General features: G+C 44.9%; 3 protein-coding genes across 4 annotated transcripts; 2 read left to right on the plus strand and 1 right to left on the minus strand.

Annotated features, from left to right (window-relative positions):
- Positions 1–1367: 1367 nt before the first annotated feature.
- On the plus strand, positions 1368–7829 carry LOC106603929 (ubiquitin-conjugating enzyme E2 G1). The gene is made up of 6 exons (XM_014198182.3): positions 1368–1583; positions 5857–5959; positions 6311–6408; positions 6670–6848; positions 7111–7233; positions 7437–7829. Exons 1-5 carry the CDS (start codon positions 1538–1540, stop codon positions 7195–7197), a joined length of 513 nt encoding a protein of 170 aa, XP_014053657.1. The 5' UTR covers positions 1368–1537; the 3' UTR covers positions 7198–7233; positions 7437–7829.
- A 3023-nt stretch (positions 7830–10852) lies between these two features.
- Positions 10853–54380, plus strand: ankfy1 (ankyrin repeat and FYVE domain containing 1). Of its 2 annotated transcripts, none has more exons than XM_014198184.3 (25): positions 10853–10944; positions 12743–12959; positions 13330–13448; positions 13642–13777; positions 14040–14163; positions 20710–20859; positions 22264–22429; positions 29943–30147; positions 30626–30694; positions 30779–30984; positions 33835–33932; positions 34193–34394; positions 34534–34632; positions 39038–39191; positions 41256–41424; positions 41641–41759; positions 43648–43804; positions 44084–44284; positions 44412–44588; positions 50492–50639; positions 51157–51247; positions 51361–51485; positions 51765–51911; positions 52217–52307; positions 54026–54380. In XM_014198184.3, exons 1-25 carry the CDS (start codon positions 10935–10937, stop codon positions 54156–54158), a joined length of 3513 nt encoding a protein of 1170 aa, XP_014053659.3. In that variant the 5' UTR covers positions 10853–10934; the 3' UTR covers positions 54159–54380. The 2 variants fall into 2 exon arrangements, with proteins under 2 accessions (XP_014053659.3, XP_014053658.3); XM_014198183.3 differs by lacking the exon at positions 10853–10944 and adding an exon at positions 11018–11295.
- A 1992-nt stretch (positions 54381–56372) lies between these two features.
- LOC106603932 (neuferricin) lies at positions 56373–58782 on the minus strand. The gene is made up of 4 exons (XM_014198186.3): positions 58372–58782; positions 58058–58198; positions 57372–57558; positions 56373–56856 (listed from the first exon to the last, which is right to left on the minus strand). Exons 1-4 carry the CDS (start codon positions 58628–58630, stop codon positions 56688–56690), a joined length of 756 nt encoding a protein of 251 aa, XP_014053661.3. The 5' UTR covers positions 58631–58782; the 3' UTR covers positions 56373–56687.
- Positions 58783–72089: the final 13307 nt, after the last annotated feature.

Here is a 72089-nt window from a genome sequence, read left to right on the forward strand (position 1 = left end):
CTGGAGTCCGAGTTAATGGTGAAGACCGCTAGCAGTGGCTAACTGACTATTAGCTAGTAGCTAGTTAGCTGGCTAGCTTCTGATGGGGGTTCCGGTTCTAAAATATTAAAATAGCAGATCCATACCACATTGGGTGAGGCAGGTTGCAGGAGAGTATATTCAGTCCGTAGATGGAAAATACGGCACAAAAAAATTGTCATTTGCTTATAGGGTTAGGTCGAATGCTGTGAGGTTGAGCATCCCACTGCTACTGTTCTAGATGACTGTTGGGAATATACTAGTAGACAAGGCAGTGGTTTTGGTTGGACAGTTGGAAGGCTTGCTTATGAGAGTGGTTTGGGGGAGTTTGAGGTTGGCCCTTCTGTGGTGATAGGGGATGTTCCTCCATGGTTACTCCCAGATCCTGTTGTCCATCTAACCTTGGTAGAGAAAAATAAAGATTGGTCCGAAGTCATTGATATAGGAAAACTGGTTGACTATTACATTGGCAGAGTTATGCTTTTTTACCGCTTTTCACAGATAGATCCAAAGGCCCCAGATGGACCCGAGAACCCAGGCACAGGCATTTACATTCCTGAATTTGACGTGCAGATATGGAGTAGGCGTTTACATTCCTGAATTTGACGCGCAGATATGGAGTAGGCGTTTACATTCCTGAATTTGATGTGCAGATATGCAGAAGACTAACAGATGAACTGTCAGTATACTCAGTTAAACTGTTGGCCATAGTAGTTGCTCTCCAGTGGGTGGAGGGCGTACAACCAGTGAGAATTATAGTTTGCGCAGATTCTCTATCTGGATTAAATAGTTTATCATCTGGTAAATATAATAGGAGTGACCTACTATTGGAGGTATTAATGTTATTATGGAGAATTGAGAGACTGGGTGTCATATTGAGATTCTGCTCAAAGGAGCAGGTGTTTACATTCCTGAATTTGACGTGCAGATATGGAGCAGGCATTTACATTCCTGAATTTGATCTGGTTGGCAGCATGTGAATGGTTTGTGTCTGGAGTTTATGGTCGATGAAACGGTGGAGCATGTGTTGCTATATTGTTGTAAGTATTGTCTCGTTACAGTATGTTGAAGAGAGGGAAAGTGTAGGATCATTGAGGTTGGACGGAAATGGAAGGGTTTTTTGGGATGGGGAGGGTCTATTACAAGTTAGTAGGGCTCTTTATTACTTTTTTTATAAGTACTAAATTATGTAGGAGGATTTATAAATTATTGTTATTATTTTCAAGCAGAGTGTAAGGGAGCTAAAGTAGGTGGCGGTAATGTAACATTTATTGGATGCCAACCGCCGTTAAACCTAATCAAAGAAGATGAAGAAGAAGAATTGTAAACCGTGATTGATCACACACTCCAGCACAGTAGGTGGTGGCATGCACCTTTAACGTTTGTTTGCGGACTGCTGTTATATCGAAGAAGAAGAACTGCACCGGCGCTGTCGTTATTTATTGAAAATAGATAGCTAGCTAATTCTCTCACCAAGCAATATTAACATTTGTCATTTTGTAATCCAAGTTGTAAAAACATGACGGAGCCTCAGGCAGCACTGTTACTCAGGAGACAGCTGGCAGGTAATTTATAAACTGGTGGCTAACGTCAACTAATTTAACGTTACCTAGTTATAAGCGTTATTTTTCGCTTGTCGGGTTGCTATGCTAGCTAACGTTAGCTAATCCATCTCATTTGGCCCATTTACGGTACACGTAATCTTTGTTTCGGCTTTTACTTTATCTATCTAGCTACTATCGTGTATATGGTGTGAAATGTCACATCTTGGCTTACTATATTTTGATAGTTGAATATAGCGAGTCATAAAATGTGGTCTAAGTCCAATGTTGTGCCAACGCTACTAGCCAACAAGCTAAATCATCTAACGTTAGCTAACCAGTGGCAGCGAACTAACGTTACAATTGGCAGTAATTTGGCTAGCATTGCTACAATATTTTCTATCTTTCCACCAAGTTGGGGGTAACGTACACGTTATTTTAAAAAAAGTGTTATTGTGGACGCGAAATGCTTCAACTTTAGCTAGCTAACTAGATAACAAGCTAAACGTAACGTGTAATATACTACCCCTTTGTTTTGAACGTGATGTCGGTTGCTAGCTAACGTTAGCACACACACCTCAACTGCCAGTTGGTCATTGGACAACTGTCAGTTTGATTTTAAATTAAGGGCCGTGCAGGAGTTTAACTGAACCACTCGTTTTCTTTTTTCCTCCGTGCAGAACAAATTGTCTCTTGCCTGTAGGGCAGCATAATGTCTAGTCAACTAGGCATGGCATAATCCCTGCACACCAACGATTTCCTTGATTGGCGGCAGTGCGTAGCTCGCTGGCTACCTCAAATAACCGAGGTGCCAGGTGTACATTCAAATGTACCTAACTAGCCTACTATGACTGTCTGTCAAACTTCAATTACCCATTCAGAGTGATAGATACCATGTTATCGTTCGATTACATTTTTTTACATGTTGAAGGGGGATATGGAAATCAATTGTGTACAATAGCTCATGAGTTCACCATGCTATCTTATTTCCTTTTTCATACACATGTAAAAGTTAGACAGACATGCATAAACAAACATACTGCTGCTCATAGCCAAGTAAAATTAAACTCCACGACGTACTTGACTTCAACGAAGTTGAGCGGAGAAGAGTGGACTGTATCTCCGACTACATCGAGTCGCCGAAGGTCGAAACTTAAACCCTTACCGTGTACATATGTTGGAACTCCGTAGCGGTGTGCCTTAATTTGTTTGCTGTAATCCATACTTTTCATTAAACGTTAATACAATACAACCACCGTCTGTTTCCTCGTATCGACCGAGAGTGACTCGATGTAGTCTGAGGTACACTATATTATTGAGTTTTACTTGGCTATGCTGCACCTTGCCAAGGTTTCTCAGCTGAGGGAGAACAGCTCAGTCTAAAGCCCTATGTGGCTATGTTCCAGAGTCCTTCGCTGGCCCTAAACATGATCGCCAGGGTTGCTGTTCAATGGGGATGTACTATTTCAGAACTTACACTACCAGTCAAAACTTTGAACACAACTACTCATTCAAGGGTTTTAGTTTTGACTATTTTCTACATTGTAAAATAATAGTGAAGACATAAAAACAATGAATTAAAACATTGAACCATGTTTTTCCAACAGTCTTGAAGTAGTTCCCACATATGCTGAGCACTTGTTGGCTGCTTTTCCTTCACTCTGTGGTCCAACTCATCCCAAACCATCTCAGTTGGGTTGAGATCGGGTCATTGCGGAGGTCAAGTCATCTGATATAGCTCTCCTTCTTGGGCAAATAGCCCTTATACTCCATCACTTTTCTTCTTGGGCAAATAGCCCTTACACAGCCTGCAGGTGTGTTGGGTCATTGTCCTGTTGAAAAAACAAATGATAGTCCCTCTAAGCACAAACCAGGTGGGATGGCGAATGACTGCAGAATGCTGTAGTAGCCGTGCTGGTGAAGTGTGCCTTGAATTCTAAATAAATCACAGACAGTGTCACCAGCAAAGCACCATCACACCTCCTCCATGTCTCATGGTGGGAACCACACATGTGGAGATCATCCGTTCACCTACTCTGCGACTCACAAAGACATGGCGGTTGGAACCAAAAATCTCAAATTTGCACTCATCAAACCAAAGGACAGATTTCCACCGGTCTAATATCCATTGCTTGTGTTTCTTCGCTCGTTTTGTTGTCCTTTTAGTCGTTTTTTTTTGCAGCAATTTGACCTTTAAGGCCTGAATCACACAGTCTCCTCTGAACAGTTGATGTGTCTTACTTGAACTCTGAAGCATTTATTTGGGCTGCAATCTGAGGTGTATTTAACTCTAATGAACTTATCCTGCAGCAGAGGTAACTCTGGACAGGTGTGTGTGGACAGGTGTATGTTCCTTTCCTGTGGCGGTCCTCATGAGAGTCAGTTTCATCATGCGCTTGATGGTTTTTGCGACTTCACTTGAAGAAACTTTAAAAGTTCTTAATGTTTCGCATTGACTGACCTTCATGTCTTAAAGTAATGATGGACTGTTGTTTCTCTTTGCTTATTTGAGCTGTTCTTGCCATAATATGGACTTGGTCTGTTACCAAATAGGCCTCCTGTATACCACCCCTACCTTGTCACAACACAATTGATTGGCTCAAACGCATTAAGAAGGGAATAAATTACACAAATGAACAAGGGGCACCTGTTAATTGAAATGCTTTCCAGGTGACTACCTCATGAAGTTGGTTGAGAGAATGCCAAGAGTGTGCAAAGCTGTCATCAAGGCAAAGGGTGGCTATTTTGAAGAATCTCAAATACAAAATGTATTTTATATAACACTTTTTTGGGTTACTACATGATTCCATATCTGTTATTTCATAGTTTTGATGTCTTCACTATTATTCTACAATGTAGAAAATAGTAAAAATAAAGATAAACCCTTGAATGAGTAGGTGTTTGCAAACTTTTGACTAGTACTGTATATACACCCTGGATTGCTGATGCTATGTATTGGCCGTTGATTGGCTTTGAAGCCACCAGTCGGCCATATTGGTACGCCTTAGTAGGAGAGCAGTCCTCTAGAAATTGAGTTTTACAGTATTTCAATGAAATGTTTCACAGACACAATTACATATTTTCTATTGTTGTGGAGACAGTAACATTACTACTCTCAAAATAAAAGGCTTTAAAGAAAGGTTTTTATATATTTTTATTTGAATATTTAGCTCACATATTGTAGTTTTAAAGTATGCAGTATGGTGTCTGGGATAGAATAAACGTCGCAGAAACGAGTGTAGACGTTAAATGCATTACTATAGTTTCAAAAATATTTTTTTAAATTGAGTGCCAGGATGGCTGCCCTTTTGGCTTCAATACAGCGCCCCCTGTCAGTCCAGGGTTTATACACATCATTGGTACTACATCAGTTTCCCTTTGACTTCTCGCTCACACCCATTAACAGCAGTAGTCGTAGTCACTCACCCCCCAGTAACAGCAGTACTCACTGTTTACTGCTCTGTGCTTTGAGGTGGAGCTGAGCAAGCCCTGATCAAGTTCGTGTTTATGAATAATTGCTGTGTTTAGAATGCTTGACTACTTACACAATAAGAGGTGCGTTTATGGAACCATTTTAATATGCCCTCTTTAGGTTGACTTCACTTGAGATGGTTGTTTCGTGAGGAAATGAAATAGTTGTTATCCGCATACCAAGTTGATTCTTTTAGGACCAGAGCCCAGGGTGTGACAGATGGGTACAGTTGTTTGACTGTGCTGGTGTTTCAGCACAGCAGGAGACTGGCTGCAACAGCACATCTAAACTACAGTGAACTTCTGAGTTCAGTTTAAACTGCTACTTAGGAAGCTGTTTATTTGGTATAATGGGCACTTTATAGGGATATCATTTTTAATGTAAATTTTTTTTAGGGATAATGATGATTTGTGGAATAAAATATTTATGTTCACAGAGGGGCATTTTCAGTCTGAGAAGGCTGACTCCAGCATTTCCACATACTGATTAGTGAGATGGATGTCTCACTTTATTGACTGGATAGAGTTCAAAAGTCAAACATCACCGTAGAACAGCACTGTCAAACATCACCGTAGAACAGCACTGTCAAACATCACCGTAGAACAGCACTGTCAAACATCACCGTAGAACAGCACTGTCAAACATCACCGTAGAACAGCACTGTCAAACATCACCGTAGAACAGCACTGTCAAACAGCGCCGTAGAACAGCGCCGTAGAACAGCGCCGTCGAACAGCACCGTCGAACAGCACCGTAGAGACACTACTATTTTTTGTGTGTATTTCGGATGGAGAAAACTGTTAATGTTTTCTCTTGATTTCCCAGAGCTGAATAAGAACCCAGTGGAGGGATTCTCAGCAGGTTTGATAGATGATAACGACCTCTACAGATGGGAAGTCTTAATAATCGGCCCACCAGACACATGCTAGTAAGTCTGCCAGCCCAGTTCTACTCTGATTTTTCTGTGTGGATGGGTTGATGAGTCAGCTGGGGAGTATTTGGATGTGGGGATGTATTTTAGTGGTGCGCGGTTCAGCTATTGCTAACAACCCATCTGTCATCTCTGCTTCAATCTCGAAGCAAAGACGTTTAGGGACCAGGGAGAAAATGCAGTAGGCTTAACTCCCCATAACCATGGGGACTGCGGGTTATGAGTCAACCCGAGCACCACTAATGTATTTGTCATGTACAACAGTTGTCTGTCAAAATTTCTGGATCTTACCAACCCCTGCTATTTGACCATAACGACAGGCATTTCTCTCTGCCTTCCTGTTCACAGTGAAGGTGGTGTGTTCAAAGCACATCTCACGTTTCCCAAAGACTACCCTCTCAGGCCACCTAAAATGACATTTATCACAGATATATGGCACCCTAATGGTAAGTAGGGGTCAATTGTACTGGGTATGTTTTTTTTCCTCTTGGAAGTGTTAGTACCTTTTTTGGGGGGGTCTGTTTTTACTGTTTGGGAAATGTCAGCTATCCGTCTGGAGGATCAGTTGTGTTTCTCAGTAAAGTAAAGATTTTTTTGGAATGCACCAAAATCCTTGTTTACACACACACACATAAATGAATAGATGTATTCTATTGAAACCTTTTCATGTAACAAGTCTAATTTCATGTCTTTTGTCCTGTTTGCAGTTGACAAGAACGGTGACGTATGTATATCTATTTTACACGAGCCTGGTGAGGATAAGTACGGCTATGAGAAGCCTGAGGAGCGTTGGCTACCCATCCACACAGTGGAAACCATCATGATTAGTGTTATCTCTATGTTGGCAGACCCGAACGGAGACTCGCCTGCCAATGTAGACGCTGCAGTGAGTCTCATTTTCACCTGAGGGGCCAAATCACTGGTTTAAGGTCACACGGATTAGTTCTTTATACATAGACAATCAGTGGATTGTTGTTTGGGACAAAAGGAGTAAATGGTGATTTCTATTCTGTCTCTTTAGTGCACAGAATTCTGAATATATTCTGAATGTTCCAGGTTCTCAAACATCAAATGTGCCTTTTTTGTGGAGAGCAGAACTGTGTCATCTTTGAACTTCAATGTTTTTGCACCTTTGATTCTCCCTGCAGAAAGAGTGGAGGGAAGACCGACATGGGGAATTCAAAAGAAAAGTGGCCCGTTGTGTAAGAAAGAGCCAAGAGACTGCCTTTGAGTGAATTTTATCAAGCTGCTTCTAGCTTCACTTTTTCAGGGTAAGAATAGTGCACTTTGGTCTTTTACAAGCCATGTCTTGTAATTTTGAAGAGGTCCCAATGCTATTATACTGCATCTCTGAGTCACTTATCCAACTGTTCACACTTCGTTCATACCTGTTGGATTTTCTGAAAGACACTATACTGGAAGTGTATTACAGTATATCACTATGTTCTAAGTTTCAAGTTCTTATCTTCCACAGGTCTCCAATTTGAGAAACAACATGGCACTGTTCTCCTGCACTCTACCACCCGATTGCCAGGCTCGTCTTCATTGCATTTGGCAGAAACCGTCTGGCAACAATAGGCTGCAATAGAACTTAACAGCTGTTACCACATGCTGACCGAAAACCGCCACGCAAGTGCCAACTCAAAAACAACAAAACAGAAGATGAATAACACGTTTTTTGAAGTCTATGAACTTTTCAGGAAGAGATTGTAAAGACCTGTATATAGCACAGACCTAAAACTGGATAATATATAAACTGTTCCTACCCATCCAGCAAGACACATAGTACCAAATAAGTAGTGCTTCTGTAGGTAGAATTTGAGCCCTGTAAGTTATTGAAGTTTTTAGTCCTCTTCCCCATTCAACATCCACTCTAGTGTGTATTAGTATAGGTATGTTACAGGTTGCTTTGATGGACAGGAAGCCTTGAAGGCAGAATGGTAAGAATGCGATGCTGTCGTAGAATCCCACTAGTGGAGAACAGTGGGATTCAAGAATGACCGGAGTATCAGGCTAAAATGGCATTTATGGCAGAGGGTGCACTAGAATAGACGCATTATGTAGCATGCTTGTCATGATGGGTTCCTTCAACCTTAGCACTTCAGGAAAATTTGCTGTAAGTCACCATTTTAAAATATGAATAAGGTTATAGAGGCAAGTCTTTATTTTGGATTTTAACACCGTTATGAACTCCCCCTACCGTGGTGGACATGTACCCCGAATTGATCACATACCCCATTTGTCAAGTTCTGGTGTGTTTCTTTGGAGATGAACATGGCCATTACAAGTCATGCATTCACAAATTGAGCTCATAGTTAGGTTTTTAATTATAAATTTTTCAAAAGTGCCTCCTATTAAATTGCTTGGCAATTGCACCCTGTATTGAACCAGAGTTAGTTTTAGAGAAGTCAGAGAAATGAACTGCTTAAGTGTTATTTTATAACCCTTCACACCAGTACAATGTATAATCAAAAAATATTGGTAACCATTTGGTGTAGCAATAACCTTCCCCAGGTGTGTGGTGTACGGTCTTATATTTGTTTTAATATTCTGATGCGATTTTAGGGTGTAGGGAGCTATTTCTCCTAGATTCACCTTGATGAAGCAGATGAATTTACAATGCTTGATTTCCTTTGTGTGGTGTCCTAGGTAGGATTTGTTATGCATGCTTTAACATTAGGTTTCCATGCTGGTAGTGTCTAGGTTTTGATTTAAAATGTATGTTTGTGCCATGTTTTATTTTCCCTTCCTCTTCCCCTTGATCCTGGATTTCCCCTGGTGTATTATTTTATTCTGGCTCTGATGGACTATTGCAGTTTACTTGCCTAATGTACAAAGACAAAATACTGATGTATATTTTTCATGTAATGAAAATTGTCACCTTGTGTAGTGAGTTATTTTAAAATATGATTCCCCCTCCAATAATTGTTGGGGTGTTTTTCTTTTAATGAAAATTATATGTACAATGTTCTTTGTTACACATATGATCTTACTTCCTAGCATGTTTTCATGTGTATCTGTATCATGTGGTGTCTGAATCCCTAGGTCAGGGTATCCCAAACTTGGTCGTCCCCCCCCCCCCCCCCCGCCAGTTCTACACAGCTGATTCAGGACAGAGTTTGGGAAACCCTGCCTGAGGTGAAACATACACTACATGACTAAAAGTATGTGGACACCTGCTTGACAAACATCTCATTCAAAAATCATGGGCATTAATATGGAGTTGGGTCCACCCCATTTGCTGCTATAACAGCCTCCATCCACTCGTCTGGGAAGGCTTTCCACTAGACGTTCGAAAATTGCTGCGAGGACTTGCTACCATTCAGCTACAAGAGCATTAGTGAAGTCGGGCACTGATGTTGGGCGATTAGGCCTGCCTCGCATTCGGAAACTCCAATTCATCCCAAAGGTGTGTTTGATGGAGTTGAGGTCAGGGCTCTGTATAGGCCAGTCAAGTTCTTCTACGTCAATCTCCACAAACCATTTCTGTATGGACCTCGCTTTGTTGATGGGGGCATTGTTATGCTTAAATAGCAAAAGGACCTTCCCCAAACTGTTGCCACAAAGTTGGAAGCACAGAATCATTTAGAATGTTAAGATCTTCCTTCACTTGAACTAAGGGGCCTAGCCCAAACAATGAAAAACAGGTCCAAACCATTATTCCTCCTCCACCAAACTTTACAGTTGGCACTATGTATTTAGGTAGGTAGTGTTCTCCTCTTCCAAACCCAGATTTGTTTGTCGGACTGCCAGATGGTGAAGTGTGATTTATCACTCCAGAGAATGCGTTTCTACTGTTCCAGAGTCCAATGGTGGCGAGCTTTACACCACTCCAGCCGACGCTTGGCATTGCGCATGGTGATTTTAGGCTTCTGTGTGGCTGCTCAGCCATGGAAACCCAATTCATGAAGCTCCATATTAACAGTTCTTGTGCTGACATTGCCTCCAACATAGTGAGTTTTGCAACCGAGGACAGATGATTTTTACGAGCTTCAGCATTCGGCGGTCCCGTTCTGTGAGCTTGTGTGGCCTACCACTTCGCAGCTGAGCCGTGGTTGCTCCTAGACGTTTCCACTTCACAATAACAGCACTTACAGTTGACCAGGGCAGCTCTAGCAGGGCAAACATTTGACGAACTGACTATGATGGTGCCACGTTGAAAGTCACAGCTCCTCAGTGAGGCCATTCTACTGCCAATGTTTGTCTATGGAGATTGCATGGCTGTGTGCTCAATTTTATACACCTGTCAGCAACAGGTGTGGCTGAAATAGCCGAATCCAGTAAGGGGTGTCTACATATTTTTGTATATATAGTGTATCATGTAGTTGTCACACAACACATTAAGCTAGATTTAGCAAGTATCTGTGACTCATTGATATCCATTAACAATTGAATACTGTCACTTGGCACAAAGGTGTGAATAGTGTGTGTGTTAGTAGTTTCTCATATTCAGAAGAAAACCAAGTATTACTTTTACACCATGAGAGGTAAAGTGATTGCCACAGACTTATTCCCTTTCCCCACATGAACTGCTGGCCAGGCAGTGATTTCAGAAAAGCACGTTTCAGGGATCTGTGCCAAGAACATGCTCCAGTCTAGACAATGCAAGTACCACTTAACCTTATGCCCAGAAAATGTCTCACGCTTTTCAACCAATCACAAATTATTATGAAGATCATTCATAATAACATGTAGGTATAGCTAAACACAAGTACCTAATGCATGCATTCCCATAAATCTGAACAAGTTGAATTGATTTGAAACGATATGCAAGGTAGATGTACGCAGTCAATGCAAATTTGGAAACTTCTCAGTGTATTATTTCACAATGCATATCAGTCAAAGATGCCAGTTACTTTTCAAGGCAACTTTGGAAAGATGCTGATATACCTGTCGAATAGAGAATTTACTGTCACCGCCCACTTTCGGCTTTGTGATCTCGCGATAGCAAACCAAAAGCCACGGAACCATCATGGCTGAAGGTATGTGGCTGATTTGTTGAACATTTTTACGCCCTTTCTTTATTAGTCTCGAGTTAAATGCATTATTTGAATGGCTATACTGTATTTTTTTTAATTGGGTAGTTATAAAACATAAACGACTGTCTCCCCTTCGTCTTGTACAGTTATTTGCTAATTTTCCCTTGCAACTAACTAGCTAGTCGGGTTTTACTATATCTGGTCGGGTGGTATGTTGTTGGGTTGGGCGGAGAAGGCAACTAACGTTGGCTAGTTTAGCAGGCTAGCCACTTAATTCGCCGGGTGGTTGGACTCAATGAACGGGATTGGTAACTAAAGAAAGCAGAATTTGCTAACGCAGAATGCATAAGGAAGGTGATTATTACACGCGATCATTTGATATTAGCTAACGTTAGTATTTGTTGATTTTTATAACTTAGCAAATCGACCGAGGACAGGTTCATTTTTATGATGAGCATTACGTTACAATGTACCGTTAAGTTAGCTAGCCAGCCAGCTCGCTAGCTAACTTTGGCTACAGTACCATGCTAGATAGTTAAATTAAACATTGTAACCAAATGTAACATTGCTGTTGTGTTATTGAGCACGTATTTTTATTGTAACTAGCGAAAATGTTTGGGTATTTGACGAGTGTGATATAGCAATTTGGCTTCAGTCAAGATGAATTGGTTACTCGGCAACTAATTTGCTTGCTTTGACAGCACTGTCAGTGCCTCGATTATGTGTTGTTTAGATGTGACTACAGCCAGTTTAAACATTTTTACATTCAGCTGTGTGTGGTGTGTGAATGTAGAGTAGGCCTACAGTACTAGCTTGCTACTTGGTATAAATTATAATGATATACCAGTTGGTGTGTGCGCTGCCTTTTAACTGTTGCATACATTGATTTCGTTTAGTATTTCCCAATTATTTTTTTAAGTCAGTCAATCATTTCTCACTAGCTAGATTGCGTAAGCTTGTCACTCTTCCATTGTGGTCCCAAGTGCTTTGGACACTTTGAGAAAGCTATATTTTTATTGGTCCTATAAAGTTTATTTTAAAGATGTCTAAAAGTGCTGAGTTGAAGGTAAGAAGCTTATAACATGCACAACATTGGCAATCAAATCCTCCCTTTTCAAAATGAATGGAACATTGTGAATGAAGTGTGACAATAAGTTGCACTGTGGTAATATATGTGACTCTGAAACTGTTTTTCGTTAAACAGCTCAGCCTATCTTGCTGTTGCAGCAGTGATCCTTTCCTGTGGCCGTTGATCAGGTGGTACTGGCAGCCGTCCCTTCCCCATGACAATAGCCCAATGACTGTATATGAAGCTATAGCCAGTCAGCTAGTTAACCCTCTGACCCGTGGGAGGGCAAAGTTATGTGCTGCCTCAGCATTCAGTCTTCACTCAAATGTAAGCAGAAATGGGAAGGAAATGGGAGCGGGAAGTTACGTGCAGTCCTGGGTTGAGTGGGCTCTGACACATAAGCCTTCAAGAGAAACCTCCCTAGCTTATATCTAGACAGGAACCTGCCTTGAGAAATACTAGGCATCCTTGAAACAATACAGCCGTGATTTGTGTTACTATAGCGAGAGAAAATTAGACGGGTTGTTTTTACTGTTTGGCTGTACAACGTCTATTTTTGTTAATTTCATAATCTGGACTAACAACACAAAGCATTGTGAGCCAGAATGTGCTTAATGCAACCCTAATCCAGCATAAGGCCTAGCTCTTTACTAGCTTTCCTGTTCTCTTCACCTCCTCCATTTGCCTCGCTACCTCTCCCCTCACTCCGTCTCTTCCCTCTCTCTGTGACAGAGGAGGTGGCCAAGCTGCAGAAGCACCTAGCCCTGCTGAGGCAGGAGTATGTGAAGATGCAGCAGAAGCTGGCTGACACAGAGAGGCGATGTGCCGTGCTGGCTGCTCAAACCTCCGGCCAGGGCTCCACCAACACCTTCGGAACTGGGGCAGGAGACACCTTCATCAGCCGTCTGCTGGACATCGTGGCCCAGCTCTACCAGCAGGACCAGTACAGGTGAGGGGAACAGGAGGGGAGAGGTGTGATATAATGTATGCAGCAACGTGCTGTTGCCATGGTTACAGTCAGAAAGAGGACCTGCTGTTTTAAAAAATGTTGTTGCTCCTTTTTCTTGATGTGGAAAAGCCAAGGAAAGGAAAAAGTGCACTTGATGTGAAATTCATTGTTTTATTAATTGATGTCATATTCATTGTTCAATGACACCCCAATGATCAATTATTTCCAGTGGTTATACCAAGGTCTAAGATTCTATGATTCACAGCTTTCTACAGAAATCCTGGGAAAATATATGCAATACCTAGTTACTGTAGTTATGGACATGGGCTATATTCTTTCTCACTTATGTTGACTGTTGCCATGTTTGTAGTGATCTGAAGGTGACGGTTGGAGAGATGACGCTCAACGCTCACAAGTTTGTCCTGGCTGCTCGCAGTGATGCCTGGAGCCTGGCCAACCTGGCCTCCACCTCAGAACTGGACCTGTCTGGTGAGTTGAGCATGTACCTCAAGAAGAAAGACGAGTCCACTGTTTTCACTGTTTTTGGAAAATGTGCTACAAACTGTCTTCCAACAACTGCATTAAAAGCAGTTTATTGATAGTGTAGCTATAGTTAAGTAAAGTTATATTTCATTCCACTCTGGGTCGTTAACACTGTCTTCGACCATGCTGGGTGTTCCAGATGCCAAACCAGAGGTTGCCATGGCAATGTTGCGCTGGGCCTATACAGACAACTTGGAGCTCAGCGAGGACGATGCCTTCCTCATCGACCTGATGAAGCTGGCCAACCGCTTCCAACTGCAGCTGCTTCGAGAGAGGTAGGCAGGGGCTGCCTGACACACACTGTCCGCGTCTGAGAGAATCAGTTCTGCTCAGTTGCTGATGACCTTACCTCGTAGATGACTACTAGTTACGGTTTGTAGATTAGTTGGTGACTGCACTGTTACCGACTGTCATCTAAAACTCACAGTACCTCTTAGGCTCTTTGTGTTTTCCTATCCTCTAGGCTATGAATGCGTTGTACAATATTTCCCATTGACATCAATGACCTTAAATATTGCTTTTGTTCTCTTGGAAAAGGTGTGAGAAAGGGGTGATGTCATCGGTGAACGTGAGAAATTGTATCCGGTTTTACCAAACGGCTGAGGAGCTGGACGCCACAACCCTCATGAACTACTGTGGAGAGATCATCGCCAGCCACTGGGTGAGTCTCCGCTGTCCAACTGACCGTCCAACTGACTGTTCACTGTTATTAGCTAGCTAGCTAATAAATGTACTGAGTAAAAGCAAACGTAGCTAGCTAATACAGCCTGATAATACCAGTGATGGTGGAGACCTAAATCAGCATGTTGTTTGTGCAACAGTACCTTCCAAATCAAAGAAGAATATGCAAAGCAAGAATATGTTAGCTACATGAATGAAGTAGCTAAGAGAACATGCAATGTAGCCAAAGCTTATAGGGTCCCCTAGGAAACACTTATCAACACTTTAGTTCCTACCCTGTCACATTAACTCGTCCCTGGCATTTTAATACGTGGTCATCTCAAACACTGTATTCATAGTGGCCACTATTATGTTCCAACTATATCATTAGAATAGTCATTCTATTTCCATGATTCCAACAGTTTAGCTCTAATTCGCAAGTCAAATCACAATTGCAACATTTGGTTAAAAATAAGTCCTAGATTATTTGCCTATATCGTGCAGCCCTACGTGGCAGTGTGGAAATTCTCAATTGAGCAGTGGTGTAAAGTACTGAAGTAAAAATACTTTAAAGTCCTACTTAAGTTATTTTTTTTTGGTATCTGTACTTTACTATTATTTTTGACAACTTATACTTTTACTTCACTGCATTCCTAAAGAAAATACTGTACTTTTTACTCCATTTTCCCTGACACCTAAAAGTACTCGTTACATTTTAAATGCTTAGCAGGACAGGAAAATGGTCCAATTTACACTCTTATCAAGAGAACATCCCTGGTCATCTACTGCCTCTGATCTGGAGGACTCACTAAACACACACGCTTTGTTTGTAAATTATGTCTGAGTGTTGGAGTGTGACCCTGGATATCCGTAAAGAAAATGGTGCCGTCTGGTTTGCTTAATATAAGGAATTTGATATTATTTATACTTTTGATACTGAAGTACATTTTATCAATTACATTTACTTTTGATACTTAAGTATATTCATTTACTCAAGTAGTATTTTACTGGGTGACTTTTACTTGAGTAATTTTCTATTAACGTATTTTTACTTTTACTCAAGTATGGCAATTGGATACTTTTTCCACCACTGCAATTGAGTGCAGGAAATGCAGAAATGATAAAAGTGCTGAAATTTGTTTTGGTTGAAGGTGAATTGTTTTATACTGTTCAATCAGAATGGAGAAAGACTCATTGAAACCGCTTAGAATGTATGTGTTGCCACCCTAGGATCACTCACTACTCATAAAACACCCTGGGATCACTCACTGCTCATAAAGCACCCTGGGATCACTCACTGCTCATAAAGCACCCTGGGATCACTCACTGCTCATAAAGCACCCTGGGATCACTCACTACTCATAAAGCACCCTGGGATCACTCACTACTCATAAAGCACCCTGGGATCACTCACTACTCATCAAAACACCCTGGGATCACTCACTACTCATCAAAACACCCCTGGGATCACTCACTACCTCATAAAGCACCCTAGGATCACTCACTACTCATAAAGCACCCTGGGATCACTCGCTGCTCGCAAAGCACCCTGGGATCACTCGCTGCTCGCAAAGCACCCTGGGATCACTCGCTGCTCGCAAAGAAAATGTAGAACTTTTATTATTCAAAAACGAAAAATTCTGTCAAATACCGTCCATTTAATTTTTTTTTTTTTTAAATAAATACTGTGATATAATATTTTGGCCATTTCGCCCAGCCCTACTTTCACCTGGTCTATGTCATGGAAAGAGCAGGTGTTCATAATGTTTAGTTCACTGTGTATATATCTATATAAAAATGACATCATATTTTGGGCCACTGCTGCTAAATGACTATAGGATAAACACTACACTGACTGTCCCAACTGTTGACAGGATTATACTGTCACCTTAACTGTCCTTTACCTCGTCTAAAGATAAATATATTTTAAAACGCCTTCAATGGAATTGATTGCATTCAATAATCTAGCAGATGTACCCAACAGCTGAATCTCTGGAAGGTATCGCTACATTCCCCATGGAAACAAGTCATCTGTTCTGTATCCATTTGTCCAGTCTCTGGGGGTAATATACCGTGTCTTTTAGTCCTGAGCTCAGACTGGAATTATCTCTCGCCCTGCGTGTCAAGAAAACCCATTGTTTTATAACCTCGTAAATCCCTTCGCTCGACTTCCCTGTGATCCTCAAGGTTATGTTTATGACTAGGACTCAGGAAATGACTGGTCATCTTCAGCCACCTGACTGACTGACTGACCGCTTTTAGTGCTTCTGCTCAATCTGTTGTCATTCTACCTCTATTACTCTGGCATAGACTTTGATTTAGAGGTTTGGAGTGAGGAGGAGATGGATCTCATTTCAATAGGAATACAATTTGACACCTTGGAAGTGTTTTCATTAAAGACAGACAACTAGGGCTGGGTTATATATCAAATTAATTGGAATGTATGTATTAGTGCAATGTTCCAAATGCCTGTATCGCAAAAATCTAGTTTTTTCTATTTTTTGTAAGTGTTTTGGTCTCGTCTCCTTCGCTCCTTCTGTGCTGTGACACCAAGCCCCTCTTGTGCTGTGTGCCCTGTGCACATTCTCACACCAACACCAAGCCTCTCCTTCCATGCTGTGTGACCTGTGCACATTCCCACACCAACACCAAGCCCCTCCTTCCATGCTGTGTGCCCTGTGCACATTCTCACACCAACACCAAGCCTCTCCTTCCATGCTGTGTGCCCTGTGCACCTTCTCACACCAAGCCCCTCCTTCCATGCTGTGTGCCCTGTGCATATTCCCACACCAACAACAAGCCCCTCCTTCCATGCTGTGTGCCCTGTGCATATTCCCACACCAACACCAAGCCCCTCCTTCCATGCTGTGTGCCCTGTGCATATTCCCACACCAACACCAAGCCTCTCCTTCCATGCTGTGTGCCCTGTGCATATTCCCACACCAACACCAAGCCCCTCCTTCCATGCTGTGTGCCCTGTGCATATTCCCACACCAACACCAAGCCCCTCCTTCCATGCTGTGTGCCCTGTGCATATTCCCACACCAACACCAAGCCCCTCCTTCCATGCTGTGTGCCCTGTGCACATTCTCACACCAAGCCCCTCCTTCCATGCTGTGTGACCTGTGCACATTCCCACACCAACACCAAGCCCCTCCTTCCATGCTGTGTGCCCTGTGCACATTCTCACACCAACACCAAGCCTCTCCTTCCATGCTGTGTGCCCTGTGCACCTTCTCACACCAAGCCCCTCCTTCCATGCTGTGTTCCCTGTGCATATTCCCACACCAACACCAAGCCCCTCCTTCCATGCTGTGTGCCCTGTGCATATTCCCACACCAACACCAAGCCCCTCCTTCCATGCTGTGTTCCCTGTGCATATTCCCACACCAACACCAAGCCCCTCCTTCCATGCTGTGTGCCCTGTGCATATTCCCACACCAACACCAAGCCCCTCCTTCCATGCTGTGTGCCCTGTGCACCTTCTCACACCAAGCCCCTCCTTCCATGCTGTGTTCCCTGTGCATATTCCCACACCAACACCAAGCCCCTCCTTCTATGCTGTGTGCCCTGTGCATATTCCCACACCAACACCAATCCCCTCCTTCCATGCTGTGTGCCCTGTGCATATTCCCACACCAACACCAAGCCCCTCCTTCTATGCTGTGTGCCCTGTGCATATTCCCACACCAACACCAAGCCCCTCCCCCTGCCGTTCACAACAACAAAGACCAAATATAATCTCTTCCTCTCTGACAATAAGTAGTTTCAACTTGCTATTTGCACTTGAGGGTTGGTCCATCATAATCACTCACATGTGCACCGAAACACATTGAGATGTTATTTTACTATAATAGAGTAGTACTTTATAATGATACCCTTTTTTTTGGTCTAAATTCCCAAAATTTACAACAGAGCCGACCCTACTAAAACGGCGGTATTAGTGAACATGATTGTGAATATTTATGCTCCGTTTCTGTTGCGCGCGGCATTGAGGTACCACGTAGCGCTAGCAGCATTTTAGACAAACACCGTTGTGTTCTAGTTGTCTAGTCTGTGTTTTTATAAATGTTCAATGAGCATAACAATACATTTCTAATAAGGAACTGACAACTCGTTCTCATTCTGAGAAATAAGCAATTTATCCAGGTAGGCCACTTGATTTCAACATCTAAAAACAAAGTTGTTTTTGTGCAAACAGTTGGAGAGGAGGGTGTATTCATAACAGTTCTAGTTTGTTAGCTAGAAAATAGATAGTTGGCTGAACTTGAGATATAAAGATTAGCTGGCAACTCACTAGCACGTGGGCTTGTGCTTGAGAAATTGTTTGAGACCTACAGTGAGGGAAAAAAGTATTTGATCCCCTGCTGATTTTGTACGTTTGCCCACTGACAAAGAAATGATCAGTCTATAATTTTAATGGTAGGTTTATTTGAACAGTGAGAGACAGAATAACAACAAAGAAATACAGAAAAAAAGCATGTCAAATGTTATAAAATGATTTGCATTTTAATGAGGGAAATAAGTATTTGACCCCGCTGCAAAACATGACTTAGTACTTGGTGGCAAAACCCTTGTTGGCAATCACAGAGGTCAGACGTTTCTTGTAGTTGACCACCAGGTTTGCACACATCTCAGGAGGGATTTTGTCCCACTCCTCTTTGCAGATCTTCTCCAAGTCATTAAGGTTTCGAGGCTGACGTTTGGCAACTCAAACCTTCAGCTCCCTCCACAGATTTTCTATGGGATTTAAGGTCTGGAGACTGGCTAGGCCACTCCAGGACCTTAATGTGCTTCTTCTTGAGCCACTCCTTTGTTGCCTTGGCCGTGTGTTTTGGGTCATTGTCATGCTGGAATACCCATCCACGACCCATTTTCAATGCCCTGGCTGAGGGAAGGAGGTTCTCACCCAAGATTTGACGGTACATGGCCCCGTCCATCGTCCCTTTGATGCGGTGAAGTTGTCCTGTCCCCTTAGCAGAAAAACACCCCCAAAGCATAATGTTTCCACCTCCATGTTTGACGGTGGGGATGGTGTTCTTGGGGTCATAGGCAGCATTCCTCCTCCTCCAAACACGGTGAGTTGAGTTGATGCCAAAGAGCTCCATTTTGGTCTCATCTGACCACAACACCTTCACCCAGTTGTCCTCTGAATCATTCAGATGTTCATTGGCAAACTTCAGACGGGCATGTATATGTGCTTTCTTGAGCAGGGGGACCTTGCGGGCGTGGCAGGATTTCAGTCCTACACAGCGTAGTGTGTTACGAATTGTTTTCTTGGTGACTATGGTCCCAGCTGCCTTGAGATCATTGACAAGATCCTCCCGTGTAGTACTGGGCTGATTCCGCACCGTTCTCATGATCATTGCAAATCCACGAGGTGAGATCTTGCATGGAGCCCCAGGCCGAGGGAGATTGACAGTTCTTTTGTGTTTCTTCCATTTGCGAATAATCGCACCAACTGTTGTCACCTTCTCACCAAGCTGCTTGGCGATGGTCTTGTAGCCCATTCCAGCCTTGTGTAGGTCTACAATCTTGTCCCTGACATCCTTGGAGAGCTCTTTGGTCTTGGGCATGGTGGAGAGTTTGGAATCTGATTGATTGCTTCTGTGGACAGGTGTCTTTTATACTGGTAACAAGCTGAGATTAGGAGCACTCCTTTTAAGAGTGTGCTCCTAATCTCAGCTCGTTACCTGTATAAAAGACACCTGGGAGCCAGAAATCGTTCTGATTGAGAGGGGGTCAAATACTTATTTCCCTCAATAAAATGGAAATCAATTTATAACATTTTTGACATGCGTTTTTCTGGATATTTTTGTTGTTATTCTGTCTCTCACTGTTCAAATAAACCTACCATTAAAATTATAGACTGATAATTTCTTTGTCAGTGGGCAAACGTACAAAATCAGCAGGGGATCAAATACTTTTTTCCCTCACTGTATGTATATTTTCTATAAGGCCTGCTACAAGAACTTAGTCGTTATTAGTGAATGTTCATTATTCATGGTTCTGGTTACATTTGTATCAAAAACTGCATTTTCACCGTCTTGAAAGCCAAGATCAGTGATTATTGCAAAAAAGCAGGTTAAACTATTTCGATAAAATAATTTAATTATTAGTGGGTCTTAGAGTTGGAGGCTTATGTTTTAACCTAGGTATAATTTTACAAGCCCTGAAATAATTATATTATTCCAGACTGTTTGAAATGCAGTGTATTGACCTTTTTTTTATTGTTCAACGAAGCCTATTTAGAGATCTTTTATATAAAAATTGAGGTGTGTATATATCTCGTGAATCACCTATAAGTTTGAAAAAAATCTAGATATGGAATTTAGTCCATTTCGCCCAGCCCCAAAGGAAAATATAAAGAAATGAAGTATTGAAACAAAACCCACATCTACCTGTCTTAATGTATCACCATCTAGAAGTACTAGATGGGACAAGATCCCTCCTTAAGACCACCTTTTTTAATGGGAATGTCTGTTCTAGAAATTATATTTCTATAACCTAGATGACAGAGCATTTAAAAACATTTTTGTCTCGACAGGATGACCTGAGGAAAGAGGACTTCAGCACTATGAGTGCTCCTCTGCTCTACAAGATGATAAAGTCTAAAACGGAGTTCCCACTTCACAAAGCCATCAAGGTTGAGAGGGAAGACGTGGTCTTCCTCTACCTCATTGAGATGGACTCGCAGGTGAGTGACGCCTACACACGTTTGCCTCGGAGGCAACCTTAAGTATGTTCAGTGTAACAGGTTTCACTGAAGACCAATATCCTGTTATCTCATCTGGAGCAGGGCCTGTATTCAGAGTCTGTTGGGTGCTGATGACAGATCAGTGTTGAGAAGCCAACTAGACTGCCTTCTCTTTACATGTCTTTCTATCTACACTGAACAAAAAATATTACATGCAACAATTACAGTTCATATAAGGAAATCAGTTACTTGAAATAAATGAATTAGGCCCTAATCTATGGCTTTCACATGACTGGGAATACAGATATGTTTCTGTTGGTCACAGATACCTTAAAAAAAAAGTAGGGGCGTGGATCTGAAAACCAGTCAGTATCTGGTGTGACCACCATTTGCCTCATGCAGCGTGACACGTCCCCTTCGCATAGAGTTGATCAGGCTGTTGATTGTGGAATGTTGTCCCACTCCTCTTCAATGGCTGTGTAAAGTTGGTGGGAACTGGAACACGTCGATCCAGAGCATCCCAAACATGCTCAATGGATGACATGACATGTATGCTGGCCATGGAAGAACTGGGACATCTTCAGCTTCCAGGAATTTACATATCCTTGCGACATGGGGCAGTGCATTATCATGCTGAAACATGAAGTGATGGCAACGAATGAATGGCACGACAATGGGCCTCAGGATCTTGTCACGTTACTCTGTGCATTCAAAGTGCCATTGTCAGGTCAAGACCCTGGTGAGGACGACAAGCAATCATATGAGCTTCTCTGACACGGTTTCTGACAGTTTGGGCAGAATATCTTTTGGTTGTTCGAACCAACAGTTTCGTCATCTGGTCGCAAACGATCCCGTAGGTGAAGAAGCCGGATGTGGCGGTCCTGGGTTGGCGTAGTTACACGTGGCCTGCGGTTGTGACGCCGGTTGGACGTACTGCCAAATTCTCAAACGATGCTGAAGGCGGCTTATGGTAGAGGGATGAACATTAAATTCTCTGGCAACAGTTCTAGTGGACATTGCTTCAGTCAGTATGCCAATTGCACACACCCTCAACTTGAGAAATCTCCGGCGTTGTGTGACACAGCTGCACATTTTAGAGTGGCCTTTTATTGTCCCCAGCACAAGGTGCACTTGTGTAATGATCATGCTGTTTAATCAGCTAATTGATATGTCACACCTGTCAGGTGGATTGATTATATTGGCAAAGGAGAAATGCTCACTAACAGGGATGTAAACAAATTTGTGCTCAAAATTTGAGCGAAATAAGCTTTTTGTGCGTATGGAACATTTCTGGGATCTTTCATTTCCGTTCATGAAACATGGGACCAACACTTTACATGTTGAGTTGATATTTTTTTTCAGTGTAGAGTACAATACATGTTCTTCTATTCTCCACATCCCTAGTTGCCTGGGAAGCTGAATGAACTGGACAACAATGGGGACTTGGCTATGGACCTGGCTCTGTCTGGTAAACTGGAGAGTATCGCCACAACGCTGGTCAACAACAAGGCAGATGTGGACATGGTGGACCAGAGTGGTTGGAGCCTTCTGCACAAAGCCATCCAAAGAGGTAGGGGGCGCCGCACATTCTCTACAGTATGTCATGTACTATACTGCTTCAGGCTCAACGCTGGGCTAGAGACAATAACACAACCCTCCCTATCAACGCTGGGCTAGAGATAATAACACAACCCTCCCTATCAACGCTGGGCTAGAGACAATAACACAACCCTCCCTATCAACGCTGGGCTAGAGATAATAACACAACCCTCCCTATCAACGCTGGGCTAGAGATAATAACACAACCCTCCCTATCAACGCTGGGCTAGAGATAATAACACAACCCTCCCTATCAACGCTGGGCTGGAGATAATAACACAACCCTCCCTATCAACGCTGGGCTAGAGACAATAACACAACGCTCCCTATCAACGCTGGGCTAGAGACAATAACACAACCCTCCATATCAACGCTGGGCTAGAGATAATAACACAACCCTCCCTGTCAACGCTGGGCTAGAGATAATAACACAACCCTCCCTGTCAACGCTGGGCTGGAGATAATAACACAACCCTCCCTGTCAACGCTGGGCTAGAGATAATAACACAACCCTCCCTATCAACGCTCAACGCTGGGCTGGAGATAATAACACAACCCTCCCTATCAACGCTGGGCTAGAGATAATAACACAACCCTCCCTATCAACGCTGGGCTAGAGATAATAACACAACCCTCCCTGTCAACGCTGGGCTAGAGATAATAACACAACCCTCCCTATCAACGCTCAACGCTGGGCTAGAGATAATAACACAACCCTCCCTATCAACGCTGGGCTAGAGATAATAACACAACCCTCCCTGTCAACGCTGGGCTAGAGACGATAACACAACCCTCCCTATCAACGCTGGGCTAGAGACGATAACACAACCCTCCCTGTCAACGCTCAACGCTGGGCTAGAGACAATAACACAACGCTCCCTATCAACGCTGGGCTAGAGACAATAACACAACCCTCCCTATCAACGCTGGGCTAGAGACGATAACACAACCCTCCCTGTCAACGCTCAACGCTGGGCTAGAGACAATAACACAACGCTCCCTATCAACGCTGGGCTAGAGACAATAACACAACCCTCCCTATCAACGCTGGGCTGGAGACGATAACACAACCCTCCCTGTCAACGCTGGGCTAGAGATAATAACACAACCCTCCCTGTCAACGCTGGGCTAGAGATAATAACACAACCCTCCCTGTCAACGCTGGGCTAGAGACGATAACACAACCCTCCCTATCAACGCTCAACGCTGGGCTAGAGATAATAACACAACCCTCCCTATCAACGCTGGGCTAGAGACAATAACACAACCCTCCCTATCAACGCTGGGCTAGAGATAATAACACAACCCTCCATATCAACGCTGGGCTAGAGATAATAACACAACCCTCCCTATCAACGCTGGGCTAGAGATAATAACACAACCCTCCCTATCAACGCTGGGCTAGAGACAATAACACAACCCTCCCTATCAACGCTGGGCTAGAGACAATAACACAACCCTCCCTATCAACGCTGGGCTAGAGACAATAACACAACCCTCCCTATCAACGCTGGGCTAGAGACGATAACACAACCCTCCCTATCAACGCTCAACGCTGGGCTAGAGATAATAACACAACCCTCCCTATCAACGCTGGGCTAGAGATAATAACACAACCCTCCCTATCAACGCTGGGCTAGAGATAATAACACAACCCTCCCTATCAACGCTGGGCTAGAGATAATAACACAACCCTCCCTATCAACGCTGGGCTAGAGATAATAACACAACCCTCCCTATCAACGCTGGGCTAGAGACAATAACACAACCCTCCCTATCAACGCTGGGCTAGAGACGATAACACAACCCTCCCTGTCAACGCTCAACGCTGGGCTAGAGACAATAACACAACCCTCCCTATCAACGCTGGGCTAGAGATAATAACACAACCCTCCCTATCAACGCTGGGCTGGAGATAATAACACAACCCTCCCTGTCAACGCTGGGCTAGAGATAATAACACAACCCTCCCTATCAACGCTGGGCTAGAGATAATAACACAACCCTCCCTATCAACGCTGGGCTGGAGATAATAACACAACCCTCCCTATCAACGCTGGGCTGGAGATAATAACACAACCCTCCCTATCAACGCCGCTGGGCTAGAGATAATAACACAACCCTCCCTATCAACGCTGGGCTAGAGATAATAACACAACCCTCCCTATCAACGCTGGGCTAGAGATAATAACACAACCCTCCCTATCAACGCTGGGCTAGAGATAATAACACAACCCTCCCTATCAACGCTGGGCTAGAGACAATAACACAACCCTCCCTATCAACGCTCAACGCTGGGCTAGAGACAATAACACAACGCTCCCTATCAACGCTGGGCTAGAGACAATAACACAACCCTCCATAACAACGCTTGGCTGGAGACGATAACACAACCCTCCCTGTCAACGCTGGGCTGGAGATAATAACACAACCCTCCCTGTCAACGCTGGGCTGGAGATAATAACACAACCCTCCCTATCAACGCTCAAAGCTGGGCTAGAGATAATAACACAACCCTCCCTATCAACGCTCAACGCTGGGCTAGAGACAATAACACAACCCTCCCTATCAACGCTGGGCTAGAGACGATAACACAACCCTCCCTGTCAACGCTCAACGCTGGGCTAGAGATAATAACACAACCCTCCCTATCAACGCTGGGCTAGAGATAATAACACAACCCTCCCTATCAACGCTGGGCTAGAGATAATAACACAACCCTCCCTATCAACGCTCAACGCTGGGCTAGAGACAATAACACAACCCTCCCTATCAACGCTGGGCTAGAGACGATAACACAACCCTCCCTGTCAACGCTCAACGCTGGGCTAGAGACAATAACACAACGCTCCCTATCAACGCTGGGCTAGAGACAATAACACAACCCTCCATAACAACGCTTGGCTGGAGACGATAACACAACCCTCCCTGTCAACGCTGGGCTAGAGATAATAACACAACCCTCCCTATCAACGCTGGGCTAGAGATAATAACACAACCCTCCCTATCAACGCTGGGCTAGAGATAATAACACAACCCTCCCTATCAACGCTGGGCTAGAGATAATAACACAACCCTCCCTATCAACGCTGGGCTAGAGATAATAACACAACCCTCCCTATCAACGCTGGGCTAGAGATAATAACACAACCCTCCCTATCAACGCTGGGCTAGAGATAATAACACAACCCTCCCTATCAACGCTGGGCTAGAGATAATAACACAACCCTCCCTATCAACGCTGGGCTAGAGATAATAACACAACCCTCCCTATCAACGCTCAACGCTGGGCTAGAGACGATAACACAACCCTCCCTATCAACGCTGGGCTGGAGACAATAACACAACCCTCCCTATCAACGCTGGGCTGGAGATAATAACACAACCCTCCCTATCAACGCTGGGCTGGAGATAATAACACAACCCTCCCTATCAACGCTCAACGCTGGGCTGGAGATAATAACACAACCCTCCCTATCAACGCTGGGCTAGAGATAATAACACAACCCTCCCTATCAACGCTGGGCTAGAGACGATAACACAACCCTCCCTATCAACGCTCAACGCTGGGCTGGAGATAATAACACAACCCTCCCTATCAACGCTGGGCTGGAGATAATAACACAACCCTCCCTATCAACGCTGGGCTAGAGATAATAACACAACCCTCCCTGTCAACGCTGGGCTAGAGACAATAACACAACCCTCCCTATCAACGCTCAACGCTGGGCTAGAGACAATAACACAACCCTCCCTATCAACGCTCAACGCTGGGCTAGAGATAATAACACAACCCTCCCTATCAACGCTGGGCTAGAGACGATAACACAACCCTCCCTATCAACGCTCAACGCTGGGCTGGAGACAATAACACAACCCTCCCTATCAACGCTGGGCTAGAGATAATAAAACAACCCTCCCTATCAACGCTGGGCTGGAGATAATAACACAACCCTCCCTGTCAACGCTGGGCTGGAGATAATAACACAACCCTCCCTATCAACGCTCAAAGCTGGGCTAGAGATAATAACACAACCCTCCCTATCAACGCTGGGCTAGAGACGATAACACAACCCTCCCTGTCAACGCTCAACGCTGGGCTAGAGACAATAACACAACGCTCCCTATCAACGCTGGGCTAGAGACAATAACACAACCCTCCCTATCAACGCTCAACGCTGGGCTAGAGACAATAACACAACCCTCCCTATCAACGCTGGGCTGGAGACGATAACACAACCCTCCCTTCAACGCTCAACGCTGGGCTAGAGATAATAACACAACCCTCCCTATCAACGCTGGGCTAGAGACAATAACACAACCCTCCCTATCAACGCTCAACGCTGGGCTAGAGACGATAACACAACCCTCCCTATCAACGCTCAACGCTGGGCTAGAGATAATAACACAACCCTCCCTATCAACGCTGGGCTAGAGACGATAACACAACCCTCCCTATCAACGCTGGGCTAGAGATAATAACACAACCCTCCCTATCAACGCTGGGCTGGAGATAATAACACAACCCTCCCTATCAACGCTGGGCTAGAGACGATAACACAACCCTCCCTATCAACGCTGGGCTGGAGATAATAACACAACCCTCCCTATCAACGCTGGGCTAGAGACGATAACACAACCCTCCCTATCAACGCTGGGCTAGAGACGATAACACAACCCTCCCTGTCAACGCTGGGCTAGAGATAATAACACAACCCTCCCTATCAACGCTCAACGCTGGGCTAGAGACGATAACACAACCCTCCATATCAACGCTCAACGCTGGGCTAGAGACAATAACACAACCCTCCCTATCAACGCTCAACGCTGGGCTAGAGACGATAACACAACCCTCCCTATCAACGCTCAACGCTGGGCTAGAGACAATAACACAACCCTCCCTATCAACGCTCAACGCTGGGCTAGAGACAATAACACAACCCTCCCTATCAACGCTCAACGCTGGGCTAGAGACGATAACACAACCCTCCCTATCAACGCTGGGCTAGAGACGATAACACAACCCTCCCTATCAACGCTGGGCTGGAGACAATAACACAACCCTCCCTATCAACGCTGGGCTAGAGACAATAACACAACCCTCCCTATCAACGCTGGGCTGGAGATAATAACACAACCCTCCCTATCAACGCTGGGCTAGAGATAATGACACAACCCTCCCTATCAACGCTGGGCTAGAGATAATAACACAACCCTCCCTATCAACGCTGGGCTAGAGACGATAACACAACCCTCCCTATCAACGCTCAACGCTGGGCTGGAGATAATAACACAACCCTCCCTATCAACGCTGGGCTGGAGATAATAACACAACCCTCCATATCAACGCTGGGCTAGAGATAATAACACAACCCTCCCTATCAACGCTGGGCTAGAGATAATAACACAACCCTCCCTATCAACGCTGGGCTAGAGACGATAACACAACCCTCCCTATCAACGCTCAACGCTGGGCTGGAGATAATAACACAACCCTCCCTATCAACGCTGGGCTAGAGATAATAACACAACCCTCCCTATCAACGCTGGGCTAGAGACGATAACACAACCCTCCCTATCAACGCTGGGCTAGAGATAATAACACAACCCTCCCTATCAACGCTGGGCTGGAGATAATAACACAACCCTCCCTATCAACGCTGGGCTAGAGACGATAACACAACCCTCCCTATCAACGCTGGGCTAGAGACAATAACACAACCCTCCCTGTCAACGCTGGGCTAGAGATAATAACACAACCCTCCCTATCAACGCTCAACGCTGGGCTAGAGACAATAACACAACCCTCCCTCACGCTCAACGCTGGGCTAGAGACAATAACACAACCCTCCCTATCAACGCTCAACGCTGGGCTAGAGACAATAACACAACCCTCCCTATCAACGCTCAACGCTGGGCTAGAGACAATAACACAACCCTCCCTATCAACGCTCAACGCTGGGCTAGAGACAATAACACAACCCTCCCTATCAACGCTCAACGCTGGGCTAGAGACGATAACACAACCCTCCCTATCAACGCTGGGCTAGAGACGATAACACAACCCTCCCTATCAACGCTGGGCTGGAGACAATAACACAACCCTCCCTATCAACGCTGGGCTAGAGACAATAACACAACCCTCCCTATCAACGCTGGGCTGGAGATAATAACACAACCCTCCCTATCAACGCTGGGCTAGAGATAATGACACAACCCTCCCTATCAACGCTGGGCTAGAGATAATAACACAACCCTCCCTATCAACGCTGGGCTAGAGACGATAACACAACCCTCCCTATCAACGCTCAACGCTGGGCTGGAGATAATAACACAACCCTCCCTATCAACGCTGGGCTGGAGATAATAACACAACCCTCCCTATCAACGCTGGGCTAGAGATAATAACACAACCCTCCCTGTCAACGCTGGGCTAGAGATAATAACACAACCCTCCCTATCAACGCTGGGCTAGAGACGATAACACAACCCTCCCTATCAACGCTCAACGCTGGGCTGGAGATAATAACACAACCCTCCCTATCAACGCTGGGCTAGAGATAATAACACAACCCTCCCTATCAACGCTGGGCTAGAGACGATAACACAACCCTCCCTCACGCTCAACGCTGGGCTGGAGACAATAACACAACCCTCCCTATCAACGCTGGGCTAGAGATAATAACACAACCCTCCCTATCAACGCTGGGCTAGAGACAATAACACAACCCTCCCTGTCAACGCTGGGCTAGAGATAATAACACAACCCTCCCTATCAACGCTGGGCTAGAGATAATAACACAACCCTCCCTAGTCAACGCTGGGCTAGAGACAATAACACAACCCTCCCTGTCAACGCTGGGCTAGAGATAATAACACAACCCTCCCTATCAACGCTGGGCTAGAGATAATAACACAACCCTCCCTATCAACGCTCAACGCTGGGCTAGAGATAATAAAACAACCCTCCCTATCAACGCTGGGCTGGAGACGATAACACAACCCTCCCTATCAACGCTCAACGCTGGGCTAGAGATAATAACACAACCCTCCCTATCAACGCTGGGCTAGAGACGATAACACAACCCTCCCTATCAACGCTGGGCTAGAGATAATAACACAACCCTCCCTATCAACGCTCAACGCTGGGCTAGAGATAAAGCGTGTTGAGGGTAAGGCACACCCCAGTGTGTATTCTGATTCTCCACACGTGTGCACTACAGCACCTGCGCCACAGGCGGCTGGTGGAACCTTAATTGTGGAGGACGAGCTCATGGTAGTGGCTGGAGTGGAATAGTATTAAACACATGGTTTCCTTGTGTTTTGATACCATTCACTTCATTCCAGTCTTATGAGTCATCCTTCCCTCACCAGCCTCCTGTGACCTGTACATAACCAGTCATTGAATGGAAAAGCGTGGAGAATGAAAGACGTAGATCCATGTTTCCCCCTCCACCCTTTCTTCTCTCCCTCCGCCCCCACAGGTGATGAGTTTGCCTCCACTTTCCTGATCCGACACTCGGCCCAGGTGAACGCGGCCACGGTTGGAGCGGTGGAGACCCCCCTGCACCTGGTGTGCTCCTTCAGTCCCAGGAAGCACTCTGGGGACGTGATGAGTGGCATGGCCCACATCGCAGAGGTTCTGCTCAAGACAGGGGCCAACCCCAACATGCAGAACAGCAAGGGAAGGTGGGTAGTCATCCTGAATCAATGACCTCATCTGGTGTGATATATAACAAAAGTCTATTAAAATCACTTTATGTTTATGATTAATTGATTGTTCTTTCACTTGAAATCGGCCTCTAATCTTTATAGAGAATCTGCCATTGCTTCCACAGGGGTTAAAGTTCTCTTCCGTCATATGGATTCTTTTATTTCCAATATTGAAAAGGACTGGAATTGGTCGAACTCGCAGTTTAATACATATACAAAATAAATCCCCTTTTCCCTAAAAGCATGATGGTCAGAACTTCTGACATGAGAAGTGAACTTTGCCCCAGACAATGGATCTGAGATCGACTTACGTTTCAGTCATGGTAGTTAGTCTGCTTTAACCCCTGCTGAATGCTTTGATCTGTTTATGTATGAGTTACCTGAGGTTGTTTCTTCTTGTAATTGTCCCAATACTGTGGCGATTATATATTTCTTGATTGTTTTTGTTTCCCAGAACTCCTTTGCATGAAGCGGTGGTGTCGGGGAACGAGCCTGTGTTCACCCAGCTCCTACAGTGCAAACAGTGAGTTAAAACAGGAAACCCTTTACTAAACACTAAACCATTGACCTGATTTAAAAAAACACCCTCTTGTGCCTCTCTCCTCAGGCTGGACCTGGAGCTGAAGGACCATGAGGGTAGTACAGCGTTGTGGCTGGCCCTGCAGTACATCACCGTGTCCTCTGACCCCAATGTTAACCCATTCGAGGACGATGCTCTGGTGGTGGAGAACGGAACATCGTTTGATGAAAACAGCTTTGCAGCCCAGCTCATCCAGAGAGGCAGTAACCCAGACGCACCAGACACCGCCACAGGTACTGTTCCAAAACTGAGTTTAAAAAAAAAAAGTTTTATTTAACTAGGCAAGGCAGTTAAGAACAAATTCTTATTTACAATGATGGCCTAGGAAAAGGCAGAAGGTCTCCTGCTGGGACGGGGGCCTGGGATTTTTTATTTTTTTAATAAATACAATATAAATATAGGACAAAATACACATCACAACACTACATAAAGAGAGACTGTAAAGATTGCCACTCCCCCACCTTTGGAAGATCTGTCTTGCTGAAAAAGATTATAACCAGAAAGGTTAACATCAGTATTCAAAACACTCTTCCTTTACCACGTCACGGTGATGACCAACACATCTGGATTGGAGCAGTGAACCCACACTTTCAATTGATCCATTTTAGGTAATAAGCTTCCAGTGTTAACGTGCAGAAAACCCAGGCTTTTATGAGAACAGAAATCAGTGAAGCAGATATCAGAACACAAGTCAACATTGGGGCTAGCAACAGTAGATGGGCCAGGGTGTACATGCACATTTCCAGATGTCATCAGCAGTAATACAATCAGGGCACGGCAGAGGACAGGGAGAGCTCTGCACTGCTGATTTATGACATCTGAATGTGCATCAGATGGCAACAAGATAATATTGTAAAGCAATTTCATCAGGTAACTTTCATCAGGTAACATGAATACAAAGCCAGCGTGAGGTGGTTAGAATAGGATGGGAGGCCAACAGTCTGTGTAACCAATAGAGAGTCAGTGTGGGAACAAACAGTCGGTCCCACGGCTGGGTAAAGAAAGTTTGTAGTCAACAAAGTATACAGGAGTCATGAGGCAAGTTGCAAATTGCACAAGAAAAAACTAAAATATATATAACGACTTGGGGCTAGCCGTTGTAAGTTCAGAGTCACTCGCCCCAACAGTGTGCGTGTGCTGGAGGGATTGACATAAAGAGCCGTTGTGTTGAACACTGCGATGTTTAACAGTGAGAATGGCAGAATGGTGAACTTACTAAATGACTGAGAGTTTGACTGTGTGATATTAGGTTGCTTCTTGTGTAAATATTTTCCGTCTGGATTTTAATGATTTGTAAGCTCTGGAGAGAGGAGAGAGGGTTGAGTGTGGTGGAGGTACATGTACCAGACAGGGGGAGACAGGCCAGGGCAGACGGTGAACAGAGAGGGGTGAGTGTGGTGGAGGTACATGTACCAGACAGGGGGAGACAGGCCAGGGCAGACAGTGAACAGAGAGGGATGAGTGTGGTGGAGGTACATGTACCAGTCCTTGGGGAGACATGCCAGGGCAGACGGTGAACAGAGAGGGATGAGTGTGGTGGAGGTACATGTACCAGACAGGGGGAGACAGGCCAGGGCAGAGGATGAACAGAGAGGGGTGAGTGTGGTGGAGGTACATGTACCAGTCCTTGGGGAGACAGGCCAGGGCAGACAGTGAACAGAGAGGGATGAGTGTGGTGGAGGTACATGTACCAGACAGGCCAGGGCAGACGGTGAACAGAGAGGGGTGAGTGTGGTGGAGGTACATGTACCAGACAGGGGGAGACAGGCCAGGGCAGACAGTGAACAGAGAGGGGTGAGTGTGGTGGAGGTACATGTACCAGTCCTTGGGGAGACATGCCAGGGCAGACAGTGAACAGAGAGGGGTGAGTGTGGTGGAGGTACATGTACCAGACAGGGGGAGACAGGCCAGGGCAGAGGATGAACAGAGAGGGATGAGTGTGGTGGAGGTACATGTACCAGACAGGGGGAGACAGGCCAGGGCAGACGGTGAACAGAGAGGGGTGAGTGTGGTGGAGGTACATGTACCAGACAGGGGGAGACAGGCCAGGTAAGACGGTGAACAGAGAGGGGTGAGTGTGGTGGAGGTACATGTACCAGACAGGCCAGGGCAGACGGTGAACAGAGAGGGGTGAGTGTGGTGGAGGTACATGTACCAGTCCTTGGGGAGACAGGCCAGGGCAGACGGTGAACAGAGAGGGGTGAGTGTGGTGGAGGTACATGTACCAGACAGGGGGAGACAGGCCAGGGAAGACGGTGAACAGAGAGGGATGAGTGTGGTGGAGGTACATGTACCAGACAGGCCAGGGAAGACGGTGAACAGAGAGGGATGAGTGTGGTGGAGGTACATGTACCAGACAGGCCAGGGCAGACGGTGAACAGAGAGGGGTGAGTGTGGTGGAGGTACATGTACCAGACAGGGGGAGACAGGCCAGGGCAGACGGTGAACAGAGAGGGATGAGTGTGGTGGAGGTACATGTACCAGTCCTTGGGGAGACATGCCAGGGCAGACAGTGAACAGAGAGGGATGAGTGTGGTGGAGGTACATGTACCAGTCCTTGGGGAGACAGGCCAGGGCAGACGGTGAACAGATCTCCAGGTGGAATCCAAGCAGCAGTGCAGCAGGCAGTGGGAGTAGGTGTCACACCCACTTGGGAGAAGCTTTTATTTCTGGAGGCAGATTTCTTGTAGAAAATGCCAGTGAATGGTCTTTGATCAGCAGGAGGGGGCTTCAGAGGACGCTTCAAAGACTCCTGCCACATGGGCCCAAAGGCCTTTTACTTCACACCTTTTAGTTCTACTTGAATTTATATCTGGCTCAGTTCCAGGTTGGAATGGTGTCCTCAGCTCTCTGCTGTTTGTTGGCTCGAGCACCCTCCGTATAGCTTGGAAAAATAAAAACCTTTTGTTTGGCTGGTGTAGACAGTCATTGTAAATAAGAATGTGTTCTTAACTGACTTTCCTAGTTAAATAAATAAATAAATGTATAAACAATAGGGAGACCAGTGCACTACTATATTTACTATCTTTGTTATTCTTGCTCTCTCTTTCTGTGTCTCCTTCCTTTTCTCCATCCCTCCTCAGAAAACTGTCTACTGCAGAGGGCAGCAGGTGCAGGCAGTGAGGCTGCCGCCCTCTTCCTGGCCACACATGGGGCAAAGGTCAACCATGCCAACAAATGGGTATGTTACGTTGTCCTGCAATATCACTTGGTGCAGCACAGCTCTGCTAGTTGATCACAAATGACTACTTCAGACACTACAGTGCAATTGTGAATCATAAAGTCTACTGCTTCAAACTTTACTGCATCACAAACTACTGCTTCATACAAGCTGTAACCCCCCTCTGTCTCTCTCTCTCTGTATCGATGTCTCTCTCTCCTCTGTATATCTCTTTCTACCCCCCCTTCTCTAACTCCTCTCTCTCCTCTCCTCCCCCACAGGGTGAAACCCCTCTCCACACGGCGTGTCGCTGTGGTCTGGCGGGCCTGACGGCAGAGCTGCTCCAACAGGGAGCTAACCCTAACCTGCAGACCCAGAAGGCCCTCCCCGATGACGCCCAGGGGGTGTCTCTACAGAGCCCCCTCCACATGGCCATTGTACACAACCACCCTGACGTGGTGTCAGTCATCCTGGAGCAGAAAGGTGGGTTGGTTAGTGGACAGCATCTCCATGTTAATAAGACCAGGGGATGGATGGATGGATGAATAAACATCATTTATCCCCGGAGGGAAGTTGGATTTGTTTCCTGCATACTGACAATGTAATTTCCTGGTGTTTCCAGCCAATGCTCTTCATGCCACCAACAACCTGCAGATCATCCCAGATTTCAGCCTCCTAGACTCCATGGACCAGACGGTGTTGGGCCTAGCCCTCTGGACAGGTAGGCTTCATTAACATTAACAGCAACATTACACTCATATCAGATAGGTAGCTACTAGGTACGTCAGTGTGGAAGATCTGGCCGGTGCTCTTATACTTGACATGCTTTAAAACATGCCTTGTAATGAAGGGCACGTACACCACCTCTTCCTTTTCCTCCAGTCTGGCATGCCATGGATATCAAATTGTATTTGTCACATGCGCCGAATACAACAGGTGTGGACCTTACAGTGAAATCCTTACAAGCCCAACAATGCACTTTTAAGAACTCATTAAAAAAAGTAACAAATAATTAAAGCGCGGCAGTAAAATAACAATAGCGAGGCTATATACAGGGGGCACCGGTTAGTTGAGGTAATTGAGGTAATATGTAGTTAGCAGAGGTAGACCGATTTAATCGGCATGGCCGATTTAATTAGGGCCGATTTCAAGTATTCCTAACAATCGGTAATTGCCATTTTTGGACGCCGATTACATTGCGCTCCACGAGGAGACTGCGTGGCAGGCTGACCACCTGTTACGCAAGTGCAGCAAGGAGCCAAGGTAAGTTGCTAGCTAGCATTAAACTTATCTTATAAAAAACAATCAATCTTCACATAATCACTAGTTAACTACACATGGTTGATGATATTACTAGTTTAACTAGCTTGTCCTGCGTTGCAAATAATCAATGCGGTGCCTGTTAATTTATCATTGAATCACAGCCTACTTCGCCAAATGGGTGATGTTTTAACAAAAGCGCATTCGCGAAAAAAACACAATCGTTGCACGAATGTACCTAACCATAAACATCAATGCCTTTCTTAAAATCAATACACAGAAGTATATATTTTTAAACCTGCATATTTAGTTAAAATAAATTCATGTTAGCAGGCAATATTAACCAGGTGAAATTGTGACACTTCTCTTGCGTTCATTGCACGCAGTCAGGGTATATGCAACAGTTTGGGCTGCCTGGCTCGTTGCGAACTAATTTGCCAGAATTTTACATAATTATGACATAATATTGAAGTTTGTGCAATGTAACAGGAATATTTAGACTTAGGGATGCCACCCGTTAGATAAAATACGGAACGGTTCCGTATTTCACTGAAAGAATAAATGTTTTGTTTGATAGTTTCCAGATTTGACCATATTAATGACCAAAGGCTCATATTTCTGTGTTTATTATAATTAAGTCTGATTTGATAGAGCAGTCTGACTGAGCGGTGGTAGGCGGCAGCAGGCTCATAAGCATTCATTCAAACTTAACTGAGTTTGCCAGCAGCTCTTAGCAATGCTTGAATCACAGCGTTGTTTATGACTTCAAGCCTATCAACTCCTGAGATTAGGCTGGCAATACTATAGTGCATATTAGAACATCCAATAGTCAAAGGTACATGAGATACAAATGGTATAGAGAGAAATAGTCGACGCGTCATAATTCCTATAATAACTACAACCTAAAACTTCTTAACTGGGAATATTAAACCACCAGCTTTCATATATTCTCATGTTCTGAGCAAGGAACTTAAATGTTAGCTTTTTTACATGGCACATATTGCACTTTCACTTTATTTTTTAAACCAAATTGAGCATGTTTCATATTTGAGACTAAATAGGTTTTATTTATGTAATTATATTAAGTTAAAATAAGTGTTCATTGTTCATTCATTATTGTTGTAATTGTCATTATTATATATATATATATATATATATATATATATATATATATATATATCACACACACACACACACACACACACACACACACACACACACACACACACACACACACACACACAGTTGAAGTTGGACGTTTGCGTACACCTTAGCCAAATACATTTAAACTCAGTTTTTCACAATTCCTGACATTTAATCATAATAAAAATTGCCTGACTTAGGTCAGTTAGGATCACCACTTTATTTTAAGAATGTGAAATGTCAGAATAATAGTAGAGAGAATTATTTCAGCTTTTATTTCTTTCATCACATTCCCAGTGGGTCAGAAGTTTACATACACTCAATTAGTATTTGGTAGCGTTGCCTTTAAATTGTTTAACTTGGGTCAAACGTTTCGGGTAGACTTCCACAAGCTTCCCACAATAAGTTGGGTGAATTATGGCCCATTCCTCCTGACAGAGCTGGTGTAACTGAGTCTGGTTTGTAGGCCTCCTTGCTCGCACACGCTTTTTCAGTTCTGTCCACAAATTTTCTACAGGATTGAGGTCAGGGCTTTGTGATGGCCATTCCAATACCTTGACATTGTTGCCCTTAAGCCATTTTTCCACAACTTTGGAAGTATGCTTGGGGTCATTGTCCATTTGGAAGACCCATTTGCGACCAAGCTTTAACTTCCTGACTGATGTCTTGAGCTGTTGCTTCAATATATCCACATAATTTTCCTTCCTTATGATTGCATCTATTTTGTGAAGTTCACCAGTCCATCCTGCAGCAAAGCACCCCCACAACATGATGCTGTCACCCCCGTGCTTCACAGTTGGGATGGTGTTTTTTGGCTTGCAAGCTCCCGCTTTTTCCTCCAAACATAACGATGGTCATTATGGCCAAACAGTCCTATTTTTGTTTCATCAGACCAGAGGACATTTCTCCAAAAAGTACGATCTTTGTCCCCATGTGCAGTTGCAAACCGTAGTCTGGCTTTTTCTATGGCGGTTTTGGAGCAGTCGCTTCTTCATTGTTGAGCGGCCTTTTAGGTTATATAGGACTCGTTTTACTGTGGATATAGATACTTTTGTACCCGTTTCCTCCAGCATCTTCACAAGGTCCTTTGCTGTTGTTCTGGGATTGATTTGCTCATCTCTAGGAGACAGAATGCGTCTCCTTCCTGAGCGGTATGACGGCTGCGTGGTCCCACGGTGTTTATACTTGCGTACTATTGTTTGTACAGATGAACGTGGTACCTTCAGGCGTTTGGAAATTGCTCCCAAGGATGAACCAGACTTGTGGAAGTCTACAATTTCTTTCTGAGGTCTTGTCTAATTTCTTTTGATTTTTCCCATGATGTCAAGCAAAGAGGCACTGAGTTTGAAGGTAGGCCTTGAAATACATCCACAGGTACACCTCCAATTCACTCAAATGATGTCAATTAGCCTATCAGAAGCTCCTAAAGCCATGACATCATTTTCTGGAATTTTCCAAGCTGTTTAAAGGCACAGTCAACTTAGTGTATGTAAACTTCTGACCCACTGGAATTATGATACAGTGAAATAAACAACAACTGTCTGTAAACAATTGTTGGAAAAATTACTTGTCATGCACAAAGTAGTTGTCCTAACTGACTTGCCAAAACTATAGTTTAACAAGACATTTGTGGAGTGGTTGAAAAACAAGTTTTAATGACTCCAACCTAAGTGTATGTAAACTTCCGACTTCAACTCTATATATAACAATCGTCCGATTTTTAAACGGTATCAGATTTTTTTGGTCCTCCGTTTATCGGTATCGAAAAATCAATCTTTCGACATCTAGTAAGTAGAGTTATTAAAGTGACTATGCATAGTGTATATAATAAAAAGAGTAGCAGCAGTGTAAAGGGGGGGGGGGGGGAGTGTCAATGCAAATAGTCTGGGTGGCCATTTGATTAGCTGTTCAGGAGTCTTATGGCTTGGGGGTAGAAGCTGTTTAGAAGCCTCTTGGACCTAGACTTAGTGCTCCGGTACCGCTTGCCGTGCGGTAGCAGAGAGAACAGTCTATGACTAGGGTGGCTGGAGTCTTTGAAGTTTTTTAGGGCCTTCCTCTGACACAGCCTAGTATAGAGGTCCTGGATGGCAGGCAGCTTGGCCCCAGTGATGTACTGGGCCGTACGCGTTACCCTCTGTTGTGCCTTGCGGTCGGAGGCCAAGCAGTTGCCATATCAGGTAGTCATACAACCAGTCAGGATGCTCTCGATGGTGCAGCTGTAGAACCTTTTGAGATTCTGAGGACCCATGCCAAATCTTTTCAGTCTCCTGAGGGGGAATGGGTTTTGTTGTGCCCTCTTCACGACTGTCTTCGTGTGCTTGGACCATGTTAGCTTGTTGGTGATGTGGACACCAAGGAACTTGAAGCCCCGTTGATGAGATGCCACCTCTGTTTGGCTGACTATGTGCAGCCAAAGGTTTTCTCGTCATGATAGTCCAACTCGGAGCCATGTATTTAGTATGAATATAAATATATGGCTCTGGTCCAACCTTAAACAGTCTATAGACGTAGTCCATGCTGAATTCTAGCAGAAGCTCCCCTTCCAAGCTTTGCCTGTGCTTTGCCCTCAAACCTGCTCCTCTTGGACTCTGCTCCTCTTGGATAGATCCTGATACACAACAACAGTAGAGAAGTTCAAGCATCTGGATTTTAAAAGTGTAATTTGGTCTCACTGAATCCACAGCGTTTACAGTCTGCCTGTTTGTCTCCCATCTGTCCCTCAGGTATGCACACCATAGCAGCCCAGCTCCTGGGTTCTGGGGCATCCATCAACAACACCATGTCCAACGGTCAGACCCTGCTCCACATGGCCATCCACAGACAGGACAGCAAGAGTGCTCTGTTTCTCCTGGAACACCAGGCTGACATCAACGTCAGGTAAATAAGTCACAGATCAGGAGCCTCATAAACCAGCAGATGCATTTCTCAATTCTTTATTTTCCCTAGAGGGGGATTTAAACAACAGTGTAGTCTCTGAATTATACAATAATGCGAAGATATACAGTAGCAGGGATTTTTCTGACATTGTAATCCTTGGGGGGGGGGGCCACCTAAGCGTTAATTCAGGTTGCCAAAATCAAAACTTTTTTTCGGACATAATTTTTCGGATTGGAAAAAACGCTTTCAGTGTGAACTTTTTATTTATTTATTTATTTATTTCACCTTTATTTAACCAGTTAGGCAAGTTGAGAACAAGTTCTCATTTACAATTGCGACCTGGCCAAGATAAAGCAAAGCAGTTCGACAATATACAAAAACACAGAGTTACACATGGAGTAAAACAACATACAATCAATGATACAGTAGAAAAAACTAACTTAAATGACTAAAACGAGATATGAAGTATGTAGAAAAGATAATGGACCTATATCTATTTTTTTGAAATAATCTTTGACAACTAACAATCACCAAAATAAAAGCTGGACAGTCAGGAAATTGAAAATTCCAAAAACAATGAATTTAGCAGTATGTTTGAGCAAAAGAACACAGCGTTAGACATGGCAAAATGCCTTTAAAACTGCAACATTTACTCTCAGCTGCATTGCAAAAATGTGTAGATTATTTATTAGTGTTAACCAACCTCCAGACGAGCTTCAATGCCATACAACTCTCCTTCCGTGGCCTCCAACTGCTCTTAAATACAAGTAAAACTAAATGCATGCTCTTCAACCGATCGCTGCCTGCACCTGCCCGCCCGTCCAGCATCACTACTCTGGACGGTTCTGACTTACAATATGTGGACAACTACAAATACCTAGGTGTCTGGTTAGACTGTAAGCTCTCCTTCCAGACTCACATTAAGCATCTCCAATCAAAAATTAAATCTAGAATCGGCTTCCTATTTCGCAACAAAGCATCCTTCACTCATGCTGCCAAACATACTCTCGTAAAACTGACTATCCTACCAATCCTCGACTTCGGCGACGTCATCTACAAAATAGCCCCCAACACTCTACTCAGCAAACTGGATGTAGTCTATCACAGTGCTATCCGTTTTGTCACCAAAGCCCCATATACTACCCACCACTGCGACCTGTACACTCTCGTTGGTTGGCCCTCGCTTCATGTTCGTCGCCAAACCCACTGGCTCCAGGTTATCTATGTCTTTGCTAAGTAAAGCTCCACCTTATCTCAGCTCACTGGTCACCATAGCAGCACGCACTCCAGCAGGTATATTTCACTGGTCATCCCCAAAACCAATTCCTCCTTTGGCCACCTTTCCTTCCAGTTCTCTGCTGCCAATGACTGGGACGAATTGCAAAAATCACTGAAGCTGGAGACTCTCATATCTCCCTCACTTACTTTAAGCACCAGCTGTCAGAGCAGCTCACAGATGACTGCACCTGTACATAGGCCATCTGTAAATAGCCCATCCAACTACCTCATCCCCATACTGTTATTTTTACTCCTTTGCACCCCAGTATCTCTACTTGCACATCCATCTTCTGCACATCTATCACTCTAGTGTTCAATTGCTAAATTGTTATTATTTCGTCACTATGGCCTATTTATTGCCTTTAACTCCCTTGTTTTACCTCATTTGCACACACTGTATATAGACTTTCTTTATTTTGTTATTGACTATATGTTTGTTTATTCCATGTGTAACTCTGTTGTTTGTGTTGCACTCCTTTGCTTTATCTTGGCCAGGTCACAGATGTAAATGTGAGAACTTGTTCTCAACTAGCCTACCTGGTTAAATAAAGGTAAAATAAAAAATGAATAAAAAAATATTTATGTAGCCACACTGACGGGCCAACTGTCCACCATTGTCACGTCCACCACTTAAGCCTATTTTTTTGTCCAGAAAAAACCTTGCGGTAGCAGAAGTCATAGGGGATATGACCTGATATACCCTGTCGTGTTGCACCTTGGATAAATATCCCTGTGAGTTTAAGTAAGCAGGAGGTGTATATAACCGCCACGTCTCGCTCCCTGCAGGACCCAGGAGGGAGAGACGGCGCTGCAGCTGGCCATCAGTAATCAACTTCCCCTGGTGGTGGACGCCATCTGCACGCGGGGGGCGGACATGTCCGTGGTGGACAAGAGGGGACACCCCCCTCTGTGGCTGGCCCTGGAGAATGGTCTAGAGGACATCGCCTCCACACTGGTGAGACCTGAGGAGAGGAGGGGGAAGAAGAAGGGACGGTAGAGGAAGAGTTGTGGTAATGGGAGCCCACAGATGAATGTAAATAAGTGACCGTGGAATGCTAGGGTAGATGTATGCGAGAGCCTTCGACTCAGCTAGTCAGGAGTCAGGTCGGGTTTGACTGGGATCTGTTCCACACATGTTGAATATGTCGTCTGCTTGTCCCTGCTACTGTAGGTCCGACACGGCTGTGACGCCACCAGTTGGAGCTCTGGTCCCTCAGGCTGTCAGCAGACCCTCCTCCACAGGGCCGTGGATGAGAACAACGAGGTCACCGCCTGCTTCCTCATCCGCAGGTCCGTCTGATCACACTCAACCCTCCTTTATCAGATTAACATATTTTTTATAATGGACAGTGTCGCCAATGCGCCTCACTTTCTAACGCACTCATCCCTTACCATGGACTCACTGCAAATTAAACTCATCCGTCTCTATACCATGGACTCACTGCAAATGACACTCATCCCTTACCATGGACTCACTGCAAATTAAACTCATCCGTCTCTATACCATGGACTCACTGCAAATGACACTCATCCCTCTTTATAGCAAATTTAATAGACAGCCTTAAAAAGTGAGAGTCGCGACAGCCTCCCCTTCTGATGCTCTCTGGGCTAACATCTCACTGATCATCATCCGCACAGCTCTTTTATGACATGCTGTTTTCCCTGTGCTGAAACTACCTTTGGCAGCAGCATATTGAGTTAAATATGTACTAAGTCAGTGTTTGTTTGGCTGTTTAGCAGAGCTCGGGTCTGGTTGGTAATCAAGCTCAGACGTTGTCGTTTTGCTGCTAATTCAAACAGTTTCTTTACTTTCACTGTCATCTATAGAGTTTGGCCAACATTTTCCACTAATCTAGTTCAGGAATCCATCTAGTTCAGGAGTCCATCTTTGTTTAATCTAGTTCAGGAATCCATCTAGTTCAGGAGTCCATCTTGGTTTAATCTAGTTCAGGAATCCATCTTGGTTTAATCTAGTTCAGGAATCCATCTTGGTTTAATCTAGTTCAGGAATCCATCTAGTTCAGGAATCCATCTTGGTTTAATCTAGTTCAGGAATCCATCTTGGTTTAATCTAGTTCAGGAATCCATCTTGGTTTAATCTAGTTCAGGAATCCATCTAGTTCAGGAATCCATCTTGGTTTAATCTAGTTCAGGAATCCATCTTGGTTTAATCTAGTTCAGGAATCCATCTAGTTCAGGAATCCATCTTGATTTAATCTAGTTCAGGAATCCATCTTGGTTTAATCTAGTTCAGGAATCCATCTTGGTTTAATCTAGTTCAGGAAGCCATCTTGTTTCGGGAAAGAGTCTGCAAGAGGAAGGTTGTCCCATGTAGCTCAGTTGGTAGAGCATGGCGCTTGCAACGCCAGGGTTGTGGGTTCGATTCCCGCTGTACAAAAAGTAAAAAATAAAAACGGGGAAAGTACGTAAATGTAAGCACTCTGGATAAGAGCGTCTGCTAAATGACTACAATGTAAATGGAAGTAGTTTCATGGTTAGTCAGTGTGATCCCTGCCTGATGACTGTAAACCAGGGTGTCAGACTCATTCCGTGGAGGGCCGAGTGTTCTCAGGTTGGTTTTTTCTTCCTTTCAATTAAGACCTGGACAACCAGGTGAAGGGAGTTCCTTACTAATTAGTGACCTTAATTATTAATCAAGTCGAAGGGAGGAGCGAAAACCCACAGACCCTCGGCCCTCCGTGGAATGAGTTTGACACGTGGTATAAACAGAACCAATAGAAGCTGTCCCAGCCCGCCCACAGCTGTCCCAGCCCGCCCGCCCACAGCTGTCCCGGGCCCGCCCGCCCACAGCTGTCCCGGGCCCGCCCGCCCACAGCTGTCCCGGGCCCGCCCGCCCACAGCTGTCCCGGGCCCGCCCGCCCACAGCTGTAGCTCAGTAGTTACCTTAGGTGATCTCAGTGTTGTCAACAGAGCCACTGTATCATTCAACTAGATCAGGGTTGACTGGGTCTTTCTAACAGAGGAATGAAAGGCTAACGACGCTTAGCGCTTTGAAATTGTGTTTTATTGTCAGATATATATAAAATAGTGATCTACAGTGTTTTCAGTAATGATTTAGGTTCTAGTCAAGTAATATGCTATATCATAGTTCCTCTGCTGTAACCTCTTGGCATAGTGCTGATATGTGGGTCTAGTCTAACCCTGTGTGTGTCTGTAGTGGTTGTGATGTGAACAGCCCGCGGCGTCCAGGCCCTGACGGGGAGGGGGGTGAGGAGGCCAGGGACGGACAGTCACCCCTCCACCTGGCAGGCAGCTGGGGGCTGGAGGAGGTGGTACAGTGCCTTCTGGAGTTTGGAGCCAACGTCAACACACAGGTACGTCTCGCTTGCTTACTTAGGACTTTTACTCCTGGACATTACTCCTCCTGGGCCAACAGCTTTTCAACATATCCAGTCTCACTGACTGTCACTCCACGGGTCAGTTTCACCAGGCAGTCACTCCTCTAAGCACAGTCATCTCACACGGTCACCCCTGTGATAGATTCCTCCACTTAGAGTTGTGATTTAAAAGCATGATTAATAGTTGAGTGAGGAGCATCTCGTGTCTCCTATCCGAGCCCGTTCCTTGTGGCTAATATGAGCTGTGTAACCCAGGATGCAGAGGGCCGAGCTTCAATCCACGTTGCCATTAGCAACCAGCACAGCGTCATCATTCAGCTGCTCATCTCCCACCCGGACATCCGTCTGAACCTACGTGACCGCCAGGGCATGACCCCCTTCGCCTGCGCCATGACCCACAAGAACAACAAGGCTGCAGAGGCCATCCTCAAGAGAGAGCCTGGGGCTGCCGAACAGGTGAGAGCGACACACACACACACACTGCTTCCTCTTTTGGCCCATCTACTACAGTGTTCTCCATCTGACACTGTTTATATGAACCAAAACTTCTCCCAAATCTTTCACTCCCTTTTTCTCCACTCAGGTGGACAACAAAGGGCGTAACTTCCTGCACGTGGCGGTGCAGAATTCTGACATCGAGAGTGTTCTGTTCCTGATCAGTGTCCAGGCCAACGTGAACTCCCGGGTGCAGGACGCTGCCAAGCAGACCCCTCTACATCTAGCTGTTCATGCTGGCTCTGAAATGATCGTCCGTAACCTGGTAATGACACCCTGCTTCCTCATCTGGAGCTGAATGTGTTTCTCACCAGTGACTGGGTAACATTAGTGCTGGGAGTTGCTAGGGACCTCGCGATATGATAGTATCACGATACCATCGTATTGGCCCCTACGTATCGTGATACTATCGTATCGGCCCCTGCGTATCGTGATACGCAGAGGCCGATACGATATGTATTGTGATTCTCACCATTCTATATGTATTGCGATTTGATGTTTCAAACATATTGCTCACTATATATCTGCTGCAGAGAGAAGAGAGAGCTTTGAGAAAATTTAGTTTTGATCAGTAATTTAAATAAAAGTACTGAAAATATGTTGGCTCAGTGTTTAAAAAGATGGAGAACAAGCTATAGGATGAAAAATACTGGGGTTTTGGTGCAGCAGACTGGCGATAGCTAACGCTACACAGCAAAAAAACGATAATTGTATTTAAAAGTATCGATATAATATTGCGATATGTAACTATTGATTTTTTACCCATCACTAAGTAACACTGTAGTAGTTGTACAGTGGTTGCTCCACTAAAAGTTTTGTGATTATGCTGCGGGAATTTGTGGTTTAGTACGGTACCCTGCGTCACTACTTCATTGTTCCAGACCACCACAAGGGGGAGTTAGAGCACTGACTATGCTTTTGGGTCCTACTGTGTCTCTAACTGACAATGAATGGGAGACATAAACCTAAATAGAAACTGATAATTGTGCACGACTTCAGTATTACTTACTAAAACTGTTGTTACACTAAGGTTTTATTATTTTATTTTGTTAGGTTTATTTTGCTCTTACTGTAGTACTGTAGGCCACTCCTGACCGTTCACGTTGTACAGCGCCTGAGTGGAGCAACGGTCTAAGACACTGTGTTGCTACAGATGCTGGTTTAATACCCGTGCCGGCCTCGACTGGGAGACCTATGAGATGACTGTAGGTGTTTGGTTTCTCTCCCTCTAAAAACAGAAATAAATCATTCTAAATAACAAACTGGTTTTATTTACAAATTAGTAACAATGTCTCACCCCATGTTCAAGAATGGCTTTTTCTCCCTCATTTTACGTTATTTGAAAACAAAATAATCTCCAAAATATTGTTATTTTTTTAAACAAAGTGATTATTATTCATTTACAATTGTATAAAAGCCCCTTGGACATTCTCACAGATATATTATTAATCCTGGTATTAGCAGGACAATATATATTGGTCATGGCTCCCGAGTGGAGCACAATGGGATTGCCTTGCAGTTCTCCAGCTGTATCCACTGAAAGCGCGCGAGGTTTAAGGCACGAGGGCAGGGGGCACGGGATGGGCCGCAGAGCAACGCACAGAAGACTTACCTAGCCCATGGGGAAGGGAGGAGGAGGGGAGGGGACCCCCACCCCGCCACACTGGGTAGCACAGAGCAACACTTTAAGGGGTGTTGCACTAATAATGGCGCTGACTAGGGAAACGTTCCCGCTGTTCTTAGTGCCAGTCTGGACATTCAAATTAAAACAATGTAACTAATAATGGCATCTTTATGCTTTTGTTAATAAAATAATGACATTTACATTTACATTACATTTAAGTCATTTAGCAGACGCTCTTATCCAGAGCGACTTACAAATTGGTGCATTCACCTTATGATATCCAGTGGAACAACCACTTTACAATAGTGCATCTAAATCTTTTAAGGGGGGGGGGGGGGTTAGAAGGATTACTTTATCCTATCCTAGGTATTCCTTAGAGGTGGGGTTTCAGGTGTCTCCGGAAGGTGGTGATTGACTCCGCTGTCCTGGCGTCGTGAGGGAGCTTGTTCCACCATTGGGGTGCCAGAGCAGCGAACAGTTTTGACTGGGCTGAGCGGGAACTGTGCTTCCTCGGAGGTAGGGGGGCCAGCAGGCCAGCGGTGGATGAACGCAGTGCCCTTGTTTGGGTGTAGGGCCTGATCAGAGCCTGAAGGTATGGAGGTGCCGTTCCCTTCACAGCCCCGTAGGCAATCACCATGGTCTTGTAGCGGATGCGAGCTTCAACTGGAAGCCAGTGGAGAGAGCGGGGTGACGTGAGAGAACTTGGGAAGGTTGAACACCAGACGGGCTGCGGCGTTCTGGATGAGTTGTAGGGGTTTAATGGCACAGGCAGGGAGCCCAGCCAACAGCGAGTTGCAGTAATCCAGACGGGAGATGACAAGTGCCTGGATTAGGACCTGCGCCGCTTCCTGTGTGAGGCAGGGTCGTACTCTGCGAATGTTGTAGAGCATGAACCTACAGGATCGGGTCACCGCCTTGATGTTAGTGGAGAACGACAGGGTGTTGTCCAGGATCACGCCAAGGTTCTTAGCACTCTGGGAGGAGGACACAAGGGAGTTGTCAACCGTGATGGCGAGATCATGGAACGGGCAGTCCTTCCCCGGGAGGAAGAGCAGCTCCGTCTTGCCGAGGTTCAGCTTGAGGTGGTGATCCGTCATCCACACTGATATGTCTGACAGACATGCAGAGATGCGATTCGCCGCCTGGTTATCAGAAGGGGGAAAGGAGAAGATTAATTGTGTGTCTGCATAGCAATGATAGGAGAGACCATGTGAGGATATGACAGAGCCAAGTGACTTGGTGTATAGCGAGAATAGGAGAGGGCCTAGAACAGAGCCCTGGGGTACACCAGTGGTGAGAGCGCATGGTGCGGAGACAGATTCTCGCCACGCCACCTGGTAGGAGCGACCTGTCAGGTAGGACGCAATCCAAGCATGGGCCGCGCCGGAGATGCCCAACTCGGAGAGGGTGGAGAGGAGGATCTGATGGTTCACAGTATCAAAGGCAGCAGATAGGTCTAGAAGGATGAGAGGAGAGAGAGTTAGCTTTAGCAGTGCGGAGAGCCTCCGTGACACAGAGAAGAGCAGTCTCAGTTGAATGCCCAGTCTTGAAACCTGACTGATTAGGATCAAGAAGGTCATTCTGAGAGAGATAGCAGGAGAGCTGGCCAAGGACGGCACGTTCAAGAGTTTTGGAGAGAAAAGAAAGAAGGGATACTGGTCTGTAGTTGTTGACATCGGAGGGATCGAGTGTAGGTTTTTTCAGAAGGGGTGCAACTCTCGCTCTCTTGAAGACGGAAGGGACGTAGCCAGCGGTCAAGGATGAGTTGATGAGCGAGGTGAGGAAGGGGAGAAGGTCTCCGGAAATGGTCTGGAGAAGAGAGGAGGGGATAGGGTCAAGTGGGCAGGTTGTTGGGCGGCCGGCCGTCACAAGACGCGAGATTTCATCTGGAGAGAGAGGGGAGAAAGAGGTCAAAGCACAGGGTAGGGCAGTGTGAGCAGGACCAGCGGTGTCGTTTGACTTAGCAAACGAGGATCGGATATCGTCAACCTTCTTTTCAAAATGGTTGACGAAGTCATCCACGGAGGGGGAGGAGGATTCAGGAGGGAGGAGAAGGTAGCAAAGAGCTTCCTAGGGTTAGAGGCAGATGCTTGGAATTTAGAGTGGTAGAAAGTGGCTTTAGCAGCAGAGACAGAAGAGGAGAATGTAGAGAGGAGTGAGTGAAAGGATGCCAGGTCCGCAGGGAGGCGAGTTTTCCTCCATTTCCGCTCGGCTGCCCGGAGCCCTGTTCTGTGAGCTCGTAGTGAGTCGTCGAGCCACGGAGCAGGAGGGGAGGACCGAGCCGGCCTGGAGGATAGGGGACAGAGAAAATCAAAGGATGCAGAAAGGGAGGAGAGGAGGGTTGAGGAGGCAGAATCAGAAGATAGGTTGTAGAAGGTTTGAGCAGAGGGAAGAGATGATAGGATGGAAGAGGATAGAGTAGCGGGAGAGAGAGAGAGAGCGAAGGTTGGGACGGCGCAATACCATCCGAGTAGGGGCAGAGTGAGAAGTGTTGGATGAGAGCAAGAGGGAAAAGGATACAAGGTAGTGGTCGGAGATTTGGAGTTAATTTATTTGTTTGTTTGGGTTTAATGATAAACATACTCTTTCAAAATGCCAATGTTTATTTAGTTAAGGATCCATAACGAATTACTATGGGAATAAATATCACTGAATTACAGAAATATTGGAACAAATTTGTCTAATGAAGGTAAACAAATTGTTGCTTAATGGAAAAAACTCTTTCAAACACACACGGTCACGTTGTACAGCGCCATTATGGCTATTAGCAGGTAGCTGGACAATAGACTTGCCTAGAAGGAGGGTAGGGGGAGAATTCTATTGTCAAATGTATTTTTTAGTTAAATTGGCTGTATCACAACCGCCTGTGATTGGTTGCAATTTCAGTTTAATCCACCAGAAAAGAAAAAAACAAATAATACAACAAAATATTATGTATCACATCCGACTGTGATTGGGAGTCCCACAGGGCGGTGCACAATTGGCCCAGTGTATCTCTCCCTCTAAAAACAGAAATAAATGTTTTGGACTTTATTCAGATTACAATCGCTCACTTTCATTTTTTTGCAAACGAAATGACCTCCAAAATATCTTTATATATTAAAAATATTGTTATATATTGTTACAAAAAAATAGTTATATATTAAGTTGATGGCACAGTCATATAGACCGGCACCTACATAAGACTGAGTGACTCACTCATTCATGGCTTTGGATCAAAATAAATAAGTACCAACATTCTTTCTGATAGTCTTTAATAAAGAAAGGTTTTGGTTATCCTGACCTGGACACCATGTACAGTATTATAATATCCCATTATGGGCTATTAGCAAGACAATATACCTTTACCAACACCTCTCTGTATTTTGATACTTTGTGGATGGGGCCTCCCCAGTGGCGCAGCTGTCTAAGTCAGCTCAATGCGTTGCTACAGATGCAGGTTTGATACCCGTGCCGGCCGCCACCGGGAGACCCATGAGGCGGCTTTTGGTTCTAATTTAGAATCCTCCAGTCCTCTATATGTAATTATTGGAGGAGAGTCACATCATATTATTCAATATACCATAGGCGACATGAGTCTCACTAGTGTTGAGTAATGTGCTGTTAAAAGTGGTGTAGGTCTTATTTATTTAAAGACCACATTGAAGTTAGAAGCAATAGCCTACAACTATTTTAGCACCGTTCTGTGCTGCTCTGAGACAAGCATGGGGACTGGTCTTGATAAATCAATTCGATTTTTATTTTCACCTAATCTTCTTTTGGTTATTGGTTAGACTACAATTAGGGTGTAGAAATGTTATGCTCTTAGTGTGATCATACCCTGATGAAGACAGCTTGGCTGTCCAAACGTTGGATATTACATTTTTGCATCTGAGCTCCTAGAGTGTGCGGCTCTCCTTTATTTTCAAGTTTTCTACTCCACTAGCTAGCACCTCGCCTAAATAGGTGTGCATTTCTTTTTCTTCTAGAATGCTCTTAGTATAACCTTTATTTAACTAGGCAAGTCAGTTAAGAACAAATTCTTATTTACAAGGACAGCATACTCCTTCCTCCCCATCGGGGAATTGAACCCTGGTCTCCCACGTGCCCGCATGACACAGGGATTCTTTAGCTAAATAGCCAAGTACCGTAGCCTACTCCTTACCTGCTCTCACGTGACGCTATAGCTCCATGAGTGACAGAAATATTTTTGCTATTATCACAGCGGGAATAATGGGTGAAATAGCTGGTGGTGGCGTGAAAGGGCTGTTCAGATTTTTAATTTTTTTTAATAAGCTGTAGGTGTAACGAGGGCTTGACCACTCGCTGGTCAATCAACGTGCTCCATGGCTTAATACGGCGTGTAGTGGTCTCAAGTTGTGTGTTTTTGACGGTCGTTGCATTGCCGTTAACTCCAATGTCTTAGAGCCACACGTCTGTCTGGGACTTTCATCTTAATTGTAGCTGCGGTGTGCAGATGGTGAAGCGTTTAACATGACAACCTGGAACGCAATGTGAGTGAGTGAATGTGAGACTGGTGTCTGACTCTTCTATGTCCACTGCAGCTGCTGGCCGGGGCCAAAGTGAATGAGCTGACCAAACACAGACAGACCGCTCTACACCTGGCAGCCCAGCAGGACCTGGCTACTATCTGCTCTGTGCTGCTGGAAAACGGAGTGGACTTCACCGCTGTGGACGAGAATGGCAACAACGGTACAGGGCCCGGTTTCCCAAAATCTTCTTATGGCTAAGTTCATCGTTAGAACGTTTTTGAAGGAGCATCGTTACATCTCAGAGCTGTTTCCCAAAACCCTCGTTATTAATGTTGTAGGAGCGTTGTAGGAAACATGCATTGTTAAAATAAGTTCCATCACTATCGGGTAACCAGGCCCTGAGCCGTAAGGGGCTGTTTCAAGCCACAGAACTACCCTCCTTACAATGATTCTTTACTACTTAACTGTCCTCAACCCTGCTGCACTGTTACCCACGCTGAAAAAACTATTCCTTATTTATCTGTTCAGCACCTGTAATCTGTTGTTTATGATACTTGCCTGACAAATAAGAGCCTTTTTAACTCTAGCGTACATCAAGTTGTCTCGCGCTACAAAAACAGGAGATGTGATGGGCTTCTGCCCCTTTGGGCTGTTCTGGCTTACTTACTGACTTTTTTAAAACTCCTTTTCCCTGTTTTTCTCACGGTTTTGTTTTCTCTTGTTCTGTCCGTCCTCAGCTCTACACCTGGCCGTAATGCAGGGTCGGCTTAATAATGTGCGAGCCCTTCTCACAGAGTCCAACATCGACGCTGAGGCCTTCAATCTCCGGTACGCTCCTGTTCTCACCGGTTCATAACTTCAGCCATGGTGCTGCTCTTAATGGCCATTACACAGAAGGTTTATTGTGTTTTTATTCACTGAACACTTGTCTGTTTTTGTAGGGGCCAATCACCGATGCACGTCCTGGGGCAATATGGGAAAGAGAATGCAGCAGCCATCTTTGAGCTTTTCTTGGAGTGTATGCCTGAGTACCCTCTGGACAAAGTGGACAATGAAGGGAACACCGGTAGGAAGGAGAGCAGGGTTCTGCTTCAATCTCTATCTGACTGATTGGATTAAGGCCCCCTTTGGGTTGAATGTTTCTGTCCTGACTAACAACTTGCTTTGTTAGTCTCAAATGTTTGACTCGTATAAGCCATTATAATGATATTTATTTATTCTTTTTATCTAACCAGGTAAATTATTTGGGAGCACATTCTCTTACAATAGCGAATATAGTAAATGAAAGGAACCAAGAGGAATATGTTCTAGAGAATAACATCAATCCATTTTTTTTGTTCCTCAGTTCTGTTGCTGGCCTACATGAAGGGCAATGCTAACCTGTGTCGTGCCATCGTGAGGTCTGGTGCACGTATGGGCCTCAACAACAACCAGGGAATCAACATCTTCAACTACCAAGTAGCCACCAAGCAGCTGCTCTTCCGCCTTCTAGGTGAGACGCTCAGTCCGTGTACACACCTGGAGTAGATCTGCTGTTGATGTTACCTACAGTAGTTCAGTACATAGTTCACACCTGGAGTAGATCTGCTGTTAATGTTATGTTCAGTGTAGAGGTCCTACAGTACATAGTTCACATTAGGTCACCTGCTTTGACATATCAGTTAGGTATAGAGAAGAGTTTACATTAGATCCTTGGAATAATCCTGATTTTATTTTCGCTCGGTCAGTACATTTTGAATAGGTTTTTTTAAGAGGAAGGTGGGGCCATTCTCACTTATGTTTTTTGTGTGTTTTTAGATATGTTGTCCAAAGAGCCCCCGTGGTGTGATGGATCAAACTGTTATGAATGTGCTGCCAAGTTTGGAGTCACCACAAGGAAACATCACTGGTAAGTACCTGAAAAACAGTTTCTTAATAAAGACTGCTTTAGTCTTTCGAGTGAAGTCAAATTGTTAGTTCCAAGTCCTGTTGTTTTTCTGACAAGTTATTATATCAGACCTTACTCACCAAACTATCTGCTCGCCTTTCTCGCCCTTCTCCCTCGTTCTCCCTGGCCCCCTCTTGTCCTCCTCCCTCGTTCTCCCTGGCCCCCTCTTGTCCCCCTCCCTCGTTCTCCCTGGCCCCCTCTTGTCCTTCTCCCTCGTTCTCCCTGGCCCCCTCTTGTCCTCCTCCCTCGTTCTCCCTGGCCCCCTCTTGTCCTCCTCCCTCGTTCTCCCTGGCCCCCTCTTGTCCTTCTCCCTCGTTCTCCCTGGCCCCCTCTTGTCCTTCTCCCTCGTTCTCCCTGGCCCCCTCTTGTCCTCCTCCCTCGTTCTCCCTGGCCCCCTCTTGTCCTTCTCCCTCGTTCTTCCTGGCCCCCTCTTGTCCTTCTCCCTCGTTCTCCCTGGCCCCCTCTTGTCCTTCTCCCTCGTTCTCCCTGGCCCCCTCTTGTCCTCCTCCCTCGTTCTCCCTGGCCCCCTCTTGGCCTTCTCCCTCGTTCTCCCTGGCCCCCTCTCGGCCTTCTCCCTCGTTCTCCCTGGCCCCCTCTCGCCCTTCTCCCTCGTTCTCCCTGGCCCCCTCTTGTCCTCCTCCCTCGTTCTTCCTGGCCCCCTCTTGTCCTTCTCCCTCGTTCTCCCTGGCCCCCTCTCGCCCTTCTCCCTCGTTCTCCCTGGCCCCCTCTTGTCCTCCTCCCTCGTTCTCCCTGGCCCCCTCTTGTCCTTCTCCCTCGTTCTCCCTGGCCCCCTCTTGTCCTTCTCCCTCGTTCTCCCTGGCCCCCTCTCGCCCTTCTCCCTCGTTCTCCCTGGCCCCCTCTTGACCTTCTCCCTCGTTCTCCCTGGCCCCCTCTTGACCTTCTCCCTCGTTCTCCCTGGCCCCCTCTCGCCCTTCTCTCTTGTTCTCCCTGGCCCCCTCTTGTCCTCCTCCCTCGTTCTTCCTGGCCCCCTCTTGTCCTCCTCCCTCGTTCTCCCTGGCCCCCTCTCGCCCTTCTCCCTCGTTCTTCCTGGCCCCCTCTTGTCCTCCTCCCTCGTTCTTCCTGGCCCCCTCTTGTCCTTCTCCCTCGTTCTCCCTGGCCCCCTCTCGCCCTTCTCTCTCGTTCTCCCTGGCCCCCTCTTGTCCTCCTCCCTCGTTCTTCCTGGCCCCCTCTTGTCCTCCTCCCTCGTTCTCCCTGGCCCCCTCTCGCCCTTCTCCCTCGTTCTCCCTGGCCCCCTCTTGTCCTTCTCCCTCGTTCTCCCTGGCCCCCTCTCGCCCTTCTCTCTCGTTCTCCCTGGCCCCCTCTCGCCCTTCTCCCTCGTTCTCCCTGGCCCCCTCTTGTCCTTCTCCCTCGTTCTCCCTGGCCCCCTCTGGTCCTCCTCCCTCGTTCTCCCTGGCCCCCTCTTGTCCTCCTCCCTCGTTCTCCCTGGCCCCCTCTTGTCCTCCTCCCTCGTTCTCCCTGGCCCCCTCTCGCCCTTCTCTCTCGTTCTCCCTGGCCCCCTCTCGCCCTTCTCCCTCGTTCTCCCTGGCCCCCTCTTGTCCTTCTCCCTCGTTCTCCCTGGCCCCCTCTTGTCCTCCTCCCTCGTTCTCCCTGGCCCCCTCTGGTCCTCCTCCCTCGTTCTCCCTGGCCCCCTCTGGTCCTCCTCCCTCTTCTTACCCCAGCCGTCACTGCGGCCGCTTGCTCTGCCATAAGTGTTCTATAAAGGAGATCCCCATCATTAAGTTTGACCTGAACAAGCCTGTGAGGGTCTGTGATGTCTGCTTCGACGTGCTGACTCTGGGTGGGGTGTCCTAATGCAGTGGACAGCCTGCTCCTCCATCTTCCCACCACCCTGACACCATAGGCTGGGCAACAACAGGAGATCGGGCGACACGGCAGTGGCAGCCAGGGCTAGAGTTACAGACAGACCACAACCTCTGTACTATTCATTCCAGTCTATCAAAACATGTTCGCTAATGTTCCAACAGGACTTAAGAAGTAGAATATAAAAACATTATACATGTTTTTTTTTTTTTTTATCAAATGAATCACGTAGTGAAAATTGGATAAAATGAAAGTAGCTTGCTTGGCTCAATGACTCCTGGACTGGGCTGGTTGGGGAGAGGGAGATGCTAATCATATTGTCATGATTTGACCTGATATCGTTCATCAGGTGTTTGAAGGAATCATGAGAATCAGTGATGAACTTGTGACTGTGTCAGATTGAATCAGTGATGAACGTGTAATGGTGTCAGATTGAGTCAGTGATGAATGTGTAATGGTGTCAGATTGAGTCAGTGATGAATGTGTAATGGTGTCAGAATCAGTGATGAACATGTGATGGTGTCAGATTGGAACATGTGATGGTGTCAGAGCCCTAACCCTGGTCTCGGCTGAGAGCGGAACAGACCGACAGCTTGTGTGCAGCAGCAGCCTCACTGGCCTAATCATCAACTGAATCCATCACTGCACTGTGCTGGTGAGACAGGAAACAGCAGCCTCACTGGCCTAATCATCAACTGAATCCATCACTGCACTGTGCTGGTGAGACAGGAAACAGCAGCCTCACTGGCCTAATCATCAACTGAATCCATCACTGCACTGTGCTGGTGAGACAGGAAACAGCAGCTGAGCTTGCTGCCCTCTAAGACCTGCCCTGTGTTACAATCAGCTGACCTTTGTCCCGAAATGTGCACTAGTTCACTTCCCTTCATGGATTTAAAAGAAAAGGACTGTTATAAGAAATGTTAATGTGCTGTATTTTCTCTTTACTGTTGGCGGTGTGGCTGGTTCAATATGAACTAGATGGGTTGGTTGGATTTTAAGGGAATGGAGTTGAGACTATTTTTCATATACAAAAAAAGACATCTATTTGAATTGATGATTCAATGATGGATTTAATGATTAAAATGTTCATAAAACGCTAATTGGGTTAAATATATTGCTGAATTAACTCTCAATACTTAAAGAAGTGATCTCTGCTTTAAAAAAAAAAATGTATGTGAGATTATATTCACATGATTTGAAATGTAACGGCATAAAATAACCTCCATAAGTGTTTCTAGACCACGGGGTAAAGATTTAGAGCATCAGTAAGTGGGACTAGGCACTCAACTATCTTTACAATTGAGGATTTGTTAGTCCCAAATGCAAAATAGTTCTTGCTTTGAAATTTTACTTATGATAAAATACCTATTATACTTATGCATGTCATTTAATTTGTAGCCGATAATTTTGTATTATCTTATAATCATTGTGAATTGTGTCTGTTTCCCAGACCACCAAAGTGTACATTCCAATTCCTTGTAATCTGGGTCTTTAGTAAGGTCTTGTTGTTGGGGGGGGGGGCATTGTTATATGTAAAATGCTCCAATTGCTATTGCCTCAAGTGTTGTCTTGACCTGCCAGGCTAGTTTCCCAGACCCAGATTAAGATGAGTCCAGGACAAGAAAAAAAAAACACTTTCAATGAAAATGTTCAGGCCTTTAGTCCAGAAATAGGTTTAATAATCTGTGTCCAGGAAACCAGCCTGTATGTTTTAATGCGTCTGGATTTCAAAACCTAACAGGTGCACTTTATCAAAGATCACATGACATTTCTGACATAAGGGGAGAGAATGTGAGAGGAGTTGGTGGTGGCCATTGGTCCACTATAAGCATTGTTAAATTGTACAGAAATGTATAATATTTTTGACCACTACAACTGTTTTGTACTTAATGCAGTTTGTGCTTTTTCTTTTGTCATTGTGACAAAACTGAAATGTTTGCCTCTTAATCTTTTCTGAACGTTGTGTTCTCTCTATGCTCAGATATCTAGCCCGTCTCTTCCTTCCATGTCCTTTTAGAGAAAAGGGAGGACGACTTTTCATAAAGTTAATCAAAAATAAACACAGAATCTTGTTTTTCACTCTACTTTTCATATAAAAAAAAAACGTATTTCCAAGATGATGTTTCAGTACAACTTCTTGGTACACGTCTGTCATTGTCTTCACCCCAACTTCATATCCCATCTGACAATTACCAAAACACGTATGAAACATCAATTTAATTGTTCTAGTCTATGTACAGATATAGTAAACATTTCCCTTCTATTCCTAGTTATTAGAGTGTCCAGTATTTGGCCACTTGCAATTAGTTGGCATACTGCACATTAATTACACAGAACTTAAAAATGTACATGCATAAAGAACGAAACAAACAAATCAACTTAGGTTATTTTCAAACTGGCATAAATCAAATACCCAGTCATTCTGATTAGGACACCTTGGGAAGTCCCTGAGTTTTAAATAACAGTATATAAGCCATTCTATAGTCCTTTTGAGAGGCTCAGCCATCCCAGAGCCCTCTACTCTCTGACAGGACATGAGTCGGCGTGAGGGGGGCAGTCCTCGTACTCCTGAATGTTAGGGTTTTCCAGTGTGGAGGAATTCTGGACACAAACACAGCGAGAACGGCCCGAGCCAGGAGAGAACATCTTCCTAGGTACACCGACCCAGTCTCTCTGCACTCCACCACTAAGGAGAAAATAAGTCAAATCAGAGGTTCATGCTTAAAAACACAGTTAATTCCCTAATAATATTTCAAGACAATCTCTGTAATGCAGCCTTCCCCAAACTCAGTGCACGTTTAGTTTTTAGCCCTAACTACACAGCTGATTAAAATGATCAAAGCTTGATTATTTGAATCAGCTGTAGTGCTAGGGCATAAAACTAAACGTGGGAAACGCTGCTATAATGGCTGTGAATATTCTATCCAGTCTGTCTGATAGCAGGCAACACATATTTATATGTTAGCGCCCCCAACTATATGATATCTTTCAGCGTGGGAACGTTTGGACCTGCACACGTTACTCCACCACCACATAGGCTAGTAAATACAATGGCCGTGTTCGAGCGCATCAAATCCGTGGTGAATTGTGACTGATCTACAAATAATAAATGAGTAGTTACTCATGATGCAAGGTGATTCGTAGAGTCGGCTGCAATGTCGAACAAGCCCAATGTTTCTCTGTGTACCATGATGTCAGTACCTCTTGGTGGAGCACCAGACCCGTCCGCCCCTGGCAGCGCTCCACTCTGAGTTGCAGGCTGGGAGGTGTTGCTTCTCAGCCTGGGCTTGGTCGTTGAGTCTCTGGCCCTGCTCCAGGGCTGCCTCCACCTGTAGCAGGGCCTCGGTGGGCTCTCCACTCTCACTGTAGAACCGTCCCACCAGTCTGCCTGTAGCATAGGAGACTTTAATCTCACACTAATGGATTTACCTTCATTATACGGTCAATGGATTCTCTGTATATGCCTGCCCTGTGGACTAACATAATGTCTAAGTGAAAATACATTACACATTTTTATTAATGAAGTCCCTTGTAGACTAAACCATATCACAGGCATGGATAGTTTCCCCATTCTGAGAAATGATGTATTTAAAAGTTTAGTCTGCAAGGGAATTTATACCCCAAAAAATGTATAATGTATTTTCACTTGTATAATGTATTGAACAGGTACTGGGTGCAATAATATCAACCGTGTGACAAATGTTCATTGATCAAATGGACCACGGACCCTCACATAAAGACACCCTGGCCTGGCATACAGTCATTGGGCTCATTTGAGTGGTAAAGCAAAAGTAGCCGAATGTAGAGGGAGTGAAGTCGGGGAAGGTACACTTTGGAAGGCTTGACAAAAGTGATCCGCTCGAACACACTCATTGTATGATACGCACCTACTGGCTTGTAGTCCTTGTGATAGAAGGCCAGCCAGTCATACAGGGACACCACCTGAGCAGGGGACAGACTAGACACGTCATCTGTCAGACCAGTATCTGTGAAGTCCCCAGTGACAAAGGCCAGAGAAGCGTCTTTACCTTAATAAACAGGGGGAATGGAAAGCAGCATAAAATGTATTCACATGTCTGACAAAATCTGTGTCTCTTATTTTGAAGTGTATGGAATTTTAAATTAATCTACAGGCATGTTCACAATTAAGAGACCCGCTGTTAATTAAGGACCCTGGCACGTAGATACATAAATAAATCACCTGCAAAGAAGTGATAACCACCACCGGGACCATAGTGCTTCATCCCCTTTTCTACATCGAACACCTGTCCTAATATGGCCAGATAAAGGCCCTTGCTGTCCTCCTCTCCGCTGTACAGTGATAACTCATCTTTGATTATGAGACGCGCAGGTGGAACTGTCGATTGAGGAGGTGCATCGCCAGTAATGTGGGCCCAGTCCTGACGCAGTACTAGTATTGCCACAAATACAAAAATAAACGAAATGATAAACCCTAACATTATGTCTAAGGCTATTCCTTGTTATTTGCCGTTACTCTTTGACCAATGTTCAGTCATTGACAAAGTGTATCACCGATTCTGTTGTTTTGTTTTTCCGGGTATGCATTTCATCCACGGCACACGCTCACATCAGCGCAGATATACACACTTCTTCTTCTGTATTTTTTTTAAGATGGCGGTTGGCAACCAAAAGGTGCATTACCGCCACCAACCGGACTGGAGTGTAAATCAAATTAACCTGCCAAATAACCCTTCACTTATTAAAAAAATACAATACAAAATTAAACCCACCACCTCATTCCACAACTTTGACCCTCTACACCAGGCCAACAGCCTGGGAGGACGGGACTCTACCATTCAACACTCCCTGTAACTCCTCTGCAGTAAAATCTTGTAAACCCAAGTACTTCTCTGCAGCTGCCACCACATCACCTATTTTCTGTGGTTTACATTCCATTTCTGCGGTACAGATGATAACCATGGCAATGAACGCTAAAAAGCCCATCCTTACTGAAGCATATTTCATTTGTAAGCCTACTATTTATACTTCTGATCCTCAGCAACATAGGCACCTCTATAGTTAACTCAGAAAACATATTTGGGGTGGCAGGTAGCCTAGTGGTTAGAGCGTTGGACTAGTAACTGGAAGGTTAAAAGATCGAATCCCTGAGCTGACAAGGTAAAAAGCTGTTGTTCTTCCCCTGAACAAGGCAGTTAACCCACTGTTCCTAGGCTGTCATTGAAAATAAGAATTTGTTCTAAAATGACTTGCCTAGTTAAAAGGGTAAAAAAAATTGCTGAAGCTACACATTACCTTTGTCTCCTGCACACCTATCACATCTAAGAATCTTCTTCCTACACACAGATGCAAAATAAACATACGCTTGTCACCTGAAACACTGTAGTGGGTTTGGAACAAAAGCTCTTACGGGATAACTGATATATCATTACATTACTAAGTCAGGTAAAGACTCAGAATCAAAGGACAGATGGTGACTCTTCTGTTACACCACGCTCGCCACAGATTTACAACCCATCTGTTTAGTGGTTTTGTAGCTCAGAGGTTTGGACATACAGTGCATTCGGAAAATATTCAGACCAACTGACTTTTTCCCACATTGCATTTTTCTAAAATAGATTCAATTGTTTTCTCCCCCTCAATCTACACACAATAGCCCATAATGACAAAACAAAAACAGGTTTTTAGATTTTTTTTTGCAAATGTATAAAAATAAATAAACTGAAATAGCACATTTACATATGTATACAGACCCTTTACTCAGGTCTTCGTTGAAGCACCTTTGGTAGCAATTACAGTTTTAAGTCTTCTTGGGTATGACGCTACCAGCTTGGCACACCTGTATTTGGGAAGTTTCTCCCATTCCTCTCTGCAGATCCTCTCAAGCTCTGTCAGGTTGGATGGGGAGCGTCGCTGCACAGCTATTTTCAGGTCTCTCCAGAGATGTTTGATCGGGTTCAAGTCCGGGTTCTGGCTGGGCCACTCAAGGACATTCAGAGACTTGTCCAGAAGCCACTCCTGTGTTGTCTTGGCTGTGTGCTTAGGGTCGTTGTCCTGTTGGAAGGTGAACCTTCGCCTGAGTCTGAGGTCCTGAGCATTCAGGAGCAGGTTTTCATCAAGGATCTCTGTACTTTGCGCCATTCATCTTTCCCTCGATCTGGACTAGTCTCCCAGTCCCTGCCGCTGAAAATCATCCCCACAGCATGATGCTGCCACCACCATGCTTCACAGTAGGCATGGTGCCAGGTTTCCTCCAGATGTGATGCTTGGCATTCAGGCCAAAGAGTTCAATCTTGGTTTCATCAGACCAGAGAGTCTTGTTTCTCATGGTCTGGGAGTCTTGAGGTGCTTTTTTGACAAACTCCAAGCGGGCTGTCATGTGCATTTTACTGCTTCCGTCTGGCCAATCTACCATAAAGTCCTGATTGGTGGAGTGCTGCAGAGATGGTTGTCCTTCTGGAAGGTTCTCCCATCGTCGCAGAGGAACTCTGGAGCTCTGTCACAGTCATCATCGGGTTCTTGCCTAACCTCCCTGACCAAGGCCCTTCTCCCCAGATTACACAGTTTGGCCAGGCGGCCAGCTCTAGGAAGAGTCTTGGTGGTTCCAAACTTCTTCCATTTAAGAATGATGGAGGCTACTGTGTTCTTGGGGACCTTCAATGCTGCAGACATTTTTTTTGTACCCTTCCCCAGATCTGTGTCTCGATACAATCCTGTCTCGGAGCTCTATGGACAATTCCTTTGACCTCATGGCTTGGTTTTTGCTCTGACATGCACTGTCAACTGTGGGATATAATCAATGGAAACAGGATGCACCTGAGCTCAATTTCAAGTCTCATAGCAAAGGGTCTGAATATTTATGTAAATAAGGTATTTCATTTTTTAAATTGTAATACATTTTCTTCTTCATTATGGGGTATTGTGTGTAGATTGATGAGGATTATTTAAGAATAAGTCTGTAACGTAACAAAATGTGGAAAAAGTTAAGGTGTCTGAATACTTTCCAGATGCACTGTAGATGGAAAAGGGAGACACCCCATTCGCTCTTTTATTCTGGTTCAGTGATCGTCAATGAACTTAGTAGACCAGACCCAGATCCTATTGCATTGGTATCTATGGGAGACCCACCCCATTAAGAAGACACTCGGGGGCCACGTCTGTGTGTGTGCATGAGTACATGTATGTGTGTGTGTGAGCTTTTATGAGAGCACACATCAGAGTTTACCCCCCCCCCCAAAAAAAAAAATAGAATAAAAAGCTGATAAATCAAATTGTTGCCTGCCAAATTGAACCAAGGGGAAGAACAAAAAAATCCATGGCAAAATCTGCTTCTTGTTTTATTGATGTAAATACCAGTTGATGTGCTCCAACTTCAAAGGCAAATATTCTTCATTGGATAATAAATCCTCGAGTTTCTTGGAGATTAGTGTTGGGGGTGTTTTTATTGTTACTCACGCAAAAAAAAACGGCATGTCCTCATCAGGGACTTCAGCTAAGTGTACCCCGACTGGGCAACACTGGAGAAGATTGTGTTGATTATCTTTGTTTCCAGTGTGCCCGCCGAGAGGAGATTCTTTCTCCAAAACAGAGTAAGATGGCCTCAAGATGGAGCCTTCTTGAGGACAAAGTGGCTGATGAGCAACGCGAGCTGCTCCAAAGAGTTGGACAGTTTTTACTTTCCAACAGCAGCGGCTCACTTTCAGCAGGAAAAGGTTGGGCTCCCAAGTGGCGTGGTGGTCTTAGACACTGCATCTTAGTACAGGGAGTGTGTCTTTGCAGTACCGTGTTCAAATCCAGGCTGCATCATTGTAAATTAAAATGTTCTTGCCTGGTTAAATTAAAAAAGTCCACCACAATTAAATTAGAGGAAAATTGTGTTCGTCTGGTCCTGTCACCCTATATAAGATTAACATATGGCTGTGTCAGTGAAGGGCTGTTAAATTCAAACCAAGACTCCAATTGAGAGGGTATGCCACATGCCTACTTCTTTATTAAAGAAATGGAAAGAAGAACAGGCCCTTGTTACCTTAAGATTTTAAATAAAATAAAACTGATCTGATTATATAAAGTGATGTATAAAAGCGCAATGCCTTTTCTATAAAGAAGGTGTTTCCACCCCTACTCTCGTCCACGACGGTCTGCGAACCCACAGCCCTTTGTGCCTTCCAAACTCCAGCGTTGCCATAGAAGCTAATGCTTACAGGACGAAGAACACTTTCAAAAACTATATATCTAAGGCTCGGATCTGTCCAAGAAGTGAGGGTAAATGGTAGACATGTTCTCTGCTATACACTTTTTATGTTTTAATTATTATTTGGGGTATAGGGGAGGGTCACCATTTATTTTCAAGCGTTCAGGGAGGGTTTAGGTTTATTTTGCTGAAGGGGAAGGCCATCCATTTTCATTTCAGAGAGGTTTGATATTCTCCACCTGACCGTTCACTCTCAAAATTAATGTTTCTTTGCTGAACAAGGTCTTTCCTGACTTTCAAGAATGCCTGAATTGCTTCGCCCGGCTTTTCTGGTTGGCTGGGAAGTTTCATCATCCAATTATTACAGATCTCCAGAAGTGTAAGTTTCACCATGGCACTGAACATGGCGCTACGTTGGCACATGAGAACTATTACAACGTGGCAAATATGTAATCGAGTAAATAGAGTCAATTATTGCATTCTATCCATGGTGTCTTTCACGGGCTACAGATAGATGAAACAGATGGATGGGAAGGCATACAGGCTGTCGCCAACATTGTTATGTGCAATTTGCCTACATGGGTAATAGAAACACTTCAACCACTTCCATTGTTATTTGCATTTTCGCACCCGTGCTGTTTCCACCAAACTGACTTGTTGCAGATAAAAATCTGTGCGTGATGATGTACTAGTCACTAGTGGTTCTGGGGGAGGGGGGGGGGGGGGGGGCAGTGCCCCTGTGACAACAATTTTGGACCCCCTTGTGGCCCCCCTAAATGTGGAGTATGAAATCATTTTTACATAACTCATTTTTGCTATCGTTAATTTTTTATTTTTTTTACATACGTTATTAATGTAACTGGCCCCTCTAACAGTACAACTGACCCCAGCTTGGTCTCCCAGTTGAAATGGTCTAGAACCGCCACTGGATGTAGTGCACAAGAACTGGCCAATACATGGCATCAGCAATCCAGGGTTTAAATACATCATTGGCTTTGACCAATCAGTCATGGCTAACTCATTACATTCTTGGCCCAATAATAAATTAAGGATTGCTTAGATGAGCTACAGTAGATGCATATAGACAAAAATAGTTGATGGTAACAATAAAATAAAAATATTCATGATATAGCTGTAGTACAAAGAGAATCATTTTAACAAGAACCGTCACGCTATCTGGCGTGAGACAAAATATCACATTCACTTATTTAACCTGAGCAACCTGACTGACTATAAATGCTCCAGATTAGACCAGCTCCCTCTCTTCTCCCCACTGAATGAATGGGCCTCAGGCTGCCAATCAAACATTGAAATTACATCTGTGGGCTTGTCACAAAGATGGATCTCCACTGCTGGCTGCAGGGGAGATGAGGGGAAATGAGTCTGTCTGGGTGTCTGGTCTGGACTAATAACTGTGTGTGTGTGTGGGGGGGGGGGGGGGTTATAACTAATGTGGATGTGTTGTTGTTTTCCTGAGGTGGTAGTGAGACTCTGGGAGTGTTATCCTAGCAGCAGGGGGCAGCAGTATTATTCTAGCAGCAGGGGGCAGCAGTATTATTCTAGCAGCAGGGGGCAGCAGTATTATTCTAGCAGCAGGGGGCAGCAGTATTATTCTAGCAGCAGGGGGGCAGCAGTATTATTCTAGCAGCAGGGGGCAGCAGTATTATTCTAGCAGCAGGGGGCAGCAGTATTATTCTAGCAGCAGGGGGGCAGCAGTATTATTCTAGCAGCAGGGGGCAGCAGTATTATTATAGCAGCAGGGGGGCAGCAGTATTATTCTAGCAGCAGTATTATTCTAGCAGCAGGGGGCAGCAGTATTATTCTAGCAGCAGGGGGCAGCAGTATTATTCTAGCAGCAGGGGGGCAGCAGTATTATTCTAGCAGCAGGGGGCAGCAGTATTATTCTAGCAGCAGGGGGCAGTAGTACTTCTCACTAGCACACACGCAGTCACACTGTGTGTCATAGTGATGTCCTGAGATGTCATCAGCACACACACAAAGACAAGATGATGCCAACAGACCCGGCCACCCTCTTTCTAGCTCCTAGCCAACTTTGCAGTATACAGTGCATTCGGAAAATATTCAGACTCCTTGACTTTTTCCACATGTTGTTACGTTACAGCCTTATTCTAAAATGGATTCAGTCCCCCCCCGCTCAATCTACACACACTAACCCATAATGACAAAGCAAAAACTGGTTTTTAGAAATGTTTGCAATGTATAAAAAAATAAAACACTTAAATATCGAATTTACATTCAGACCCTTTACTCAGTACTTTGTTGAATCACCTTTGGCAGCGATTACAGCCTTGAGTCTTCTTGGGTATGATGCTAAAAGCTTGGCACACCTGTATTTGTGGAATTTCTCCCATTCTTCTCTGCAGATCCTCAAGCTCAGTCAGGTTGGATGGGGAGCGTAGCTGCACAGCTATTTTCAGGTCTCTCCAGAGATGTTCAATCGGGTTCAAGTCTGATGGAGGCCACTGTGTTCTTGGGGACCTGGAAGGTTCTCCCATCTCCACAGAGGAACTCTGGCGCTCATTCAGAGTGACCATCGGATTCTTGGCCAAACCGATTTCTCAGTTTGGCTAGGAGGCCACTGTGTTCTTGGACCTTCAATGCTGCAGAAATGTTTTGGTACCCTTTCCCAGATCTGTGCCTCGACAAAATCCTGTCTCGGAGCTCTAGGGGCAATTCCTTTGATCTCATGGCTTGATTTTTGCACTGACATGCACTGTCAACTGTGGGGCCTTATATAGACAAGTGTGTGCCTTTCCAAATCATGTCCAATCAATTAAATTTACCACAGGTGCACTCCAATCAAGTTGTAGAAACATCTCAAAGATGACCAATGGAAACAGGATGCACCGGAGCTCAATTTCAAGTCTCATAGCAAAATTACATTGCTACTCTGGAGCACAGCTACAAGGCCCTCCCCCGCCCTCCCTCTGGCAAATCAAATCACACCTCCATTCTGTAACCTCCCCACCTCTAGGCAGAAACATAAACAGGAAGCATCCGTGGTAAGGACTGTTCAGTATTGGTCTGACCAATCGAATCTGTGCTTCAAGGTTGGGGCATTTTCCGGGTCGCCTCTGAGAACAATATCAACGTATACACTGACTCGGTGACTGAATTTATCAGGAAGTGCATAGAGGATGTTGTTCCCACTGTGACGATTACAACTTATCCAAACCAACAACTGTGGATTGATGGCAGTAAAATGAAAGCGTGAACCAGCGCCTTTAACCATGGCAAGGTGACTGGGAACATTGACATGTACAAACAGACTAGCTATGAACTTCATAACGCAATCAAACAGGCATAACCAAAAAAACAGGGACAAAATGGAGTCACAATTCAATGGCTAAAACACACGATGTGAGGCAGGGACACCAGACAATCACGAATTATAAAAGCAAAGCCAGCCACGTCGTGGACACCGACGCCTCGCTCCCGGACAAGCTAAACACCTTCTTCGCCGGCTTCGAGGAAACAAAGGCTGTATGCTTTCGTTCTCCGTGGCTGACGTGAGTAAGTTATGTAAGCTTGTTAACCCTCTCAAGGTTGCCGGCCCAGACGGCATTTCAAGCCGCGTCCTCAGAGTCACCTGAGCCAAGGCCTGTTCACCCCACTTCCATCTAGAAGGCAGAGACAGTACAGGGGCATCAAAGCTGGAAACGAGAGACTGAAAAACAGCTTCTATCTCAATGCCATCAGACTGTTAAATAGTCACAACTAGCTGGCCTACCCTGAACCTTAGTCACTGTTACTAGCCGGCTACCACCCTCTACTGTACCCTGAACCTTAAAGAGTGCTGCCCTATGTATACTGAACAGAAATATAAACGGAACATGCAACAATTTCAAAGATTTTACTGAGTTAAAGTTCATATAAGGAAATCAGTACATTTAAATAAATTCATTAGGCCCTAATCTATGGATTTCACATGACAGATACCTTAAATAAAATAGGTAGGGGTGTGGATCAGATAGCCAGTCAGTATCTACTGTGACCACCATTTGCCTCATGCTGTGCAACACAACTCCTTGATCAGGCTGTTGATTGTAGCCTGTGGAATGTTGTCCCAGTCCTCTTCAATGGCTGTGGGAAGTTTCTGGATATTGGCGGGAACTGGAAAACACTGTCATGTTCCAGTGTGGGCTGCAGTTGGTCTAGCAGTTAAGAGCTTTGGGCCAGAAATCGAAAGGTATCTGGTTCGAATCCCTGAGCCGACTAGTTGAAAAAATCTGTCGATGTTCCCTTAAGCAAAGCACTTAAAATTAAATGCTCCTGTAAATCGCTCTGGATAAGAGCGTCTGCTAAATGACTAAAATAGAAATGTACACATCGATTCAGAGAATCCCAAACATGCTCAATGGGTGACATGTTTGGTGAGTATGCAGGCCATGGAAGAACTGGGACATTTTCAGCTTCCAGGAATTGTCTACTGATCCTTTCAACATGGCTGCTGTGCATTATCATACTAAAACATGAGGTGATGGCGGCGGATGAATGGCACGACAATGGGCCTCAGGATCTTGTAAAGGTATCTCTGTACATTAAAATTGCCATTGATAAAATGCAATTGTGTTCGTTGTCTGTAGCTTATTCCTGCCCATACCATAACCCCACCGCCAGTGTCCCATACACTCTGTTCACAATGTTCACATCAGCAAACCGCTCGCCCACACGACGCCATACACATGGTCTGCGGTTGTGAGGCCGGTTGGACGTACTGCCAAATACTCTAAAACGACATTGGTGGCTTATGGTAGAGACATTAACATAAAATTATCTGGCAACAGCTCTGGTGGACATTCCTGCAGCAGCATGCTATTTGCACGCTCCCTCAAAACTTGAGACATCTGTGGCATTGTGCTGTCTGACAAAACTGCACATTTTAGAGTGTCCTTTTACTGTCCCTAGCACAAGGTGCACTTGTGTAATGATCATGCTGTTTAATCAGTATCTTGATATGCCACACCTGTCAGGTGGAGGGATTAACTCGGCAAAGGAGAAATGCTCACCAACAGGGATGTAAACACATTTGTGTACAAAATGTGAGAGAAATATGGTTTTTATGCTTATGGGACATTTCTGTGATCTTTTATTTCAGCTCATGAAACATGCGACCAACACTTTACATGTTGCGTTTATATGTTTGTTTTGTGTACATAGTCATTGAACACTGGTCACTTAAAAAATGTTTGCACACTATTTTACCCACTTCATATCTATACAGTGCATTTGGAAAGTATTCAGACCCCTTTTGGGATGTTTTTCAGCGGCAGGGACTGGGAGACTAGTCAGGATCGAGGGAAAGATAAACGGAGCAAAGTACAGAGAGATCCTTGATGAAAACCTGCTCCAGACCGCTCTGGACCTCAGACTGGGGCAAAGGTTCACCTTCCAAGGACCCTCAGCACACAGCCAAGACAACACAGGAGTGGCTTCTGGACAAGTCTCTGAATGTCCTTGAGTGGCCCAGCAAGAACCCGGACTTGAATCCGATCAAACATCTCTGGAGAGACCTGACAATAGCTGTGCAGCAACGCTCCCCATCCAACCTGACAGAGCTTGAGAGGATCTACAGAGAAGAATGGGAGAAACTCCCCAAATACAGGTGTGCCAAGCTTGTAGCGTCATATCCAAGAAGACTCGAGGCTGTAATCGCTGCCAAAGGTGCTTCAACAAAGTACTGAGTAAAGCGTCTGAATACTTATGTAAATGTGATATTTCAGATTTTAATTTGTATAAATGTGCAAACATTTCTAAAAACCTGTTTTTGCTATGTCATTATGGGGTATTGTGTGTAGATTGATGAGGAGAAAAAACTGTTTCATCCATTTTAGAATAAGGCTGTAACGTAACAAAATGTGAAGTGAAAAAGTGAAGGGGTCTGAATAGTTTCCGAATGCACTGTGTACTGTATTCTAGTCATGGCTCATCCTATATAACTGCTGCTATACACACCTTTTCTATTCATATACTGAAAATGTGTGGGCAGAACTGAAAAGCGTGTGCGAGCAAGGAGGCCTAAAAATCTGACTCAGTTACACCAGCTCTGTCAGGAGGAATGGGACAAAATTCACCCAACTTATTGTGGGAAGCTTGTGGAAGGCTACCCAAACGTTTGAACCAAGTTAAACAATTTAAAGGCAATGCTACCAAATACTAATTGAGTGTATGTAAACTTCTGACCCACTGGGAATGTGATGAAAGAAATAAAAGCTGAAATAAATCATTCTCTCTACTATTATTATGACATTTCAAATTCTTGAAATAAAGTGGTGATCCTAACTGACCTAAGACAGGGAATTTTTACTAGGATTAAATGTCAGGAATTGTGAAAAACTGAGTTTAAATGTATTTGGCTAAGGTGTATGTAAACTTCCGACTTCAACTGTAAATATATATATACTGAGTATACCAAACATTAAGAACATCTTCCTAATATTGAGTTGCACCCCCTTTTGCCCTCAGATCAGCCTCAATTCATCAGGACATGGACTCTACAAGGCTTCCAAAGCGTTCCACAGGGATGCTGGCCCATGTTGACTCCAATGTTTCCCACAGTTGTGTCAAGTTGGCTTGATGTCCTTTGGGTGGTGGACCATTCTTGATACACGCGGGAAACTTTTTGGCGTGAAAAACCCAGAAGTGTTGCAGTTCTTGAAAAACTGTCCTAAAGGCAAAGGGTGGTTACTTTGAAGAATCTCAAATCTCAAATATACTTTCAATTGTTTAACACTTTTTTGGTTACTGCATGATTCCATTTGTGTTATTTCATAGTTTTGAGGTATTCAATGTTATTCTACAATGTATAAATTAGTAAAAATAAAGAAAAAACCCTGGAATGAGGAGTTGTGTCAACTTTTGACTGGTACTGTGTATATCTATTCCGGCTCATTGCTTGTTCTGATATTTCTTAATTTCTTTTTACTTTCTGGTTTATGTGTGTATTGTTTATTTGTATTGCTAGGTATTACTGCTCTATTGGAGCTAGAAACACCAGCATTACTGCTCTGTTGGAGTTAGAAACACAAGCATTACTGTTCTGTTGGAGCTAGAAACACCAGCATTACTGCCCTGTTGGAGCTAGAAACACCAGCATTACTGCCCTGTTGGAGCTAGAAACACCAGCATTACTGCTCTGTTGGAGCTAGAAACACCAGCATTACTGCTCTGTTGGAGCTAGAAACACCAGCATTACTGCTCTGTTGGAGCTAGAAACACCAGCATTACTGCTCTGTTGGAGCTAGAAACACCAGCATTACTGCTCTGTTGGAGCTAGAAACACCAGCATTACTGCTCTGTTGGAGCTAGAAACACCAGCATTACTGCTCTGTTGGAGCTAGAAACACCAGCATTACTGCCCTGTTGGAGCTAGAAACACCAGCATTACTGCCCTGTTGGAGCTAGAAACACAAGCTTTACTGCCATGTTGGAGCTAGAAACACCAGCATTACTGCTCTGTTGGAGCTAGAAACACAAACATTACTGCTCTGTTGGAGCTAGAAACACCAGCATTACTGCTCTGTTGGAGCTAGAAACACCAGCACTACTGCTCTGTTGGAGCTAGAAACACCAGCATTACTGCTCTGTTGGAGCTAGAAACACCAGCATTACTGCCCTGTTGGAGCAAGAAACACAAACATTACTGCCATGTTGGAGCTAGAAACACCAGCATTACTGCCCTGTTGGAGCTAGAAACACAAACATTACTGCCATGCTGGAGCTAGAAACACCAGCATTACTGCACTGTTGGAGCTAGAAACACCAGCATTACTGCCATGCTGGAGCTAGAAACACCAGCATTACTGCCCTGTTGGAGCTAGAAACACAAACATTACTAATCTGTTGGAGCTAGAAACACCAGCATTACTGCTCTGTTGGAGATAGAAACACCAGCATTACTGCCCTGTTGGAGCTAGAAACACAAGCATTACTAATCTGTTGGAGCTAGAAACACCAGCATTACTGCTCTGTTGGAGATAGAAACACCAGCATTACTGCCCTGTTGGAGCTAGAAACACCAGCATTACTGCTCTGTTGGAGCTAGAAACACCAGCATTACTGCTCTGTTGGAGCTAGAAACACCAGCATTACTGGACTGTGGAGCTAGAAACACCAGCATTACTGCCCTGTTGGAGCTAGAAACACCAGCATTACTGCTCTGTTGGAGCTAGAAACACAAACATTACTGCCATGTTGGAGCTAGAAACACCAGCATTACTGCCCTGTTGGAGCTAGAAACACCAGCATTACTGCTCTGTTGGAGCTAGAAACACCAGCATTACTGCCCTGTTGGAGCTAGAAACACCAGCATTACTGCTCTGTTGGAGCTAGAAACACCAGCATTACTGCTCTGTTGGAGATAGAAACACCAGCATTACTGCTCTGTTGGAGCTAGAAACACCAGCATTGCTGCTCTGTTGGAGCTAGAAACACCAGAATTACTGCCCTGTTGGAGCTAGAAACACCAGCATTACTGCCATGTTGGAGCTAGAAACACCAGTATTACTGCTCTGTTGGAGCTAGAAACACCAGCATTACTGCCATGTTGGAGCTAGAAACACCAGCATTACTGCTCTGTTGGAGCTAGAAACACCAGCATTACTGCTCTGTTGGAGCAAGAAACACCAGCATTACTGCCATGTTGGAGCTAGAAACACCAGCATTACTGCTCTGTTGGAGCTAGAAACACCAGCATTACTGCCCTGTTGGAGCTAGAAACACCAGCATTACTGCCCTGTTGGAGCTAGAAACACCAGCATTACTGCTCTGTTGGAGCTAGAAACACCAGCATTGCTGCTCTGTTGGAGATAGAAACACCAGCATTACTGCCATGTTGGAGCTAGAAACACCAGCATTACTGCTCTGTTGGAGCTAGAAACACCAGCATTACTGCTCTGTTGGAGCAAGAAACACCAGCATTACTGCCATGTTGGAGCTAGAAACACCAGCATTACTGCCATGTTGGAGCTAGAAACACCAGCATTACTGCTCTGTTGGAGCTAGAAACACCAGCATTACTGCTCTGTTGGAGCTAGAAACACCAGCATTACTGCCCTGTTGGAGCTACAAACACCAGCATTACTGCTCTGTTGGAGCTAGAAACACCAGCATTACTGCTCTGTTGGAGCTAGAAACACCAGCATTACTGCTCTGTTGGAGCTAGAAACACCAGCATTACTGCTCTGTTGGAGCTAGAAACACCAGCATTACTGCCCTGTTGGAGCTAGAAACACCAGCATTACTGCTCTGTTGGAGCTAGAAACACCAGCATTACTGCTCTGTTGGAGCTAGAAACACCAGCATTACTGCTCTGTTGGAGCTAGAAACACCAGCATTACTGCTCTGTTGGAGCTAGAAACACCAGCATTACTGCCATGTTGGAGCTAGAAACACCAGCATTACTGCTCTGATGGAGCTAGAAACACCAGCATTACTGCCCTGTTGGAGCTAGAAACACCAGCATTACTGCCATGTTGGAGCTAGAAACACCAGCATTACTGCCATGTTGGAGCTAGAAACACCAGCATTACTGCCCTGTTGGAGCTAGAAACACCAGCATTACTGCTCTGTTGGAGCTAGAAACACCAGCATTACTGCCCTGTTGGAGCTACAAACACCAGCATTACTGCTCTGTTGGAGCTAGAAACACCAGCATTACTGCTCTGTTGGAGCTAGAAACACCAGCATTACTGCTCTGTTGGAGCTAGAAACACCAGCATTACTGCCCT

Source organism: Salmo salar, chromosome 04, assembly GCF_965601325.2.
Source record: "Salmo salar chromosome 04, fSalSal1, whole genome shotgun sequence".
In the NCBI taxonomy this organism is placed as follows: Eukaryota; Metazoa; Chordata; class Actinopteri; order Salmoniformes; family Salmonidae; genus Salmo; species Salmo salar.

Excerpts from the sequence above, each read along its gene's own strand:
- LOC106603929 (XM_014198182.3), top strand. The coding sequence starts at position 1,538 with ATGACGGAGCCTCAGGCAGCACTGTTACTCAGGAGACAGCTGGCAG. Across the intron at positions 1,584-5,856 it reads ACTCAGGAGACAGCTGGCAG|AGCTGAATAAGAACCCAGTG; the intron begins GTAATTTATAAA and ends TTGATTTCCCAG. Across the intron at positions 6,849-7,110 it reads CTGCCAATGTAGACGCTGCA|AAAGAGTGGAGGGAAGACCG; the intron begins GTGAGTCTCATT and ends TTCTCCCTGCAG.
- ankfy1 (XM_014198183.3), top strand. Across the intron at positions 44,589-50,491 it reads AAATGATCGTCCGTAACCTG|CTGCTGGCCGGGGCCAAAGT; the intron begins GTAATGACACCC and ends TGTCCACTGCAG. Across the intron at positions 51,248-51,360 it reads GCTGAGGCCTTCAATCTCCG|GGGCCAATCACCGATGCACG; the intron begins GTACGCTCCTGT and ends CTGTTTTTGTAG.
- LOC106603932 (XM_014198186.3), bottom strand. The coding sequence starts at position 58,630 with ATGTTAGGGTTTATCATTTCGTTTATTTTTGTATTTGTGGCAATACTA. Across the intron at positions 58,199-58,371 it reads TGGTTATCACTTCTTTGCAG|GTAAAGACGCTTCTCTGGCC; the intron begins GTGATTTATTTA and ends CTGTTTATTAAG. Across the intron at positions 56,857-57,371 it reads GTCTGGTGCTCCACCAAGAG|TGGTGGAGTGCAGAGAGACT; the intron begins GTACTGACATCA and ends TTTTCTCCTTAG.